This window comes from Anomaloglossus baeobatrachus, chromosome 6 (genome assembly GCF_048569485.1).
Source record: "Anomaloglossus baeobatrachus isolate aAnoBae1 chromosome 6, aAnoBae1.hap1, whole genome shotgun sequence".
NCBI lineage: Eukaryota > Metazoa > Chordata > Amphibia > Anura > Aromobatidae > Anomaloglossus > Anomaloglossus baeobatrachus.
In genome coordinates, this window is record NC_134358.1 from 168,624,994 (window position 1) to 168,697,082 (window position 72,089).

Below are 72,089 nucleotides of genomic sequence, written 5' to 3' on the forward strand. Positions count from 1 at the left end.
TCTGTCACTACTGCACTACAGCTCCTCATTCAGCTCATATTGACAAAATGATTTGATAACTCACTTCTCCAGGTAAAGTTTAGCCATGTTAATGGAGTACTTGAAACAATGCATATGGCACACATATCTCGTAAAGAGGCCCAATCCTTGGTCGTGAGGTGGTGTTGTTTTGCAGAGTAAGGGCACAAACATATGAGCGGTATTCTGCCACACTGCCGGATCCAGCATAAGGGCAATACAGTACAATACAGTTCACAGACAGTGCGGCAAGCCCCGGTCACATGCTGTTACATGCTCCGGTCACATGACCGCATGTGCCCGGAGCTTGCCAGTGAACTTTAATGTACTGTACTGTCCTTATGCCGGATCTGCGAGTGCGGCAGGAAAACGCTGATGTGAAACCAGCGTAACTCACCCACGCATGCTGCAGCTAAAACTCCACTAACACCTGATTCTGCTCAAACAGTCTCTCCAGCATATGCAAGGTGGAGTTCCACCTTTTGGGTACATGCATGTGAAAAGGTGAGCAGGAAGGCAGATGTGACACTGCCATGCAGACACGTGAGCAGTGGCAGGGTATCACGCCTGAAAGTGCACATAGACGGCCCACTCTTTATGCTCCAGCTCTAACATCTCAAGGTAATTTTTCCATAACCCCTGCATCACCAAATTTAGCACATGCGCCAGGCAAGGGATGTGCATAAAATTGGCTAGGCCCAGAGCTGCTATAACATTTCACCTGTTATCGCACACCACCAGGCTGGCCTTGAAGTTCAGTGGCACCAACCAGTCATCAGTCTGTTGCTTGATAACCGCCCCACAGCTTTACCATGATGTGGGATTTTTTCCCAACAACAGAACAGCCTGCTGACATTTCACCCTGATTGTGCTGAAGCTGGTATTGCAGGTGTTATGCAGGCGTCACACGGGACGATAAATCGTACGATAAGCGATCGCACCCGCCCCCGTTGTTTGTGCTTCACTAGCAATTAGTTGCCCGTGGCGCACAAAGTCGTTCACCCCCCATCACACGTACTTACCTCCAGGGTGATGTCGCTGTGGGCGGCGAACATCCTCTTCCTGAATGGGGAGGAACGTTTGGCGTCACAGCGACGTCACACGGCGCAGCCGGCCAATAGAACCGGAGGGGCGGAGATGAGTGGGACGTAAACATCCCGCCACCTCCTTCCTTCCGCATTGCCAGCGGGACGCAGGTAAGCTGTGTTTGTTGTTCCCGGGGTGTCACACGGAGCGATGTGTGCTGCCACGGGACCGACGAACAACCGGAGCACAGAAGGAGGAACGAGAATATGAAAATGAACGATGTGTCAATGATGAACGAGAAGGTGAGTATTTCTGCTCGTTCATAGGTGTCACATGGTATGATATCTCTGACGATGCCGGATGTGCGTCACTAACGACGTGACCCCGACGACATATCGCCAGATATATCGTACCGTGTGATGCCCGCATTACTCTGATAGCATGAGGAGGTAGAGGAAGCAAATTAGGCGGAGAAGGCAACACAGACAGAGAAATGTCTAGTAATTCTTTGTGATGGTAGGACATTATCCAAAACACTTTCCACCTAAGGCCCAGCCTCCATTACATTTAACCAGTGGGTAGTTAGGGAGATATAACATCTCTGTAGATGCTTACTAGTCCACTGTCATGATATAACTATAGGAAAGTGAGGGACAGGGACTCCTATACTGTCACTCATACTAAGGGTCCCTAGGCTATCCCTAACCTCAGGGTTACCCCAAATGGTGGAGATGCCTGAGTCCCATGCCTGGCTAAGCTCCAGATAAAAATTTACAGATTCCTCCTTCTGTGACGCCCTAGGCAAGCCAGGGGTCACAGGTCATCACACCACCACACTCTACACCCCAGTTAGGAACACCAAGGCTACCAAAATCCTTGTTGCCTTCCTCCAGGGGCTGATGTTCACACCAGGGGGTGGGCCATGTGGTTGGCTCCGCCCACCGAGGAGTACACAGCCCTGGAGGCGGGAAGAACCAGGCAGAAGAGAGTTGGAGTTTGGAGGAGGAAGTGAGAGGAGTTGAAGTCTAGCTGAGGGCTAGAGAGGAGTTCAGTTAGGGAAGTGAAGTAGTAGAGGAGCAGAAGAAAAAAGTAAAAGTGTCAGTAAGAAAGCCTGAAGTTGGTCCGGCTGTGTGCCCGGACAGTGTCAGCAAGGTCAGCAAACGGCGGTGACAACCTGGAGGGGGACTGCTCGGAGGTTGCTGGAAGGACCGCGGATGGGTAGTGACCCAGCAGTCTGGAGCAGTATACGAAGAACAGTCAGCACCAGGGCAGGGGCCTCTCGGACCCCGGCAAGGCTTGGAGTCGCCGTAAATTTGCCAAATCCGTCAGTGAAGGGGACGTATGTCTCCAAACAACCAAGTCCCGATTGAAGGCAACAGTCCAACCATTGAGGAGAGACACCGCCACCGCCAGGGCACCAGTTTCTCAGGGCCAGCGCCTGCGGGCAAAGTAGGGCTCCTCCGGCCAATATCCAAGCCGGGGAGTGGGTTACCGGTGGGAACCCATCGCAACCATTATCAACATAGGTGCAGGACAGAGGGACCGTCACCGTCACCTACTGGGGAAAGCAAGTGCAGCCGTCCGTGGGAACCGTCTTTCCAGCCGTGTGTTTTACCGAGAACTGTGTCATCGTCTCTGGCTGAGTGAGTACCACAGTGCCGCAAGGCACAGCGCTGCCCCCGCGTCCCTGCACCCACCAAGCCCTGCATCTCCCAACTCATCACTGGGCCCCGGGATCACCAACCCCTACCCACGGATGGGGCAACACAACAACTGGCTGCTCCATACCATCCTTCCCGGGATCCCCATACAGAGCAGCGGTGGTGCCAACAAATCACCACAACCGTGGGTGGCGTCACGGACAATAAACAATCCCCACACCCAAAAACCCCCTTTCACTCACGGGCGAGGAGCGCCGCTCGAGTCCCCGGGATCCGGCCCATCGCTCGAGCCACCGAGCAGCGGCAGCAGCAAGCCGCGGCAGCCGGACCCGAGCAGTAGGGAGAGCGCGGCGTCCCCTCCTCTGCCCGTGACAACTTGGCGTCATGAACAGGATCTTACCGCTCTGCCATTGGGTAGAGGTGCGCCTTGTGACCGCCGGAGGTATCCGGCTGAAAAATTTCGGAAGTCGCCATCTTTGGCGCGAAAAGTTCCCGCTCGAGTGCCTTCTCGAGTAGCAGAGGCGCGAAGGCCAAAACTCCGCCTTAATAGAAGAGGGGCCGGAAAGAAGCTAAGGGGGACGCGATGGCGGCTGGACGCATGTGAGGTGGCTATAAAAGCAGGGACGCCAGGACCCTGTGGCCATCTTGTTGCTAGTTCCTGGAAAGTACAACTGCCGAGATGTCCGCTCCAATCAATAACAGCGAGACCCCCGCGCCCGGCACGGCGACGTGGTTGAGGGACCGGACCGTCCCGCTGAGTAATCGTCTGCAGGCCCATATGCAACTCCTCCTGGAGGAGTGGGAGACCGACATGGCGGATGTGGTGGCTGCTATGTGGAGACGCGAGGTAGAAGAGGATTTGGAGGAGCGGGTAAGCGACCCACGCCAGTGTATTCCTGAAGGATCGGCCATTGGAGCTGAGGGGCCCGGCCGGCTTCCGCTCACCCTGCCTCTCTCCCCGCTACCCGTGATAGCTGCTACCGCTCCGCCATTAGGCCCGCTACCTGCCCAACCAGTAGTGATACCCTGCCCAGCCGCTCCGGCGGACCAGCCAGGTGCAGACGTCCGGGACGTCCCTGAAGTACACCAGGGGGAATCGCTAGAACCGCGGCCCCTTAACAGCATGGTGCCAGAAGTCCCAGTAGAGACTGTGCCAGACCCTGAGCCCGGGACCGCGGCCTGGATGAGGGCCCGGGTGATTCAGTTCCACCAGCGTCAGCAGGAACAAATCCTCCAGATGATGGAGCAGTGGACCAGCGAGGTGGAGATGCTGACTACGACTACTCAGATGTACGGAGGGGAAATGGATGTAGCAGAGTCGACTGGTGACCCACGTCCCTATGTCCTACCAGGACCGGCCGCTGCGGATGAGGGGCCCGGCCTAGTCTCGACCTATGCATCACCCTTGCCGTTACTTATGGGGCGCCTCAGTGTAAGCTCGCCTAATCTGCTGCTCCGTGCTATCGCAGAAGGGTCTGAAATGCTGGATGCTGGAGGCCAGGAGGCTGCAACAGCTGGCGGCAACCCGCCTGATGCAGGAACAAGAGATGATGACTCCGGCCCTAGTCCCGGGTCCGCTGCTGAGTTTGAGGGGGCAAGTGAGCGTTCCCGCTATGTAGGAGACCCCGTGGTTTTCCATACCCCGCGTACCGGTGGAAATGGGTACCGGGTGCCCCTGTCACAGCCGGCATGTCAGTGCATGTTTGATATGCTGGTGGCAGAGGATGGGTTCGCCTCAGCAGAAGAAGCTGAGTAGGGCAGCGGAGCACCGTTGTCCAGTCCCCGTTGGGACCCCCTGTTTAAAAGTTTGAAAAAGTTTGCAATAACAGTGATCAACTGATGGAGTCACCTGATTCACCGTAATTGTGAGAAAACCGGCCATAGCCGGCACCGTTGTCCCCGTGGGGACCGTTTAAAAAAGTTTTGCATGGAGGACTTTCCATGGACAAGCCCGTGAACTTGCAGGGCAACCACAAACGTTAGTGGCTTGTAAATAAGTTGTTTTACCGTTACCGTTTCCGCAGTTGCCGCCTCCGGAGAGGCAGGTTGGAGGGAGGGCCCTCAGCAGAGCAGGCTGGGGCACAGCCACCACAGGAACCGGTGGCTACCCTCTGGAGGGGAAGGACAGATCCCGCTCGGGTAACTTGTGCTGGACTTGGGTCAAGGGGTGCTGCCTGGGTTTTAGGGGCAGCATCAGGGCCAGGTTGCTTGGGTGGGAGAGAGCGGAGACCGTAACCGTAAACCATTAGTAACGTTTAAGAAATGTGCCTCCCGTTGTGGGATGTTGTCATAAGTTGTCATGTTACCGTTTATCTTTTTACCTTTTTCAGAAAATAAAACCGGTGTTGGACGGGCAGCCCGCGGACGGTCTGCATTTTGCTAAGGGGGAATGTGACGCCCTGGGCAAGCCAGGGGTCACAGGTCATCACACCACCACACCCTACACCCCAGTTAGGAACACCAAGGCTACCAAAATCCTTGTTGCCTTCCTCCAGGGGCTGATGTTCACACCAGGGGGTGGGCCAGGCGGTTGGCTCCGCCCACCGAGGAGTACACAGCCCTGGAGGCGGGAAGAACCAGGCAGAAGAGAGTTGGAGTTTGGAGGAGGAAGTGAGAGGAGTTGAAGTCTAGCTGAGGGCTAGAGAGGAGTTCAGTTAGGGAAGTGAAGTAGTAGAGGAGCAGAAGAAAAAAGTAAAAGTGTCAGTAAGAAAGCCTGAAGTTGGTCCGGCTGTGTGCCCGGACAGTGTCAGCAAGGTCAGCAAACGGCGGTGACAGTCTGGAGGGGGACTGCTCGGAGGTTGCTGGAAGGACCGCGGATGGGTAGTGACCCGGCGGTCTGGAGCAGTATACGAAGAACAGTCAGCACCAGGGCAGGGGCCTCTCGGACCCCGGCAAGGCTTGGAGTCGCCGTAAATTTGCCAAATCCGTCAGTGAAGGGGACGTCTGTCTCCAAACAACCAAGTCCCGATTGAAGGCAACAGTCCAACCATTGAGGAGAGACACCGCCACCGCCAGGGCACCTGTTTCTCAGGGCCAGCGCCTGCGGGCAAAGTAGGGCTCCTCCGGCCCATATCCAAGCCGGGGAGTGGGTTACCGGTGGGAACCCATCGCAACCATTATCAACATAGGTGCAGGACAGAGGGACCGTCACCGTCACCTACTGGGGAGAGCAAGTGCAGCCGTCCGTGGGAACCGTCTTTCCAGCCGTGTGTTTTACCGAGAACTGTGTCATCGTCTCAGGCTGAGTGAGTACAACAGTGCCGCAAGGCATAGCGCTGCCCCCGCGTCCCTGCGCCCACCAAGCCCTGCATCTCCCAACTCATCACTGGGCCCCGGGATCACCAACCCCTACCCACGGATGGGGCAACACAACAACTGGCTGCTCCATACCATCCTTCCCGGGATCCCCATACAGAGTAGCGGTGGTGCCAACAAATCACCACAACCGTGGGTGGCGTCACGGACAATAAACAATCCCCACACCCAAAAACCCCCTTTCACTCACGGGCGAGGAGCGCCGCTCGAGTCCCCGGGATCCGGCCCATCGCTCGAGCCACCGAGCAGCGGCAGCAGCAAGCCGCGGCAGCCGGACCCGAGCAGTAGGGAGAGCGCGGCGTCCCATTCTCCGCCCGCGTCACTTCCACCAGGGAAGGAAGGGGCAAGAGATTAAGAAAGACAGGGGAAAATCAAAACTTTGACACACTGTAAACACACAGGAACCAACAATGAGAGACTTAGGAGAAAAGCAAAAGCAGGAAGCTAGCAACTAAAAGACAAAAAGGGTTAACTCTACAACTGCACAGATAAACAAGTACTATAACCACCAGTTAGTCTGGATCACAACATTTCACCAAACCAGCTAAGATAAACTATAGCACTAATTGAAATGTCTAACCAGAGTAGAGCAGATGTGATTTGCTCCCCCACAACATGTGATCAAAGATGACTCACAAGCAGACCAGTGAACTACCAATCTTTTGGTCGACGTCTGAGTCAGCCTGCGCTGATTACAGACCTTGGAGAATTTATCAAGCGGATTGTCAGAATCAGTAGTCTGAACAGATCCCGACGGCACTATGATAGCCAGCGTTGTTTGTAAAAACCTCCGTGTGACATCCATGTATTGGTTGTTATGTGAACCTTGCTACTGATGACATTACACAGAGCACACCTGATTTTGTCTTCAACTTGTTCATGTAGGGCAGGGATGGGTCTCCTGGAAAAGAAGTGGTGACTTGTAACCACGTACTTGAGATTCTATACCAGTACCAATTACTAAAGTAGATATTGTATTCAACCAAATATTTTTCACTACTTTTTATAAAAACCATGTAACCATTGCTGCATAGTGATAAGGGTCCTACCTTCTGTGGTCTGTGTGGGGAGTCCCAGGTCTGATGTTCAGTGATCGCTGGTGATACAGACAAATTAGCCATTATTAACTGAGCACCTCTTCATCACTGTGGTGTTACTACCGTTGGGGTACTTCATTCTTAAGAGGGATTGCACTCTAAAATCATTAGGGAGGGCATACTCAGGGTCAGTCATCGTGGAACGGGGGCGTCTTTTCAATTAGGACGCCGACCCCCGTTTTTGAGGTAGGAAAAGGATAGGGCTAATTATCCCTTTTTTTCCCCCCTGTTTTTAATCCAATTTATGTATGTATGTGCATTTGTTATAATAAAGTACATGGTTTTTATAAAAAGTAGTGAAAAATATTTGGTTGAAACCACGTACTTGAGAACAACTACCACCATAGACTTTTTAAATGTGTTCGTCTCCACCAGCTACAATGGCAGCATTTCAAAGGCCATGAATTTTGAAATGCTGCCATTCAGAATTAGGGCTTTTAGGTGGGTTGGGGGCTAATTCCCTTTTTTCTCCAGTGTTTGGGGGATGGACAGCTGAATGCTTCTATGGGACAGTGTGAAGATGCTCGGTGACACAGCTAGTGGTGGTGCTGTCACATCCTCTCTTTGCAGGGAGGCAGGTGGCCCTGTTGATCAGGAGAGGGAGGAAGAGGCCGAGACCACAGCAGAGGGAGCAGGAAGAGCCTCAGATCTTTTTTTCAGGTGTGTACTGCCCTGCAGTTTATACTTGGAGTTCAGATGCTTTGTCATGCAGGTAGTAATCAGTAGAGATGAGCGAACCGGTCGCGGTTCGGCTCGAGGTCGGTTCGCCGAACGGAGCTCCCGTTCGAGTTCGGTTCATCGAACGTTCGACGAACCGAACTCGAACTGCATAGGAAACAATGGCAGGCAATCACAAACACATAAAAACACCTAGAAAACACCCTCAAAGGTGTCCAAAAGGTGACAAACAACTCACAACACAAACACATGGGAAAGTGACAAGGACAAATTCTCATGTGAAAACAAAACAGCGTTACGAGGAAAAAGAGGACGAGACACAGATATAGGCATGGCATGCCCTTCTAAAATCATGTAAAACACCGCAAAGTGACTCCAAGCGGAGTCTCCCTTTTTTCCAAAAATTGGGCCACACAGACACCTTATCAGTGACAGCACTTGTGCCCTAGTTGCAAACAGGATGTTTTGATTTGCATCAAGCACATTCAAAAATACGCCATACTTAACCGTCCCCAGGATGACACCGGGTCAGGTAGCAAAGTCTTTCCTGATCCCAGCTCTGTTCATCTTGGATCATTTTTAAAAAACACAGCAAGCAAGGGTTACTCCAAGCGGAGTCTCCCTTTTTTTCCAAAAATTGGGCCACACAGACACCTTATCAGTGGCAGCACTTGTGCCCTAGTTGCAAACAGGATGTTTTGATTTGCATCAAGCACATTCAAAAATACGCCACACTTAACCGTCCCCAGGATGACACCGGGGTAGGTAGCAAAGTCTTTCCTGATCCCAGCTCTGTTCATCTTGGATCATTTTTAAAAAACACAGCAAGCAAGGGTTACTCCAAGCGGAGTCTCCCTTTTTTTCCAAAAATTAAGCCACACACACACCCACCCATTCAGTGGCAGCACTTGTGCCCTAGTTGTACACTTCACAGCTAGATTTGCATCAAGCACATTCAAAAATATGCCATACTTAACCGTCCCCAGGATGACTCCAGGGTAGGTAGCAAAGTCTTTCCTGATCCCAGCTCTGTTCATCTTGGATCATTTTTAAAAACAATGTAAGTAAGGGTTACTCCAAGCGGAGTCTCCCTTTTTTCCAAAAATTGGGCCACACTGACACCCCATCAGTGGCAGCACTTGTGCCCTAGTTGTACACTTCACAGCTAGATTTGCATCAAGCACATTCAAAAATACGCCATACTTAACCGTCCCCAGGATGACACCGGGGTAGGTAGCTAAGTCTTTCCTGATCCCAGCTCTGTTCATCTTGGATCATTTTTAAAAACAATGTAAGTAAGGGTTACTCCAAGCGGAGTCTCCTTTTTTTCCAAAAATTTGGCCACACTGACACCCCATCAGTGGCAGCACTTGTGCCCTAGTTGTACACTTCACAGCTAGATTTGCATCAAGCACATTCAAAAATACGCCATACTTAACCGTCCCCAGGATGACACCGGGGTAGGTAGCAAAGTCTTTCCTTATCCCAGCTCTGTTCATCTTGGATCATTTTTAAAAAACACAGCAAGCAAGGGTTACTCCAAGCGGAGTCTCCCTTTTTTCAAAAAATTCGGCCACACAGACACCTTATCAGTGGCAGCACTTGTGCCCTAGTTGCAAACAGGATGTTTTGATTTGCATCAAGCACATTCAAAAATACGCTATTCTTAACCGTTCCCAGCATGACACCGGGGTAGGTAGCAAAGTCTTTCCTGATCCCAGCTCTGTTCATCTTGGATCATTTTTAAAAAACACAGCAAGCAAGGGTTACTCCAAGCGGAGTCTCCCTTTTTTTCCAAAAATTGTGCCCCACACACACCCACCCATTCAGTGGCAGCACTTGTGCCCTAGTTGTACACTTCACAGCTAGATTTGCATCAAGCACATTCAAAAATACGCCATACTTAACCGTCCCCAGGATGACACCGGGGTAGGTAGCAAAGTCTTTCCTTATCCCAGCTCTGTTCATCTTGGATCATTTTTAAAAAACACAGCAAGCAAGGGTTACTCCAAGCGGAGTCTCCCTTTTTTCAAAAAATTGGGCCACACAGACACCTTATCAGTGGCAGCACTTGTGCCCTAGTTGCAAACAGGATGTTTTGATTTGCATCAAGCACATTCCAAATCCACAAGCATTTACTCTCCCCAGGATGACACAGGGGTAGTAAATTCCTGGTGGATCCATGACTTGTTCATTTTGATGAACGTTAGTCTGTCCACATTGTCACTGGACAGACGCGTGCACTTATCTGTCAGCACACACCCAGCAGCACTGAAGACACATTCAGAGACAACGCTGGCAGCTGGACATGACAAAATCTCCAAGGCGTAACTGGAGAGCTCTGGCCATTTTTCTAGATTTGAAGCCCAAAAGGAGCAAGGCTCCATTTGCAAAGTCATGGCATTGATGTTCATTTGGAGAAACGTCTGTATCATCCTCTCCAGCCGTTGACTATGTGTCAGACTTGTTGTCTCTGGTGGCCTTGCAAAGGAGGGTCTAAAAAAATTATGAAAAGATTCCAAAAAATTGCTGTTACCAGCACCAGATACAGTCCTACTGGTACGGGTAGACTGTTGAAGATGACGAGACCGTCCCATGTTTGTCAAGTTACAACTGGGAGAATCACTCCCTGCACCAGCACGGTTGTTTGGTGGAAAAACCGAGCTAAGATCGAGTAACAGCTTCTGCTGATACTCCTGCATACGTGCGTCCCTTTCTATGGCTGGAATTATGTCACAAAATTTGGACTTGTACCGGGGATCTAATAGTGTGGCAATCCAGTAGTCATCATCACTTCTAATTTTGACAATACGAGGGTCATGTTGGAGGTAGTGCAACAAGAAGACACTCATGTGTCTTGCGCAGCCATGCGGACCAAGTCCACGCTGTGTTTGTGGCATAGAGGTGCTACCCATTCTTTCTTCCTCTGACATCTCCCCCCAACCTCTTTCAACTGAAATTTTACCAAGGTCTCCCTCATCTGCTGATTTTCCATGTCCATGGACAGTTCGTCCTCCATTTCTTCATGTTCTCCTGCACCTTCCTCAACATTTCGCCTGCTACTATGCGCCCTTGTTGATCCCTGGCCCCCATGGTCCCATGCCTGCTGCGTTGGTGATGATGAACGTCTGGACCTTGGTGATGTTGTTGTCCCTTGCGCATATGAATCCTCCTGTAGTTCCTCCCCTTCCTGTTGTCCCACCCCCTGACTCCGAATAGTGTTTAGCGTGTGCCCCAGCATGTAAATGACTGGAATTGTCATGCTGATAATGGCATTGTCAGCGCTAAACATATTCGTCGCCATGTCGAAACTGTGCAGAAGGGTGCATAGGTCCTTGATCTGAGACCACTCCATCAGGGTGATCTGCCCCACCTCTGCATCTCGTTGGCCCAGGCTATACGTCATGACGTAGTGCACCAGGGCTCGGCGGTGCTGCCACAGTCGCTGTAACATGTGGAGAGTCGAATTCCAGTGTGTCGCCACATCGCATTTCAGGCGATGAATCGGCAGGCCGAAAGACTTCTGGAGAGATGCAAGTCGCTCAGCTGTGGTGGTTGAACGGTGGAAGTGAGCAGACAGTTTTCGTGCCCTGGTCAGAAGGCCATCTAGGCCGGGATAGTGTGTTAAGAATTGCTGGACGACAAGGTTCAACACGTGAGCCATACAAGGCACGTGTTTCACCTTGCCCAGGCGAAGGGCCGCACCCAGGTTTGCAGCATTGTCGCACACGGCCTTACCAGGCTGCAGGTTGAGTGGAGACAACCATTTATTAATCTCTGACCGCAGAGTTGACCACAACTCCTCAGCTGTGTGACTCCTATTCCCAAGACATGTCAAGCTAAAGACCGCCTGATGCCGTTGCGCTCTGCTGCCAGCATAGTAATGAGGGGTGCGTGATTCCTTCTGCGCAGTGAGAACGCTGGTGGAATGACCAGGCAGGCTTGGGGCGGAGGTGGAGGACCCAGATGAGGTGGAGGAGGCAGAAGCAGTGGCGGAACTTGGACAAACAGAGGATTGACACACAAGTCGTGGGGACGGCAAAACTTGTGCAGCAGACCCTTCACCATCTATCACCATAGTTACCCAGTGCCCAGTCAGCGACATGTAACGTCCCTGTCCATGCTTACTGGTCCAAGTATCGGTGGTGAAATGCACCCGTTCACACACAGAGTTTCTCAAGGGAGTGTTGATGTTGTGTGCGACATGCTGGTGTAGCGCGGGCACACCTTTCTTAGAGAAGTAGTGGCGACTAGGCATCTGGTACTGGGGCACAGCAACAGACATAAGATCTCTAAAATCCTGTGTGTCCACTAGGCGGAAAGGCAGCATTTCGGTAGCCAAGAGCTAACAGAGGGATAGAGTCAATCTCTTAGCTTTGTCATGGGTCGCAGGAAATGGCCTTTTTTTGACCACATCTGAGGGACAGAGATCTGGCTGCTGTGTGTAGACGGTGTTGAGTAGGGTGTCCCTGGAAAAATGCAGGTTTGTGAGGAAAGTGCAGGCGGAGACATGATGTTGCCTTCATCCAACGTTGGTGCTATCGATGTCTGAGAGAGCTGTACACACGCACTTGTTTCCCCTTCCAAACCAACTGACGACCTACCAAGCAAAGTGCCTGTTGCGGTTACAGTGGTGGAAGTTGTGCGTGGAAAACCAGGTGTGACAGCTGTCCCCACAGTCCTAGAAGATGAAGAGCGCGCGGATGCACTGGAAGGGGCAGGCCGTGGATGGTTCACTCCGCTAGGCCGCATTGCAGCACAGTGAGCTTCCCACCGGGACCTATGATATTTATTCATGTGACGATTCATGGAAGAAGTTGTCAAACTGCTGAGTTTTTGACCTCTACTAACAGAATCACGACAAATTTTACACATCACATAATTTGGGCGATCTTTTTCTATGTCAAAAAAGGACCAGGCTAGGCAAGGCTTAGAGGGCATGCGACCTGCTGAGCCCCCCCCGACTAGTGCTCAGAGGCAGAGTGGTGGCTGAGGATGCAGTTGTAGACGTGCTACCAGTGCTCCGACTCTGTCCAGGAAGGCGCAAGGTAACTTCGTCGTCGGTTGCATCCTCCTCCACCGCCTCTGTTGACCTCCTCGAGTGCCTGACTGGGGGTTGACAATAGGTGGGATCTAGAACTTCATCATCAATTGTTGTGTTTGCACTCCCCTCCCCCTCAGACCGAGCCTCTTCTTGCCCTGACCGAATATTTAAGTTGTCATCCCAATCGGGTATCTGCGTCTCATCTTCATCAGTATGTTCCTCATTGTCTATAACCACAGGTGTTACAGTTTGTGACAAAGGGTCAACATTATGCTCAGAAACTTGGTCCTCATGGCCTGAATCAGAGTCACAAAGGTTCTGGGCATCACTGCAGACCATTTCCTGGTCTGTACTCACTGTAGCTTGGGAGCAGACCTCTGATTCCCAGGCTATAGTGTGACTGAACAGCTCTGCAGACTCAGCCATCTCAGTTCCACCATACTGTGCAGGGCTGATGGAGACTTCAGAGCTGGGAGAAAGCAAGTTTGATTGGGATGACAACTCAGAGGACTGGTGTTTTTTGGATGCGGTACTTGAAGTGGCTGAGAGGGCACTTGTTGAACCACTTGAGATCCATTCAGGTAGATAGTCTATCTTCAGCAGATGATAATGGAGCTTTGCCACCTTTCCTACGGACAAACCCTTATTTTCCTTTTCCAGCACGCCTCTTCCCCTTTCCACCAGCATCTGTCATTTTGCCACTCAAGTTGATTGCAACAAGATTGTGCACTGAAAATGTGGTAGTAAAAATTGAGAGGTGGTGTAGATTGCAGCGGTGGTCTAGCTTTATTATCAGCAGAATAATAAAGAATAAATATCCCTGACAATGCAACTACGGCCCTTAAACTGACAGCATAAATTGCTAGTATAATGGCTTAGTAACTATCAGTTTGAGTGTGCAATGCAGGCAGACGTGCTGCAAATATCTGTGCACTACTGGGACTATACAGAAGTCCAATAGCCACGTTTAGGATGCCACTAGTTTCACCCAGTGTTTGCTAGTATAATGGCTTAGTAATAATGAGTTTGAGTGTGCAATGCAGGCAGACGTGCTGCAAATATCTGTGCACTACTGGGACTATACAGAAGTACAATAGCCACGTTTAGGATGCCACTAGGTTCACTCAGTGTTTGCTAGTATAATGGCTTAGTTATAATGAGTTGGAGTGTGCAATGCAGGCAGACGTGCTGCAAATATCTGTGTACTACTGGGACTATACAGAAGTCCAACAGCCACGTTTAGGATGCCACTAGGTTCACTCAGTGTTTGCTAGTATAATGGCTTAGTAACAATGAGTTTGAGTGTGCAATGCAGGCAGACGTGCTGAAAATATCTTTGCACTAGTGGGACAATACAGAAGTCCAATAGCCACGTTTAGGATGACACTATGTTCACTCAGTGTTTGCTAGTATAATGGCTTAGTAACAATGAGTTTGAGTGTGCAATTCAGGCAGACGTGCTGCAAATATCTTTGCACTACTGGGACAATACAGAAGTCCAATAGCCACGTTTAGGATGCCACTAGGTACACTCAGTGTTTGCTAGTATAATGGCTTAGTTATAATGAGTTGAGTGTGCAATGCAGGCAGACGTGCTGCAAATATCTTTGCACTAGTGGGACAATACAGAAGTCCAACAGCCACGTTTAGGCTGCCACTAAGTTCACTCAGTGTTTGCTAGTTTAATGGCTTACTAACTATCAGTTTGAGTGTGCAATGCAGGCAGACGTGCTGCAAATATCTGTGCACTACTGGGACTATACAGAAGTCCAATAGCCACGTTTAGGATGCCACTAAGTTCACTCAGTGTGTGCTAGTTTAATGGCTTAGTAACTATCAGTTTGAGTGTGCAATGCAGGCAGACGTGCTGCAAATATCTGTGCACTACTGGGACTATACAGAAGTCCAACAGCCACGTTTAGGATGACACTAGGTACACTCAGTGTTTGCTAGTATAATGGCTTAGTTATAATGAGTTGGAGTGTGCAATGCAGGCAGACGTGCTGCAAATATCTTTGCACTAGTGGGACAATACAGAAGTCCAACAGCCACGTTTAGGATGCCACTAAGTTCACTCAGTGTTTGCTAGTATAATGGCTTAGTAACTATCAGTTTGAGTGTGCAATGCAGGCAGACGTGCTGCAAATATCTGTGCACTACTGGGACTATACAGAAGTCCAATAGCCACGTTTAGGATGCCAATAGGTTCACTCAGTGTTTGGTAGTATAATGGCTTAGTTATAATGAGTTGGAGTGTGCAATGCAGGCAGACGTGCTGCAAATATCTGTGCACTACTGGGACTATACAGAAGTCCAACAGCCACGTTTAGGATGCCACTAGGTTCACTCAGTGTTTGCTAGTATAATGGCTTAGTAACAATGTGTTTGAGTGTGCAATGCAGGCAGACGTGCTGCAAATATCTTTGCACTACTGGGACTATACAGAAGTCCAATAGCCACGTTTAGGATGCCACTAGGTTCACTCAGTGTTTGCTAGTATAATGGCTTAGTAACAATGAGTTTGAGTGTGCAGTGAAGGCAGAGGTGCTGCAAATATCTGTGCACTACTGGGACTATACAGAAGTCCAATAGCCACGTTTAGGATGCCACTAGGTACACTCAGTGTTTGCTAGTATAATGGCTTAGTTATAATGAGTTTGAGTGTGCAATGCAGGCAGAGGTGCTGCAAATATCTGTGCACTACTGGGACTATACAGAAGTCCAATAGCCACGTTTAGGATGACACTAGGTACACTCAGTGTTTGCTAGTATAATGGCTTAGTTATAATGAGTTGGAGTGTGCAATGCAGGCAGAGGTGCTGCAAATATCTGTGCACTACTGGGACTATACAGAAGTCCAATAGCCACGTTTAGGATGACACTAGGTACACTCAGTGTTTGCTAGTATAATGGCTTAGTTATAATGAGTTGGAGTGTGCAGAGGACAGGAGGGTACAGTGCCAGGGTTGTGGGGCTCTGGGTAGAGAAATGGAAGCCTGCCTTTCTATTCCCTCCTAATGGGGAAATGCAGTGAGGAAATCCCTGACCTTAGCTACACAGATGCTATCATCTTGTGTAGCTGTTAAACTCTTTTTTCAGGACCTGTCACCTATGGCTCTGACCCTGCCAGTACGAGCCCTTAAAAGGACTGATAGAAAGTGCTCTCCCTAAGCTGTCCAGCGCTGTGTATGGAGTGTATACAGCTGTATCGGCGATAGGACTCAGGACGGAGCTGCGCCAGTGATGTCTGACACCAAGGACGCAGAAGGCAGATAATGGCGTGCTGGAGGAAAATGTCCGGTTTTATAATGCAGGGACATGTGACATGGACATCCTATCACACATGTCGTTGCTTCTCTGGCTAAAAGTCCACTTAGCTGTGTGTGTGTCTGGGATTGGCTGACATGCTGGCCCTCCCCACTACACGCGCGCGCTTAGGGAAGGAAGACAAGGAAAAAAAAAAATGGCGATCGCCATTATCCATACAGCAGTGATCTGAATGCGCTGTTCCCGCACACTATACACTGAAATTTCATAATAGTGTGAGTCACAGAGTGACTTACACTATTACAGCGGAAAGCCAGCTAGGAATTAGCTGTTTTTTTTGCTGCTAGAACCGTTCTCGAACGTATCTAGAACTATCGAGCTTTTGCAAAAAGCTCGAGTTCTAGTTTGATCTAGAACAGGCCCCAAAATCACTCGAGCCGCAAACTGGAGAACCACGAACCTAGAACCGCGCTCAACTCTAGTAATCAGGTTAACAACATTTATGCCTCACTTCAGACTCTGATGACACAGCGTTTAGACCTCCTGTGTATTATGATCAGCACATTTTCTGAAGAAATGACACCTGGGGAGCTCCTTTGAGCTGCTTTTGGTGTACTCAGCCCGCCGGCGCGGTGAGAAGTAGCAGTAGAGATAGCAAAGATTGGAAAATGTTAAAATCGTATCTTTGGCTGGATAGGATCGGGATCAGACATCTGAACATTTTCTGCAAAAGTTGGCGATCTTGCCAAGGATAGGTAAATGTTTGCATTGCAAAAACCATCCTGTCCCTCTCCATCACAGCCATGTCAAGTATTGGCATGGTTGTGATTGTACACTGAAAAAAAAAAAGCAAATGGGTTAAAGCAGTACATATTTACTGAGTCTCCCGCTGGCTGTGGCGCTGTTTCCAGGGCCAATAATTATTCCTCATACATATTCACTGTTCTGCTGGCCCACCAGTGTCTCTGATTGGCTGCAGTCAGACCGTGCCCCCTACCCTTTCTGACAATGTCATACTGTTGGTTTAAAAAAAAAAAAAATTAAACGATGCTGCGCGGTTCCCCCATATATTGATACCCAACACAGACAAAGCTACATACGCACGCTGCATCTTTTTGTCTTCACAAACTGCAGCCAAAACTGCAGCCAAAATGCAGCCAAAACTGCACCTTGTCAGAGAGAGCCTGGAAATGTCACAAAAATTGCTTGTAATTGTAGGTGCGTTTTCGGTGCGTTTTTCACAACATGCGTTTTTGGTGCATTTTTGTGACAAATGTTGACAAAAACGCAGGAAGAATGAACATGCTGCATTTGTTTTGTCACAAACGTTTGACAAATAAAACGCTGACAAATAAACTGCAATGTGCGCATGACAAATCTGACTTATAGACTTTGCTGGGAAGTCAAATGTCAGAAAGCTCTGACAACAAAACTGCAGCCAAAAACGCAGCAAAAACGCAGCAAAAAATGCAGCATGCGCATGTAGTCTTAAAGCCCCAACTGTGCTACCTAGCAAGTAATAATAACCAATATGCTCCTTTGAAAGTATAATATAACAAGTGACCCCTTCAAAACAAGAAGAAAAAGAGTATACCTATCAAGGGATCACCAAAAAATTGAATCGTGTGAAAGTATAAATCTTTATTACAAAAACAGAGAATACATGAATCTCCTCACTGGGAGTAAAGGCACATGAAAACAATTAAAAACATTTAAAAACAGACTTGTATCCCCAAGCCAAAAACCATTTGTAATAAATGTGAAAGTAAATCACACAAAAATATCAGATAACCCTCATACAAATATTACATAAATAAGTAATGTAACCTGCTACACAGTATGCACTTTAAACTGTACAATATAGGTTATGTAATTATAATATATGGGCTTGGGCAGAGCCTTAGATGGTATAAAGAGGGAATAGCAGTACCTCAAGGGCTATGAGCTGTCTTTTTTAGGATGACAAAGATAAAACAAGTCTGTTCCGATTAATCCACATCAATATAGTAAATAGTATAGATGAAAAAACCTCTAAGAGACTAAAGTATCACAGACAGAGCCAGGAGATGCAACCCTGATCAAGGCTTGCGTGTTTCAGTATATATAAAAAGTGCAACAATAAGCAGAGGCAGAGATGATCAGACCCCTGAGTACAAGAAACATATAGACTGGTGCAATAGATTTAAGACCGCACACACTATCCTATATGAAGATTGTATGTGTAACAGCCCCTGTAAGACCGAAATGTCACCAGCAAAATCAAAGGTTAGTTATCCTGATCAGAGTCTGCAAGTATATTGCAGCTATAAAGTGAAAAAGTACAGAAGAAAATGCATACACCCTATATAATGTAGTAGTATAGGCTAGTAGAATAAAACTGAGGCATACCCTATACCATGGTTCAGGGCAATGCCAAATAGTCTCATACTCACTATCCTAAAGTTGTAAAGCAGATGTATAGCAGGGTACCAGGAGGGGTAGGTTATTGGCAAGATAACCCCACGCGTATCGCCCCCATAAAGGAGGCTTCCTCAGGGGAAAAAGACAGACCAAGTGACCCCTTCAAGCAACAACTGCCCTAGAGTATCCTCTTTAAGTTAAAATGCCCCCGAAGTAATAATTCCCCTTGAAAACCACAATCAAAACAAATAATTAACACAATTAAAACTAATAAGGACTCGGGTGTCCCCACAGGCCCCCAATACACTGTATGATGGTCCCCACAACTGCACATACACTGTATGATGGTCCCTACAGCTCCCTATACACTGTGTGATGGTACCTACAGCTCTCTGTACAACATATGATGGTCCCCCACAGCTCCCTATACACTGTATGATGGTTCACAACGCTATATATCACTATATGATGGTATTTACAACTTACTATATACAGTATGATGTTCCCCACATCTATCTATACACTGAATGATGGGTTCTCCAGCTCCTTGTACACTGTATGATGGTCCCTTCAGCTCCTTATACACTGTATGATGGTCCCCACAGCTCTTTATAGACTGTATGATGGTCCTGATAGCTAACTATGCAATGTAGGATGGTTCCCACAGCTCCCTATGTACTGTATGATGTCTTCACAGGTCCCTATATAAAGTATGATGGTCCCACAGTTCTCTATACAGTACACTGTATGATGGTCAGTACAGCTCCCTATATACAGTATGCTTGTTTCTACCGATCCCTATACACTGTATGATGACACTAGAGCGTCTTTATTTGCACTACTAAAATTGAAAGAAAATTATATATCTTTGTATCTATGTACTCATACTGACCTGCAGAATCATATTTCCAGGTCTGTTTTGCCATATAGGGAACTAGGTAAGTAAAAAAAACAAAAAACAATAGTTAAATTGCCCTTTTCTTGCAATGTCACCGCTCTTGGATTTTTTTCCCATTTTCAATACACTATATGGTAATATGAATGGCTTCATTCAAAAGTACAACTCATCCCACAAAATAGCATGCATCTTTTCTAAAGAGTAAAGTAATTTTAGGCTAAACCTAAGTATAAAATAACTTGATTGGCCATTTTAACATAAGCAACAACCAGGGGATGACACATCATTAGTGCAGCTTGTGTAGTCGCCCAGGAGTTGAAGAGTTAAGGGGTCCAGTTTCCAGCTCCAAAGCAATTGGAATTGTGTATTAAGAATAAGATTAGCTATTGGGCTACAAATTGTCCATATATTTTTCTTGCACAGAGACCCTTTTCTATCTTTGTTCGCCAGTGATTTTACTCATTGCTTTTGCGCAAATGAGGTATTATATTTTAGTGAACCTGCATTGGTCTGGCTTTAAAACTCGCGAGCAAGCAAATATTTCCATTCCATGGTCTTAGTGTTCATGTTCACATCTTAATTAGCAGAATTTTGTACGTTTTTGCATTTTTAATTGCTGCATATTAAAGACTCACCAGCTGGGACAATCCAAGTTTGTATGGATTTATCGCCAGTAATAGGCTTAGGTAGCAACTTTGAGCCTGCCAGACAATGCCTATGGCTTGAATATAAACTCTGTTTTTTATTATTTAATCTGCCCACAGGCTATGGAGCTCTTACGTTTTATCATGTTTAATAAAGTTTGTGGCCGTTATTTTATTTTTTTCCTTAAGCTCTGATATTACTTTGTATTGATTGTAAAGGGATTTTTTTCAAGTGTACTGTATTATGTATTGATACCATTAGAAACTGCTAAATTATATTAATTATAAACATTATTTTACTTTTTATAGTTTGTCAGAATATTTCATTTTAATAATCACTGAGCATCTCAAATCCAGCGCACCATTTTACATTCGTTCACAATGTTATTTCCATATTTTAGACTGACGAGCCAATTTCATACCAAGCCATTTGACCTATCAATTTATATTTCTTTTATTGTTATTTTATCTCTTCTTGTGTGGAAAGAAACCTGAGAATTCAGAGGCATCGCTGTAGTACACACAGTTTTGCTCTAGGCTATGAGTCCGAATATTCTGCAGTTTGACAGAAGTGCTGTGACTTTTGTTCCTTAGTTGTTTTATTGTTCTAGTCTTGTTGTATTGTCACATTACTTTTTTTAGTAGCGAAAACCCAGCAGAGACAGAAGAAAAGTGAAAATTAAAAAAAAAAAACCAGTTTGTTTTTTATGTTTTTATTTTGTAAGTTTTAGGTACGTTTTAAGTTTGATTTTTTAAAATAGATACAGATGTGCATATTTTTTTACATATTGACTCTCTGATTAATAAAATACTACAGAAAAGCGGATTTTTTAAATTCAAATTTGCAGAATTTTTATTAAAAATTTAGATTTGTTGCAAATAAAATTGCAAAAATTTCACTGTAAAGCTTATGTCAAGCACAGAGGAGTCGACCCACTCTGCCTCAGGGCCAGGTTTATCCTGGAGGGTCATAAATAAGTGGCTACCAGGTTCTCCACTAGACCCTCTGATGGTGAGATTAGGCTTGCTACTGCTTATAGCCACCAGGTGCCACTCCAGGGCAGTTTCCTGTACAATAGCAGCTGACCCCAAAGGGTCAGGGAGGCAGGTATGAGTGCAGGAGGTGGGCTGAACAGGACCACAAGCTTGAGTGGATTCAGGTAATGGATCAGAAAGGATGGATGGTGCAGATACAGTGGGGGAAATAAGTATTTGATCCCTTGATGATTTTGTAAATTTGCCCAGTGCCGAAGACAATAAACTGTCTATAATTTTAAGAGTAGGTTAATTGTAACAGGGAGATAGAATATCCAAAATAAAATCCAGACAATCACATTGTATAAATTATATTAATTTATTTGCATTTTGCAGAGAGAAATGAGTATTTAATCACCTACCAACCATGAAAAAGTCTCCTACAGACCACTTAGATGCTCCTAATCAACTCATTACCTTCATTAAAGACAGCTGTCTTAAATTGTCACCTGTATAAAAGACTCCTGTCCACAGACTCAATTAATCAGTCAGACTCTAACCTCTACAACATGTGCAATAGTAAGAAAATGGAAGAAATACAAAATGAGGGTCAATCAACATCAATCTTGGGCTCCATGCAAAATCTCACCTCCTGGGGTATTCAGGATCATGGGGAAGGTGAGAGATCAGCCTAAAACTACACGGGAAAACTTGGTAATGATCTCAATAAAGCTAGGACCACTGTCACCAAGAAAACCATTGGTAATACATTACACCGTAATGGCTTAAAATCCTGCAATGCCCGCAAAGTCCCTCTGCTAAAGAAAGCACATGTGCAGGCTCATCTGAAGTTTGCCAATAAACACCTGGATGATTCTGAGAGTGATTGGGAGAAGGTACTTTGGTTAAATGAGACAAAAATTGAGCTCTTTGGCCTTATCTCAACTCACCATGTTTGGAGGAAGAAAAATGCTGCTTCTGACCCAAAGAACACCATCCCCACTGTCAACCATTGAGGTGGAAACATCATGTTTTGAGGGTGTTTCACTGCTAAGGGCACAAGACTACTTCACCGCATCAATGGGACAATGGATGGAACCATGTACAGTAAAATCCTGAGAGACAATCTTCTTTCCTCCCCCAGGACATTAAAAATGGGTTGTGGCTGTGTCTTCCAGCATCACAATGACCCAAAACATACTGCCAAGGCAACAAAGAGTGGCTCAATAAGAAATACATTAAGGTCATGGAGTGGCCTAGCCAATCTCCAGACCTTATTTCCATAGAAAACTTATGGAGGGAGCTGAAGCTCCGAGTTGCCAAGCCTCAAATTCTTAATGATTTAAAAATGATCTGCAAAGAGGAGTGGACACAATTTACACCTGACATGTGCAGAAACCACATCATCAACGACTGCTATGCTTGCCAACAAGGGTTTTGCCACCAAGTATTAATTGTTGTTTGCCAGAGGGATCAAATGCTTATATCTCTTTGCAAAATGCACATAAATGCAAATAAATTTATATAATTAACACAATGTGATTTTCTGGATTTTATTTTGGATATTCTCTCACTGTTAAAATTAACCTACCCTTAAAATTGTAGACTTCTCATGTGTTTCTCAGTGGGAAAACATACAAAATCAGCAAGGGATCAAATACTTATTTCCGCCACTGTAGTCAGGTTCTGGTACAGGCAGGATGATTAGGCATGGATTTGGCCAGAGACTAAGGCGGGCTTTGCACACTACGACATCGCAGGTGCGATGTCGGTGGGGTCAAATTGAAAATGACGTACTTCCGGCATCGCATGCAACATCCTAGTGTGTAAAGGCTCGATGATACGATTAACGAGCGCAAAAGCGTCATAATCATAAAATCGGTGCAGCGTCAGCGTAATCCATAATTACGCTGACGCGACGGTCTGATGTTGTTCCTCGCTCCTGCGGCAGCACACATCGCTGTGTGTGAAGTCGCAGGAGCGAGGAACATCTCCTACCGGCGTCACCGCGGCTTCCGTAGGATATGCGGAAGGAAGGAGGTGGGCGGGATGTTTACATCCCGCTCATCTCCGCCCCTCCGCTCCTATTGGCCGCCTGCCGTGTGACGTCGCAGTGACGCCGCACGAACCACCCCCTTAATCAGGAGGCGGGTCACCGGCCAGAGCGACGGTCGCAGGACAGGTGAGTCCATGTGAAGCTACCGTAGCTATAATGTTCGCTACGGCAGCTATCACAAGGATATCGCTGCTGCGACGGGGGCGGGGACTATCACGCTCAGCATCGCAGCATCGGCTGCGATGTCGCAGCGTGCAAAGTACCCCTAAGAATGGGCATAGGACAACGGGACCGGACACAGGTACTGGATACAAGGCACAGGCACTGGATACTAATGACCTCCAAGGGACTGATGAAGCGAGGAGCCAACTTAAAAGAAGGCAGCATGAGATGGATGTATCTTAAGGAGAGCCACACCTTAACTTTGGGACAAAACATGCTGGATCTTACTGTCTCTTGTCCGCATGTCTCTTTGTCAGGTCAGAAGACTTTTCTAAGGTGGCGTTGGTGTCCTCCCAGATCCGGGAAAACTCCTTTGTAAAGACATACACAAAGGAATGACTGAAGAGACTGAAATTGGAAAGGGAATGTTGGGCTGTTGTCCATAAACAATAAAGAACACCATATTCACTGAAGTCTCCCTTACATGGTTATTCTACGAACACTCCACCCATGGCAAAAATATAACCCATTCAGCATGGTGCACAATAGTAAAGTGTCACAGAAAATTGGACAAGATCTGATTCACCCACTCTACCTGGCCATTTTACCGTTGATAGCAAGCAGATGAGAAATTGCAGGATGTTCTCGAGAACCTGGACGTGAATTGAATGCCTCTATTGGATTAAATCTAAAGTGGCAGTCCATAAAGATGCAAGATGTTCTGAGGTTCCTCCTCTTGGTCGGTGGGAAGAAAGGACTTTGAGAGTGTGTCCATCTTGACATTCTTATCTGCTGGCCAGAAATGGAGGGCAAAGTCAAAACGGTCAAATAACAGTGACCATCTTGCTTGGTGAGGATTTTGCCTGCAGAGAGGCCAAATTCTTGTGGTCACTATATATGACAACTGGATATGCTGTATCCTTGAGTAGGTATTGCCGCTCCTCAAATGCCTCAAATGCCATATTCATCACCAACAACTCATGATCTCCAATTGAACAGATCCATTCAGGAGCTGAGAAGGCTTTAGAGACGAAGCTACAGGTCACCATTCGTCCTTTTGTGTGAGGAGTGCTCCAGACCCTGAGGACAATTCACCCACATCCAGGAAGAATTGCTTCTTCTACCTGTAGAGCACAGGAGCAGAAGAGATCCCCTGTTTCAGAGAATGTGATGCCCCCTTTGACAATGGAGGTCCGACCTTCAGATAGGTGTCCTTACGGATCATAACAGAGATTGGAGTGGTTTCAGAAGAGAAATGATAAGTAAAGTGCCGGTAATAGGGGGCAAATCCTAGGAAATGCTGGATAGCTTTAATGCCTACAGGACATGAAAATTTGAGAATTGAAGAGACCTTCTCTGCAATCATTTTCAAATCCATGTCAGAGATTATATAAGCTAAGAAGGGAAGAGAGGACTGTTAGGAGAGACACTTCTTAAATTTGGTGTACAGGAAATTCTCTCTCAATCTCTGCAGCACCTGGCAAACATTCCTCCTATGGGAAGACAGGTCTCGGAAAAACAACAGTAGTGATGGGCGACCACTAAAATTTTTGGGTGCTTGTTACTCGAGCCAAGCAATTTCTAATGCTGGAGTGCTCATCTCAAGTAACAAGCATAATGGAAGTCAATGGGAAACTCGAGAATTTTTCCGACAGAACCCAGCAGGTCTCAGGGGGGCCTAGAATTCACTAAACTAGATTGAATTATTGCTGAAACGGAAAAGGGTAACCATGAGAAAGACACCTGGAGACATCTCTGACGCCCAGGTCGCAGCTGAAAACAATGTTGTTTGCCAGCACCTCTTAACCCCTTCATGACTGGCCGATTTTTCGCTTTCCGTTTTTTTTCGCCATTCTTCTGAGAGACGTAACTTTTTTATTTTTCAGTCAATATAGTCATGTGAGGGCTCATTTTTTGTGGAACGAGCAGTACTTTTAAATGAAACCATAAGTTTTACCATATAGTGTTCTAGAAAGTGGCAACAAAATTCCAAATGCAGAAAAATTGCAAAAAAAGGGCGATAGCACTATTGTTTTTAAGATATTTTATTCACTATGTTCCCTATATGGTAAAACTGATGTGTGGGTGTGATGCCTCAGGTCAGTTTGAGCTCATAGACGCCAAACATATATAGGTTTACTTTTATATAAGGTGTTAAAAAAAATCGGAAGTTTGTCCGAAAAAAGTGGCGCACGTTTTACGCCAAATTCCGTGACCCATAGCGTTCTCATTTTTCGGGATCTATGGCTCAGTGATGGCTTATTGTTTGCGTCTCAAGCTGACGTTTTTAACTTTAGCATTTTTGCGCAGATGCTACGTTTTTATTGCCTGTTATTGCATTTTGCGCAAAAGTTGTGGCGACGAAAAAACGTCATTTTGGCATTTGGAATTTTTTTGCCGCTACGCCATTTACTGATCAGATTAATTGATTTTATATTTTGATAGAACGGGCAATTCTGAATGCGGCGATACCAAATGTGTGTATATTTTTTATTTTTTTAACCCTTTAATTTTCAATGGGGCGAAAGGGGGGTGATTTGAACTTTTAGGTTTTTTTTGTTTTTTTTTAATTTTTTAAAACTTTTTTTACTTGTTTTTTTTATTTTACTAGTCCCCCTAGGGGGCTATAGTGAACAGCAATCCGATCGCTCTGCCCTATCTGCTGATCACAGCTACACAGCTGTAAACAGCAGAATACGCTCACTTTCTGCTTCACTGGGCTGCGGGCTGAGTGAAACTGAAAGTAATTCATGGCATGTACAGGAGTCATCATATGACCCTGTGCTACCATGACAAATACCGGAAGTCACGTGATCATGTCACGTGACTTCCGGTATCAGGCGGTAAGTAAACGTTTACCGCAATTGTGATTATAATGGTGCTGTCACATATTGACAGCGCCATTTAAGGGGTTAAACGGCACCATCGAATAACTATTCTGCTCGTGCCTAGCAGGCACACATCTCAGCTGTGAAAATCAGCTGAGATATGTGCCGATCGCTGCAAGCTGCCGGCAACAGACCGCGGGCAGTAACATTATGACTGCTAGGATGTAATATTACTGCCCGCGGTCGTTAAGGGATTAAACGATCACATAGTTCTGGAATGAGATGCTACTGATTTTGTTCTTGATCATGATCTGATTGAGGCCTCTATAGTCAATACGTCACCAGAGAATACCAGAGAGTACCATTATTTTTGTTGACAAAGAAGCATCCAACTCCTGCTGGTGATGAGATTTTCTTGATAAACCCTCAAGCCAGGTTTTCCGTGACGTAGTCTGATATGACCTAAGTCTCCGCCAGAGATAGAGGATGGCTGCAACCTCATGGAGGGGAGGATCCTGGAGGCAGATCTATAGGACAGTCATTCTTGTCAAACATGTTTGTTTCTGACCAATAAGCAGGCAGCAGATCCAGCAAACTGGACAGTGACACAGGCTGACTAGCAGGACTTACAGACAAAACAACTCTTGTGGCAGGAAGGTCCTTAAGGATACAGTTCACCTGACCATAAGTCCAAGATGGGTTTATGAATTTGATGCCAAGGCAGACCTATGAGAAATGGGTAAGACAGGTTGGGTTAGACAGCACATAGAAGGTGATCTTCTCCCTATGCAGGGCTTCTACCTGAGTCCACCTGCTTTGTCATAAAATGAACAGCATAGGATAAAGCTCTTCCATGCACTGATGCTATTAACAAAGAACTCTGTAAACGTAAGACAGGAATTCAATACCAATCCAATACAGCCCCCACCCCATTCCAGAACTATAAAGTCCAAGATCGGTGATCGGACGCAAGATCGTGTTATCTCGATCCCGATCTCGATCTTTACAAAATGATCGGGCGAGTCTCCCCGATCCCGACCATCGGGTGATTGCCCATCACTTCCAGTGAGTTATGAACCAAACCCTGTGTGACTGGCTATTTCCTGCCTTTGTAAATACTCTAAGCTAATTTAGCAATTCACAAAGCATCGTCAGACAGTCACACAGGCCCTGTTGGGGACAAATAAAAACAATATTTATAGAAGTGACCTAATTTTAAGTATTAGACCCCTAAAGGCATTCACTATAGGGTGTAGTTTCACACTAAAAGTGTCTTCAAAAAGTTAATGTAATGTAAAAGCAAAAAAGTGTACATTTCAATTCTCCACAATTAAAGGGGTTGGCCACCTTTCAAAAATAATAATATTCTTGCATTTCTGAATGCTTTTTTTATCATGTGGCATTAATTCATTAACTATTAAATCTCTCAGAAACTAGAGCCAATCTGGAAAATCAAAGTCATGTTCTTAATCAACACCACAAACTGAAACTGCTCAGTCATTCATTGTTGGCACCAAAATCACTGTGTACCAGTGTTTTCAGTGCACTGGCAAATCAAGACAGATCTCTGCAAATGCCCCCCAATTTTTTTCAGCAAAATGAGCTCTTCTTAACTGGCATTCCTTAACTTTTGAATTTCGCCATGCCCTTAAACAGTAATATACAACCCGATATAGAATATTGCCATAATCATAAAATAAAAAAAAAATGTAATAAATGACAAGATACTTTTTTATTTCACCTCCTGTAAAATAAAAAATAGCTAACTAATAACTGTAATTTATATTCACAGCCAGTAATCAATACATTTGTGAAACACTGGTGGGATGAAAATGGAAAAGAGGTTTTCCCTCCAACAAAATTCATTCAATAGATCTTGGAATAATAATTTCCACATTGAATGTGTTTAAAAAAAAAATCTTCTTCTGCTGAGATAATCTTATAATTGTGCCCCCTACTATGTACTGTTTAATGGCTCCTATGCCTTGGAGGAAGTAAAAAAGTATTCAAATATTTTAGCATGGGATAGCAAATAATCCTTTCTTTGTGGTAAAACATTTTTTAAAAAACAGCGAGGGAAAGGTTTTACATCACAATAAGAATCCACTATGATCCCGTGCTGTAATGTCTGAATACTCTCTTTTGTGTCCTCTCCGGCCCAGGAGCTGTGATATGATCAGACCATGCCCCTGTACAGTCAGACACAGCCATTACCCAGCACATACTGTAACAGGGACACATATATAGGATTATCTCAGCACAAGCATATTTTTTTTAAAACACATCCAATTGTGAAACTTTTTATTATTGAAAGAAATGGCCAAACCCAAGGTTTGGGTTTCGATGTTTGTACCAAACACAGACTTTAAAGAAAAAATCAGAGTTTGAGTGCCTTACATATGCAAACTACTCGGTCGAGCATCGCTATGCTCTGATATGCTCGGTGGTCAGCCCACTGTGAGTGTTTGAACCACGCACACTGAGTGTAACAACAGCATGATCAGATGTAGTGTGCACAAAACGAAAAAAAAAAAAATGGAAAAACCCAGCCTATCCACCCCCAGTTTAAGGCTGGCTGCATGTGGGGACAGAGACCCAAACTGCTTAATTAGAGCCTTCCATTTGGTTCAGGTCAAGTCTGGGTCCAAAAATGAACTTTATCTAAAGTCCAGCTGAACCTTCCAAATTAAAACTTCCACGGATCCAATCATCTCTATCTATTGATTAAAATGAACTTTAAAATGAACTTTGTTGTGGGGAAATCCCTTTAACTACAGCCATAGGTCAATACATGGAGGGTCATGTCTATAGGGGTTTCATTGAACTTGTACTTCAAGAGCTCTGCAGATATGATATGGTGAAAGAAATCTATTCCAGGAAAATTTTTGCTCTATAAGTCTAATGGCACGCCTTCGTATTTGAGCTATGCTATGTGCCTAAACGGATGTTTATGACTTCGTATTGGGTTTTGCCACAATTGGAAGAAATTGATCAATATATTTCAGTATTCTTTTGATTTTATTAGATCTTAAATAAAATAAAAATTGCTAAAACAGAATATTTTTAAAGTATAATTTTTTTTCCAATCCACAATGTTATAAGAATACCGTATTTTACGTTTTATAAAACACACCCCAAATTTAGAGGAGAAAGATAGGAAAAAATATTTTTTAATATTAAAATGAGGGTCCATATGAGCGGCGGTGGTGGAGAGGCTTAGGAAGGTCACAGAAGAAAGGGCGATGCGGCGGGCTCAGAGGAGGGAAGTGTTGTGGCTCAGGAGAGTCGGTGATACTGCGGACTCTGGGTTGTAGCGGCGGTCGCCATTAAATTCCCCAGATATGGCTTACTGGGGTGACAGTAGTAGAGCTGGGTCATAGGAGGCAGGGTCACATGACACACTCGGGCGTCATTGATCTGCGGGTGGCATTGATCTGCAGGCACGGAGGTGTCACAGGATGGGGTGTCTTAAGGCTGGTGGATTGAGCTGAATGCTAGCTCCATTGAATTGCCTGTGGTTAGCGAGATGGATTTCAAGAAAATGGCTGCAGACGCAGCGCGTGTGCAGATAGGACTCCACGGCCATTTTCTTGAAGTCCATTGAGTCAATCTGCACACTCGCTGCTTCTGCAGCCATTTTCTTGAAGTTTAATCCGTCAACTGCGGGCGATTTAATAATGAAACCAGCAGTCAGCAAAATGCACCTGCCACCGAGACATCCCATCCTGTGACAGGCTCGCAGCTCGCTTCCCGCTGATCAATGCTGCCCGCCTGCATATCAATGCCACCTGCCATGACACCTCCAAATGTGTCCTGTGACCCTGTCTCTTCTGACCTTGCTCCACCACCGCTGCTCTGGTAAGCCATATCCGTTTTGTAAGATGCACCCCCATTTTACCCCCCAGTTTTGGGAGGAAAAAAGTGTGTCTTACAAAGTGAAAAATATGGTATATGAAACAATTTTGTGGTCAAAGTCCTCACTCTACGCTCAGATGAATTCCTTGAATGGTTTGGTTTCCAATAAGGAGTATATTTTTATAGGTTACTGCAGATCTGGTACCTCTGGGGCTCTGAAAATGTGCCACCTGTGAATACACCCTGATTGTCAACATGCTCTCCCCTACAAAATTAATCTTTTGGGGGGGACTTGTATCTATATCATGGCTCATTGATTAGACTAATATTTTACCTGCCACTGACCTATCATATCCCTGATTTTATTTTTTCTTGTGTGTGACTTTCCTCATGAATTAGTTCAACTTTTAACTATTGTCAATGTCAATTCTAAATTATTTATTATAAATTGGTGTAATAAATATAAAATATATTTTTAAATCATGATATTCCTTAAGAATTGTAAAAAATGTTATCAACAACAACGCAAGAATTTGCTTTGTGACATAACTAGGTAACTGTCTTCATTTAGTCAAAATCCACATAAAACTGGTCTCTTAGGCTATGTGCACACGTTATGTTTTTTCTTGCGTTTCCGCAGCGTTTTGAACTGCAGCGTTTTAATGCAAAAATGCATGCGTTTTGATTTCCAAGCAAAGTCTATGGGAAATAGGGCTTTGTGCGCACAATGCTGTTAAAAACGTGTTTCAGTTGCAGAAAATTTGTCAAAATCTCTGCATTTGAAGAAGCAGCATGTCAATTGTTTCTGCCATTTTGGCAGTGTTTTGCTAACATTAAAGTCAATGAGAACTTTCAAAACGCATCCTAAATCAAAATTCTAGCGTTTTACATGCTTTTTTGATGCAAAACACATGCTTTTTTGACAAAATAAAAGCATGCGTTTTTTACATTATAGTGAGGTCATGATATGTCCCTTTTCACACACATATAGTCCGACTATAAAAAAATATAAAAACACTAATTTAACGTTATTTTATACATAAATATTATATCACATTCATCTTATTAAAATTAAGTATTTTGTGTATGATTTAAAGCATAGTATTTATCATTTTTTCCATTTTTTTCATAGTGTTTGAATGATTAAACTTTATTTAGTAGTGTATTTGTATTGAAAATGCATCTGTCTTTAAGCCCTGAAAAAGCATGTAAAAACGCATGCGTATTTTCAACGTTTTTGTGGTCAAAACCAAATTTGTCAATGACAAATTCTGCCAGAGGATGCGTTCATTTCTGCAAGGTACTGGACGCAACTTGCGCACATGCCCTAAGTTATATAGTAAGCTCACCTTAGAGTCTCAAAATCAGAATTGCATCATAAATTTTAAACAAAATGAAAATGTTTCTTATTCCTTTTTTATTCTTTTGGCTTCTCTAATTGTATTAGTAAACAGGAAAATTCCTTTAAAATGTTTAAATCAATAGTATAATATCCCAGTCTATTGAGTGAGAACCAGCCTTTCTCCAACTGATGATTGCTAGGCATACAAGTTAGCCCCCAGGAAAATTGACAGCTTACTAATCCGTCTTTGAGTAACTCCATCCTGCTTTAAATCCTTTAAACACAATCTCCTGACTTAATTAAATATGGCTCCATAACTTTTGGTCACTCTATTGGTCGTCTATTGATTCCCTTCCTATTTCCTTTTTGGTACCATAACACTAAAAATTGAGACTGGGAGTATCTTGATAAATTCAAGAGACAATTTTGTCTAATAATAATAATAATAATAATTATTATTATTGTTATTATTATTATTATTATTATTATTGTTATTGTTATTAATAATAATAAGTATTTTAATCTAGAACAAGAAAAAAAAAAAGAAATCAAACAAGCAAAACTAGCTACTGAAACAAAAATCGCCAATGACATTAAAATAAATCCCAAAATCTTTTATAAATACATTAATGCCAAAAGGAAAACAAAGGATAGTATTGGGCCCTTAAAATATAATAACAAGTTAGTTATAGAGGACAAACAAAAGACTGAGATATTAAATAGGCATTTCTCATCTGTGTTCACCAAGGAACTGATTGTACCAGGGATCATTCAACAAGAGAAAAATCAAAGGTCACCACCCGATATAATTAATTTAACACAAGATTTAGTACGCCTAAGTCTAAGTAAACTAAACATTGACAAATCCCCAGGGCCAGATGGCATTCATCCACGAATATTGAGGGAATTGAGCTCCATTATCGACAGACCGCTGTATCTCATCTTTTTAGACTCGCTTGTAACAGGGTTGGTGCCTCAGGATTGGAGGATTGCTGATGTGGTACCGATATTTAAGAAAGGTAAGAGGGTAGATCCAGGCAACTACCATCCAGTAAGTCTGACATCAGTAGTATGCAAAGTTTTTGAGGGCATTTTAAGGGATGACATGCAAAAATATATTGCAGAAAATAATATAATAACTGACAAACAGCATGGATTCATGAAAGATAAGTCGTGTCTAACCAACCTGTTGGGGTTCTATGAGGGGGTAAGTGCAAACCTGGATATTGGTAATGCAGCTGATGTGATTTATTTGGACTTTGCAAAGGCATTTGATACTGTACCACACAAAAGCCTTATATTAAAGCTCCAGAAGCAAAGACTAGGGGAAACTATATGCAACTGGGTAAGGAATTGGCTAAAAGATAGGAAACAAAGAGTAGTCATAAATGGTACATTCTCTAAATAGGCTGCAATCAGCAGTGGGGTGCCGCAGGGATCTGTGCTAGGACCGATTCTTTTTAATCTCTTTATTAATGACCTTGTGGACGAGATTGATAGTAAAGTGTCAGTCTTTGCTGATGACACCAAACTATGTAGAATATTAAAAATTGACCTTTATAGTACAATATTACAAAAAGATCTGGATAAAATGACAGAATGGGCAGATACTTGGCAAATGAGATTTAATGTTGATAAAAGTAAAGTAATGCACCTAGGACGGAGTAATCCTAAAGCTGCATATACATTAAATGGAAGTAAACTCGGGACTACAGAACAGGAGAAGGACTTGGGTATTCTTATTACAAATAAGCTGAGCAGCAGCACTCAATGTGAAGCAGCAGCTGCTAAAGCAAACAAGATTTTAGGGTGTATAAAAAGAGAGATTAGATCCCGTGATCCCAACGTATTGTTACCCCTCTATAAATCACTTGTAAGACCACATCTGGAATATGGGATCCAGTTTTGGGCTCCACATTTTAAAAAGGACATTCAGAAGTTAGAGGCAGTTCAAAGGCGGGCAACTAGACTATTACAAGGAATGGAAGGCCTCCCATATGATGACAGGTTGAAAAAGTTAGATATGTTTAGCTTAGAAAAAAGACGTCTCAGATGAGATCTCATTTATATGTATAAATACATGTGTGGTCAATATAAAGGACTGGCACATGACTTATTCCTTCCAAAGACAATACTAAGGACCAGGGGGCACTCACTGCGAGTGGAAGAAAAGTGATTCCGACAGCTAAATAGGAAAGGGTTCTTTACAGTTAGAGCAGTCAGACTGTGGAATGCCCTACCACAAGAGGTAGTAATGGCGGATACTATAACAGCTTTTTAAAAAGGGCTGGATGATTTCCTCACTACACACAACATTGTTGGATATAAATGACTTAGTGACCAAATGTAGAACTGGTGGAGGAAGGTTGAACTAGATGGACCTAGGTCTTTTTTCAACCTAAGTAACTATGTAACTATGTAACTATGTAACATAAATCTTTTAGAAATGCATGTTTTCTCATTAAATTTTCCTGGAGTTTAGAAGAAAAGCAGAAAAAAGAGGGATGCTTCTTCACACAATGTTATCTGAGTAGGTAGAGTGTACGAAAAATCAGGTTACTAACCTGAGATGATTGGGCAGGATTAGACACAACACTAGGGAAAAGGTGCAGAATCTGCACCAAAACAATTTGTTAATTGTCTATATTAATAAAAAAAATTATCCTGAAGATGTTATCACGTCAATTTCCCTTGTCAGCAATTGACATTTGGCTTATTACTCTCGGCTTCCATTATTTCCCTGGAGTAATACTTAGATGTTAAAGGTTTGTCTCAGACATATTGATGGCCCATTCATAAGCTGGGTCCTATGTATCCAACTGGTGGGATCAATTGGTGGGATTTCAGCTCATGTCATTTCCAGATCAGCTGATATCTGCTCCGTTGCAGATCAAATGTAAGCAATGTATGTAGTCAAAACAGTATGTCTCTGTAGCTTGTTTAGTGTCCACCCCACATACTGCACATTATCTTCTATTCAATTGAATAGAAAATAGACTGCAATATCCAGGAGCTACTACTAAACAAAGTACAAAGCCATGCTTCAATGGCTCATAAAATTGTTTGCATCCAACTACTGCAGGAGCAGATACCAGTTGATTGGTGGTGGGTGATGAGCCCGAGCAATCTGACATTAATATGTCAATACTGGACAATCCTTATAATTTTACTCTGTGTCAGGCACAACTCATATGTTTTTCTTTCCCCCTCCTCTCCAAGGCGGCAGGAGATCCCATTTCTCCTCGTACCTTGCAATCTTTTCTAGAAAACCTTCCACTCAGCTTAACCGCCGTCCTTGCTGACCACAGGTGTCACCACCATGGCCTCTCAGGCTCATTGCTCCTGAACTCATCTTACTTTTGAGGGTTCATCATTTCTGGAGTTTTGTCATCACAATTATTTATTTGGCTCATTTTCTGAATGAATAATGCAAAGTTTGGGGATGTTTTGTAGAGATAAGTAGGGTTTTAGAAATAAAAGGGTGACCTTTAAGGCATGTAAACCTATGGGTGCTAAAATTGTCACTACGCGATCAGTTGTCCCATGCAAATGTGATCTGGTAATATTTCTTTTCTCTCTGCCAATGTGTTTCTTCTTCTGAGCTTTTAAAGTCTGAATCTGAGTGAGCTTAACTCCAGTAGCATCTATGTGCCTTATAACTATTTTTTTTCATCTAATTTTAATGTTTAGTAATAGTTATGTCCTGAAAACTGGAGGAAATTTGGCGGTATTTGCCAAATTTTATCTACATAATGTGTGAAGCCCACCTGCAGTAGTCGCCCCAGGGACATCACTCCACCTTCAGGGACACCACAGGGTCTTCTTTTGGGTTATATATGACAACAGGTATGTCGGTTTTTTATATATATGAGTTGTGACGCCACTCACGTTTTGCGGTCAGGGATACAGTGCCTACAAGTATTATTCAACCACCTGCAGATTTAGCAGGTTTGATAAGATGCAAATAAGTTAGAGCCTGCAAACTTCAAACAAGAGCAGGATTTATTAACAGATGCATAAATCTTACAAACCAACAAGTTATGTTGCTCAGTTAAATTTTAATAAATTTTTAACATAAAAGTGTTGGTCAATTATTATTCAACCCCTAGGTTTATATATTTTGTGGAATAACCCTTGTTTGCAATTACAGCTAATAATCATCTTTTATAAGACCTGATCAGGCCGGCACAGGTCTCTGGAGTTATCTTGGCCCACTCCTCCATGCAGATCTTCTCCAAGTTATCTAGGTTCTTTGGGTGTCTCATGTGGACTTTAATCTTGAGCTCCTTCCACAAGTTTTCAATTGGGTTAAGGTCAGGAGACTGACTAGGCCACTGCAACACCTTGATTTTTTCCCTCTTGAACCAGGCCTTGGTTTTCTTGGCTGTGTGCTTTGGGTCGTTGTCTTGTTGGAAGATGAAATGCCGACCCATCTTAAGATCCTTGATGGAGGAGCGGAGGTTCTTGGCCAAAATCTCCAGGTAGGCCGTGCTATCCATCTTCCCATGGATGCGGACCAGATGGCCAGGCCAGGCTGAGAAACAGCCCCACAGCATGATGCTGCCACCACCATGCTTGACTGTAGGGATGGTATTCTTGGGGTCGTATGGAGTGCCATCCAGTCTCCAAACGTCACGTGTGTGGTTGGCACCAAAGATCTCGATCTTGGTCTCATCAGACCAGAGAACCTTGAACCAGTCTGTCTCAGAGTCCTCCAAGTGATCATGAGCAAACTGTAGACGAGCCTTGACATGACGCTTTGAAAGTAAAGGTACCTTACGGGCTCGTCTGGAACGGAGACCATTGCGGTGGAGTACGTTACTTATGGTATTGACTGCAACCAATGTCCCCACTGCCATGAGATATTTCTTCCCGGAGCTCCTTCCTTGTTGTCCTTGGGTTAGCCTTGACTCTTCGGACAAGCCTGGCCTTGGCACGGGAGGAAACTTTCAAAGGCTGTCCAGGCCGTGGAAGGCTAACAGTAGTTCCATAAGCCTTCCACTTCCGGATGATGCTCCCAACAGTGGAGACAGGTAGGCCCAACTCCTTGGAAAGGGTTTTGTACCCCTTGCCAGCCTTGTGACCCTCCACGATCTTGTCTCTGATGGCCTTTGAATGCTCCTTTGTCTTTCCCATGTTGACCATGTATGAGTGCTGTTCACAAGTTTGGGGAGGGTCTTAATTAGTCAGAAAAGGCTGGAAAAAGAGATAATTAATCCAAACATGTGAAGCTCATTGTTCTTTGTGCCTGAAATACTTCTTAATACTTTAGGGGAACCAAACAGAATTCTGGTGGTTTGAGGGGTTGAATAATAAATGACCCTCTGAATAAACTTTTCTCAATTTAAAAAAAAAAATAAAAAAGAAAGAACATTCTTTTTTGCTGCAGTGCATTTCACACTTTCAGGCTGATCTACAGTCCAAATGTCACAATGCCAAGTTAATTCCGAATGTGTAAACCTGCTAAATCTGCAGGGGGTTGAATACTACTTGTAGGCACTGTATAAGTGACCGCCACTGCAGGTTTAATGAGCATCTGGGGCTGATGGAGTCTGCAGTCGGATGGTGTGGCCTCCCATGAGTGGGGCTGGCCCCAGGGGCTCGGTTGTGTAGAACAACAGGTCCCAGAATAACTCAGTCTCAGTCCAGAAAGTCTTTCAACTGCTCTTTACTCACTTTTGATGTTGTTATGGTGAGCTGAGCCAGGCGATGCTGAGATAAACCAGGTTGAACCAGGAGCTCCTTCAGGCTAATCTGAGGGTAACCATTAACTCGTCTTCCTAGCACTCTTTTTTTGGATAACCCTAGACTTGAAATACCGTGGGGTCTATCCAGGGAAGTCACAACTGCCTTTTCTCCCCTTTTGGACCGTTTGCCGACAGCGTGGACCAGGTGAGATGGCTTCTGGCTCTGTCTCCTTATGGGTCCCTGTGTTGCTGCTTAGGCTCAGACTCTGTATGGTTGCTGAGGTACCTCCAGTCCCCTCACTGGCAGATTTAGCAGGTTAATAAATAGATGTCTACTCTAGGGACCTGTTCCCCATGTGTGCCTAGTAACCAGCAGTCCCCGTGTCTTTCTGACTGACTCACTGGTAACTGTTCTCCCCTGCTAACGGCTACTTCACATGCAGGGTCTGACTAGCGTGTGCGCGCATCTGCGTCTCCTAGCAACCGCTGCTCACTGCTACCAGACTGTCTCGCTCCACTTCTTTCCTGACAGCCTCTGCAGCTTAGCTTCCAGTCCCTCCACTACACCCCTTGATAAGAATTGAAGGCTAGTCTCCTCTAGAGGCTACCCAAGGGTCCCATCTAATGATGTGGGAGACCTGGTTGCTATGTGTCTGTGCGTACACACCTCATTCTGGCCTTTAGCATTACCTGGGAGTACTGTCGCAGCATGGGTGAAGTACCCAGTGGTGCCTGAGTAGGTCAGGGGCGCCACATATGTTTTGTTTATTTTATGGTTATTAAATTATTTTTTTGCATCTGATTTCAAATACTCTTTTTTAATACATCCCCATGAACGTCACTGATTACGTTTATAGCTATTAAATTGAGATAGCTGGATATTATAGGTGATCTGTCCCTGTCAAGCGTCCAAACTCTGGTGCGGACATAGGGTTAAATATAATTATTTTTTATCACAAAGTATTTAATTTTTCAAATTAACAATATCATTTCAGATTTTGCTCTAAGAGTATAACTCAGCATTCATCAAATCAGAAAAAAATGTTACATATAAATAAAAAAAAATAAAAAATAACACTGGTAACAAAATACAGAGACGATAGGTGAAACGAAATGTAATTTAGATTTTCACTCAAGGATGGTGAAAGAGCTGAATGTGTTTGAAGAGATTAAGTATTGACCTTAACATGACTCTATTTTGATCATTATTTACAACTGACATACAGTACTACAATTAAACAACCATTCTGCCACCGCTGCTCTCAGAACACTAAAGGCCAACTGAATAGCAATGTGTGGTGGTGAATCACCGGATCAAAGATCTCTGTTTAATCAATAAAGTCAGCTCCTCTATATTGATCATCCTCCAAGGCTATACATGCTGATTACTCTGAGAATTTGATGGAAATGGAAGAAACAAGACACACACCTGTCAGTGATAGGGTCATTAACTTATGTCCAAAAACAATTTACTCTGCACCAACTTCTTGAACTAAATGGAAAATTGTTAGAAAGGCACAAAATGTAATGTTGCTGCTCAGTAACTGCACTAAAAAGTCGCACTGTATTTTATTTAATCTTCACAAAAAAAATTATTAACTCGTTGTAGCAGATTTTCTTAAAGAACAATTCCTAGATGTTTTTATTTGATGATCAAATTAATATGATGATTTTTGATATTGTTATTGAACAATCAATAGAGAGGACAATAATTAAATTCATCCTTTTACAGAGGCTGTGGAGTCCCTACAGTTCTGTACTAAAGCCATAGAGTCTGTGGGGTGTCACACTGGGGATGGAGGAAGACCGCTGACCCCAGCACTAGAGATGAGCGAACCGGTCGCGGTTCGGCTAGAGGTCGGTTCGCCGAATGGACGTCCCGTTCGAGTTCGGTTCGTCGAACGTTCGACGAACCGAACTCGAACTGCATAGGAAACGATGGCAGGCATTCACAAACACATAAAAACACCTAGAAAACACCCTCAAAGGTGTTCAAAAGGTGACAAACAACTCACAACACAACACAAACACATGGGAAAGTGACAAGGACAAATTCTCATGTGAAAACAAAACAGCGTTACGAGGAAAAAGAGGACGAGACACAGATATAGGCATGGCATGCCCTTCTAAAATCATGTAAAACACCGCAAAGTGACTCCAAGCGGAGTCTCCCTTTTTTCCAAAAATTGGGCCACACAGACACCTTATCAGTGACAGCACTTGTGCCCTAGTTGCAAACAGGATGTTTTGATTTGCATCAAGCACATTCAAAAATACGCCATACTTAACCGTCCCCAGGATGACACCGGGGTAGGTAGCAAAGTCTTTCCTGATCCCAGCTCTGTTCATCTTGGATCATTTTTAAAAAACACAGCAAGCAAGGGTTACTCCAAGCGGAGTCTCCCTTTTTTTCCAAAAATTGGGCCACACAGACACCTTATCAGTGGCAGCACTTGTGCCCTAGTTGCAAACAGGATGTTTTGATTTGCATCAAGCACATTCAAAAATACGCCATACTTAACCGTCCCCAGGATGACACCGGGGTAGGTAGCAAAGTCTTTCCTGATCCCAGCTCTGTTCATCTTGGATCATTTTTCTAAAAACACAGCAAGCAAGGGTTACTCCAAGCGGAGTCTCCCTTTTTTTCCAAAAATTAAGCCACACACACCCACCCATTCAGTGGCAGCACTTGTGCCCTAGTTGTACACTTCACAGCTAGATTTGCATCAAGCACATTCAAAAATACGCCATACTTAACCGTCCCCAGGATGACACCGGGGTAGGTAGCAAAGTCTTTCCTGATCCCAGCTCTGTTCATCTTGGATCATTTTTAAAAAACACAGCAAGCAAGGGTTACTCCAAGCGGAGTCTCCCTTTTTTTCCAAAAATTAAGCCACACACACACCCACCCATTCAGTGGCAGCACTTGTGCCCTAGTTGTACACTTCACAGCTAGATTTGCATCAAGCACATTAAAAAATAAGCCATACTTAACCGTCCCCAGGATGACACCGGGGTAGGTAGCAAAGTCTTTCCTGATCCCAGCTCTGTTCATCTTGGATCATTTTTAAAAAACACAGCAAGCAAGGGTTACTCCAAGCGGAGTCTCCCTTTTTTTCCAAAAATTGGGCCACACAGACACCTTATCAGTGGCAGCACTTGTGCCCTAGTTGCAAACAGGATGTTTTGATTAGAGTTGAGCGCGGTTCGTGGTTCGTGGTTCTCCAGTTCTAGGCTCGAGTGATTTTGGGGCATGTTCTAGATCGAACTAGAACTCGAGCTTTTTGCAAAAGCTCGATAGTTCTAGAAACGTTCGAGAACGGTTCTAGCAGCCAAAAAACAGCTAAATCTTAGCTTGGTTTCTGCTGTAATAGTGTAAGTCACTCTGTGAATCAAACTATTATCACATTTCAGTGTATAGTGTGCGTGAACAGCGCCTTCAGATCACTGCTGTTTCTATAATGGCGATCGCCATTTTTTTTTTCTTGTCTTCCTTCCCTAAGCGCGCGCGTCTTGTGGGGCTGGCCAGCATGTCAGCCAATCACAGACACACACACACACACCTAAGTGGACTTTGAGGCAGAGAAGCAACGGCATGTGTGATAGGATCTGCATGTCACATGTCCCTGCATTATAAAACCGGACATTTTCTTCATTATCTGCCTTCTGCGTCTTTGGTGTCAGACATCACTGTCGCAGTTCCGTCCTTTGTCCTATCGCCGATACAGCTGTATGCGCTGCATACACAGCGTTAGACAGCTTAGGGAGAGCACATTCTAGCAGTCCTTTTAAGGGCTCGTACCGGCAGGGTCAGAGAGCCATAGGTGACAGGTCCTGCAAACAGCAACAGCGTCTGTGTAGCCCAGGTCAGGGATTTCCTCCCTGCATTTCACCATTAGGAGGGAATAGAAAGGCAGGCTTCCATTCCTCTACCCAGAGCACCACAATCCTGCCACTGTACCCTCTTGTCCTCTGCACACTCCAACAAATTATAACGAAGCCATTATACTAGCAAACACTCAGTGTACCTAGTGGCATCCTATACGTGGCTATTGGACTTTGCTATAGTCCCACTAGTGCCAAGACATTTGCAGAGCGCATCTGCCTGCGTTGCACACTCCAACTAATTATAACGAAGCCATTATACTAGCAAACACTCAGTGTACCTAGTGGCATCCTATACGTGGCTATTGGACTTTGCTATAGTCCCACTAGTGCAAAGACATTAGCAGAGCACATCTGCCTGCATTGCACACTCCAAGTTTTTTAAACTCAGCCATTATACTAGCAAACACACAGTGTACCTAGTGGCATCCTATACGTGGCTATTGGACTTTGCTATAGTCCCACTAGTGCCAAGACATTTGCAGAGCGCATCTGCCTGCGTTGCACACTCCAACTAATTATAACGAAGCCATTATACTAGCAAACACTCAGTGTACCTAGTGGCATCCTATACGTGGCTATTGGACTTTGCTATAGTCCCACTAGTGCAAAGACATTAGCAGAGCACATCTGCCTGCATTGCACACTCCAACTAATTATAACGAAGCCATTATACTAGCAAACACTCAGTGTACCTAGTGGCATCCTATACGTGGCTATTGGACTTTGCTATAGTCCCACTAGTGCCAAGACATTTGCAGCACGTCTGCCTGCGTTGCACACTCCAACGAATTATAAATAAGTTACATTGTCAGGGATATTTATTCTTTATTGTTCTGCTGTTAATAAAGCTAGACCACCACTGCAATCTTCACCACCTCTCAATTTTTACTACCACATTTTCAGTCCACAATCTTGTCGCAATCAACATGAGTGGCAAAATGACAGATGCTGGTGGAAAGGGGAAGAGGCGTGGTGGAAAAGGCAAAAAATATTTTGTCAGTGGGGAAGGTGGCAAAGCTCCATTATCATCTGCTGAAGATAGACCATCTACTAGCAAAAGTAAGATGTCTACTACTTATTGTGGACAATCCGATGTGCTCCCTTTTTTACGGACACGAACAAGAGGAACAAAGGTAGATGATGGGCAAAAAAGGAAAATGCTTGAATGGATCTCAAGTGGTCCAACAAGTGCCCTCTCAGCCACTTCAAGTACCGCATCCAAAAAACACCATTCCTCTGAGTTGTCATCCCAATCACACTTGATTTCTCCCAGCTCTGAAGTCTCCATCAGCCCTGCACAGTATGGTGGAACTGAGATGGCTGAGTCTGCAGAGCTGTTCAGTCACACTATAGCCTGGGAATCAGAGGTCTGCTCCCAAGCTACAGTGAGTACAGAACAGGAAATGGTCTGCAGTGATGCCCAGAACCTTTGTGACTCAGATTCAGGCCGTGAGGACCAAGTTTCTGAGCATAATGTTGACCCTTTGTCACAAACTGTAACACCTGTGGTTATAGACAATGAGGAACATACTGATGAAGATGAGACGCAGATACCCGATTGGGATGACAACTTAAATATTCGGTCAGGGCAAGAAGAGGCTCGGTCTGAGGGGGAGGGGAGTGCAAACACAACAATTGATGATGACGTTCTAGATCCCACCTACTGTCAACCCCCAGTCAGGCACTCGAGGAGGTCAACAGAGGCGGTGGAGGAGGATGCAACCGACGACGAAGTTACCTTGCGCCTTCCTGGACAGAGTCGGAGCACTGGTAGCACGTCTACAACTGCATCCTCAGCCACCACTCTGCCTATGAGCATTATTCGGGGTGGATCAACAGGTCGCATGGCCTCTAAGCCTTGCCTAGCCTGGGCCTTTTTTCACATCGAAAAAGATCGCCCAACTCATGTGATATGTAACATTTGTCATGATTCTGTTAGTAGAGGTCAAAACCTCAGCAGTTTGACAACTTCTTCCATGAATCGTCACATGAATAAATATCATAAGTCCCGGTGGGAAGCTCACCGTGCTGCAATGCCGGCTAGCGGAGCGAACCATCCACCGCCCGCCCCTTCCAGTGCATCCGCGCGCTCTTCATCTTCTAGGACTGTGGGGACAGCTGTCACACCTGTTTTTCCACGCAAAACTTCCACCACTGTAACCGCAACAGGCAGTTTGCTTGTAAGGTCGTCAGTTGGTTTGGAAGGGGAAACAAGTGAGTGTGTACAGCTCTCTCAGACATCGATAGCACCAACGTTGGATGAAGGCAACATCATGTCTCCGCCTGCACTTTCCTCACAAACCTGCATTTTTCCAGGGACACCCTACTCAACACCGTCTACACACAGCAGCCAGATGTCTGTCCCTCAGATGTGGTCAAATAAAAGGCCACTTCCTCCGACCCATGACAAAGCTAAGAGGTTGACTCTATCCCTCTGTAAGCTGTTGGCTACCGAAATGCTGCCTTTCCGCCTAGTGGACACACAGGATTTTAGAGACCTTATGTCTGTCGCTGTGCCCCAGTACCAGATGCCTAGTCGCCACTACTTCTCTAAGAAAGGTGTGCCCGCGCTACACCAGCATGTCGCACACAACATCACCGCTTCCTTGAGAAACTCTGTGTGTGAACGGGTGCATTTCACCACCGATACTTGGACCAGTAAGCATGGACAGGGACGTTACATGTCGCTGACTGGGCACTGGGTAACTATGGTGATAGATGGTGAAGGGTCTGCTGCACAAGTCTTGCCGTCCCCACGACTTGTGTGTCAATCCTCTGTCTGTCCAAGTTCCGCCACAGCTTCTGCATCCTCCACCTCATCTGGGTCCTCCACCTCCACCCCAAGCCTGCCTGGTCATGCCACCAGCGTTCTCACTGCGCAGAAGGAATCACGCACGCCTCATTACTATGCTGGCAGCCGAGCGCAACGGCATCAGGCGGTCTTTAGCTTGACATGTCTTGGTAATAAGAGTCACACAGCTGAGGAGTTGTGGTCAGCTCTGCGGTCCGAGTTTAATAAATGGTTGTCTCCACTCAACCTGCAGCCTGGTAAGGCCGTGTGCGACAATGCTGCAAACCTGGGTGCGGCCCTTCGCCTGGGCAAGGTGACACACGTACCTTGTATGGCTCACGTGTTGAACCTTGTCGTGCAGCAATTTTTAACACACTATCCCGGCCTAGATGGCCTTCTGAACAGGGCACGAAAACTGTCTGCTCACTTCCGGCGTTCAAGCGCCGCAGCTGAGCGACTTGCATCGCTCCAGAAGTCTTTCGGCCTGCCGGTTCATCGCCTGAAATGCGATGTGGCGACACGCTGGAATTCAACTCTACACATGTTACAGCGACTGTGGCAGCACCGCAGAGCCCTGGTGCAATACGTCATGACGTATAGCCTGGGCCAACGAGATGCAGAGGTGGGGCAGATCACCCTGATGGAGTGGTCTCAGATCAAGGACCTATGCACCCTTCTGCACAGTTTCGACATGGCGACGAATATGTTTAGCTCTGACAATGCCATTATCAGCATGACGATTCCAGTCATTTACATGCTGGAGCACACGCTAAACACTATTCGGAGTCAGGGGGTGGGACAACATGAAGGGGAGGAACTACAGGAGGATTCATATGTGCAAGGGACAACAACATCACCAAGATCCAGACGTTCATCATCACCAACGCAGCAGGCATGGGACCATGGGGAACAGGGATCGACAAGGGCGCATAGTAGCAGGCGAAATGTTGAGCAAGGTGCAGGAGAACATGAAGAAATGGAGGACGAACTGTCCATGGACATGGAAGACTCAGCGGATGAGGGAGACCTTGGTCAAATTTCAGTTGAAAGAGGTTGGGGGGAGATGTCAGAGGAAGAAAGAACGGTTAGCACCTCTATGCCACAAACACAGCGTGGACTTGGTCCGCATGGCTGCGCAAGACACATGAGTGCCTTCTTGTTGCACTACCTCCAACATGACAGTCGTATTGTCAAAATTAGAAGTGATGATGACTACTGGACTGCCACACTATTAGATCCCCGGTACAAGTCCAAATTTTGTGACATAATTCCAGCCATAGAAAGGGACGCACGTATGCAGGAGTATCAGCAGAAGCTGTTACTCGATCTTAGCTCGGCTTTTCCACCAAACAACCGTGCAGGTGCAGGGAGGGAATCTCCCAGTTGTAACTTGACAAACATGGGACGGTCTCGTCATCTTCACCAGTCTACCCGTACCAGTAGGACCGTATCTGGTGCCGGTAACAGCAATTTTATGGAATTTTTCATAATTTTTTTAGACCCTCTTTTGCAAGGCCACCAGAGACAACAAGTCTGACACATACTCAACGGCTGGAGAGGATGATACAGGAGTATCTCCAAATGAACATCGATGCCATGACTGTGCAACTGGAGCCTTGCTCCTTTTGGGCTTCAAACATAGAAAAATGGCCAGAGCTCTCCAGTTACGCCTTGGAGATTTTGTCGTGTCCAGCTGCCAGCGTTGTCTCTGAACGTGTATTCAGTGCTGCTGGGTGTGTGCTGACAGATAAGCGCATGCGTCTGTCCAGTGACAATGTGGACAGACTGACGTTCATCAAAATGAACAAGTCATGGATCCAGAAGGAATTTACTACCCCTGTGTCATCCTGGGGAGAGTAAATGCTTGTGGATTTGGAATGTGCTTGATGCAAATCAAAACATCCTGTTTGCAACTAGGGCCCAAGTGCTGCCACTAATGGGGTGGGTGTCTGTGTGGCCCAATTTTTGGAAAAAAGGGAGACTCCGCTTGGAGTAACCCTTGCTTGCTGTGTTTTTAAAAGAAGCCAAGATGAACAGAGCTGGGATCAGGAAAGACTTTGCTACCTACCCCGGTGTCATCCTGGGGACGGATAAGAATGGCGTATTTTTGAATGTGCTTGATGCAAATCTAGCTGTGAAGTGTACAACTGGGGCACAACTGCTGCCACTGAAGGGGTGGGTGTGTGTGGGCCCAATTTTTGGAAAAAAGGGAGACTCCGCTTGGAGTAACCCTTGCTTGCTGTGTTTTTAAAAGAAGCCAAGATGAACAGAGCTGGGATCAGGAAAGACTTTGCTACCTACCCCGGTGTCATCCTGGGGACGGATAAGAATGGCGTATTTTTGAATGTGCTTGATGCAAATCAAAACATCCTGTTTGCAACTAGGGCCCAAGTGCTGCCACTGATGGGGTGGGTGTCTGTGTGGCCCAATTTTTGGAAAAAAAGGGAGACTCCGCTTGGAGTAACCCTTGCTTACATTGTTTTTAAAAGATGCCAAGATGAACAAGTCATGGATCAGCAAAGACTTTATCTACGTACCCCGGTGTCATCCTGGGGACGGATAAGAATGGCGTATTTTTGAATGTGCTTGATGCAAATCAAAACATCCTGTTTGCAACTAGGGCCCAAGTGCTGCCACTGATGGGGTGGGTGTCTGTGTGGCCCAATTTTTGGAAAAAAGGGAGACTCCGCTTGGAGTAACCCTTGCTTGCTGTGTTTTTAAAAGAAGCCAAGATGAACAGAGCTGGGATCAGGAAAGACTTTGCTACCTACCCCGGTGTCATCCTGGGGACGGATAAGAATGGCGTATTTTTGAATGTGCTTGATGCAAATCTAGCTGTGAAGTGTACAACTGGGGCACAACTGCTGCCACTGAAGGGGTGGGTGTGTGTGGGCCCAATTTTTGGAAAAAAGGGAGACTCCGCTTGGAGTAACCCTTGCTTGCTGTGTTTTTAAAAGAAGCCAAGATGAACAGAGCTGGGATCAGGAAAGACTTTGCTACCTACCCCGGTGTCATCCTGGGGACGGATAAGAATGGCGTATTTTTGAATGTGCTTGATGCAAATCTAGCTGTGAAGTGTACAACTGGGGCACAACTGCTGCCACTGAAGGGGTGGGTGTGTGTGGGCCCAATTTTTGGAAAAAAGGGAGACTCCGCTTGGAGTAACCCTTGCTTGCTGTGTTTTTAAAAGAAGCCAAGATGAACAGAGCTGGGATCAGGAAAGACTTTGCTACCTACCCCGGTGTCATCCTGGGGACGGATAAGAATGGCGTATTTTTGAATGTGCTTGATGCAAATCTAGCTGTGAAGTGTACAACTGGGGCACAACTGCTGCCACTGAAGGGGTGGGTGTGTGTGGGCCCAATTTTTGGAAAAAAGGGAGACTCCGCTTGGAGTAACCCTTGCTTGCTGTGTTTTTAAAAGAAGCCAAGATGAACAGAGCTGGGATCAGGAAAGACTTTGCTACCTACCCCGGTGTCATCCTGGGGACGGATAAGAATGGCGTATTTTTGAATGTGCTTGATGCAAATCAAAACATCCTGTTTGCAACTAGGGCCCAAGTGCTGCCACTGATGGGGTGGGTGTCTGTGTGGCCCAATTTTTGGAAAAAAAGGGAGACTCCGCTTGGAGTAACCCTTGCTTACATTGTTTTTAAAAGAAGCCAAGATGAACAAGTCATGGATCAGCAAAGACTTTATCTACGTACCCCGGTGTCATCCTGGGGACGGATAAGAATGGCGTATTTTTGAATGTGCTTGATGCAAATCAAAACATCCTGTTTGCAACTAGGGCCCAAGTGCTGCCACTGATGGGGTGGGTGTCTGTGTGGCCCAATTTTTGGAAAAAAGGGAGACTCCGCTTGGAGTAACCCTTGCTTGCTGTGTTTTTAAAAGAAGCCAAGATGAACAGAGCTGGGATCAGGAAAGACTTTGCTACCTACCCCGGTGTCATCCTGGGGACGGATAAGAATGGCGTATTTTTGAATGTGCTTGATGCAAATCTAGCTGTGAAGTGTACAACTGGGGCACAACTGCTGCCACTGAAGGGGTGGGTGTGTGTGGGCCCAATTTTTGGAAAAAAGGGAGACTCCGCTTGGAGTAACCCTTGCTTGCTGTGTTTTTAAAAGAAGCCAAGATGAACAGAGCTGGGATCAGGAAAGACTTTGCTACCTACCCCGGTGTCATCCTGGGGACGGATAAGAATGGCGTATTTTTGAATGTGCTTGATGCAAATCAAAACATCCTGTTTGCAACTAGGGCCCAAGTGCTGCCACTGATGGGGTGGGTGTCTGTGTGGCCCAATTTTTGGAAAAAAAGGGAGACTCCGCTTGGAGTAACCCTTGCTTACATTGTTTTTAAAAGAAGCCAAGATGAACAAGTCATGGATCAGCAAAGACTTTATCTACGTACCCCGGTGTCATCCTGGGGACGGATAAGAATGGCGTATTTTTGAATGTGCTTGATGCAAATCAAAACATCCTGTTTGCAACTAGGGCCCAAGTGCTGCCACTGATGGGGTGGGTGTCTGTGTGGCCCAATTTTTGGAAAAAAGGGAGACTCCGCTTGGAGTAAACCTTGCTTGCTGTGTTTTTAAAAGAAGCCAAGATGAACAGAGCTGGGATCAGGAAAGACTTTGCTACCTACCCCGGTGTCATCCTGGGGACGGATAAGAATGGCGTATTTTTGAATGTGCTTGATGCAAATCTAGCTGTGAAGTGTACAACTGGGGCACAACTGCTGCCACTGAAGGGGTGGGTGTGTGTGGGCCCAATTTTTGGAAAAAAGGGAGACTCCGCTTGGAGTAACCCTTGCTTGCTGTGTTTTTAAAAGAAGCCAAGATGAACAGAGCTGGGATCAGGAAAGACTTTGCTACCTACCCCGGTGTCATCCTGGGGACGGATAAGAATGGCGTATTTTTGAATGTGCTTGATGCAAATCTAGCTGTGAAGTGTACAACTGGGGCACAACTGCTGCCACTGAAGGGGTGGGTGTGTGTGGGCCCAATTTTTGGAAAAAAGGGAGACTCCGCTTGGAGTAACCCTTGCTTGCTGTGTTTTTAAAAGAAGCCAAGATGAACAGAGCTGGGATCAGGAAAGACTTTGCTACCTACCCCGGTGTCATCCTGGGGACGGATAAGAATGGCGTATTTTTGAATGTGCTTGATGCAAATCAAAACATCCTGTTTGCAACTAGGGCCCAAGTGCTGCCACTGATGGGGTGGGTGTCTGTGTGGCCCAATTTTTGGAAAAAAAGGGAGACTCCGCTTGGAGTAACCCTTGCTTACATTGTTTTTAAAAGAAGCCAAGATGAACAAGTCATGGATCAGCAAAGACTTTATCTACGTACCCCGGTGTCATCCTGGGGACGGATAAGAATGGCGTATTTTTGAATGTGCTTGATGCAAATCAAAACATCCTGTTTGCAACTAGGGCCCAAGTGCTGCCACTGATGGGGTGGGTGTCTGTGTGGCCCAATTTTTGGAAAAAAGGGAGACTCCGCTTGGAGTAACCCTTGCTTGCTGTGTTTTTAAAAGAAGCCAAGATGAACAGAGCTGGGATCAGGAAAGACTTTGCTACCTACCCCGGTGTCATCCTGGGGACGGATAAGAATGGCGTATTTTTGAATGTGCTTGATGCAAATCTAGCTGTGAAGTGTACAACTGGGGCACAACTGCTGCCACTGAAGGGGTGGGTGTGTGTGGGCCCAATTTTTGGAAAAAAGGGAGACTCCGCTTGGAGTAACCCTTGCTTGCTGTGTTTTTAAAAGAAGCCAAGATGAACAGAGCTGGGATCAGGAAAGACTTTGCTACCTACCCCGGTGTCATCCTGGGGACGGATAAGAATGGCGTATTTTTGAATGTGCTTGATGCAAATCAAAACATCCTGTTTGCAACTAGGGCCCAAGTGCTGCCACTGATGGGGTGGGTGTCTGTGTGGCCCAATTTTTGGAAAAAAAGGGAGACTCCGCTTGGAGTAACCCTTGCTTACATTGTTTTTAAAAGAAGCCAAGATGAACAAGTCATGGATCAGCAAAGACTTTATCTACGTACCCCGGTGTCATCCTGGGGACGGATAAGAATGGCGTATTTTTGAATATGCTTGATGCAAATCAAAACATCCTGTTTGCAACTAGGGCCCAAGTGCTGCCACTGATGGGGTGGGTGTCTGTGTGGCCCAATTTTTGGAAAAAAGGGAGACTCCGCTTGGAGTAACCCTTGCTTGCTGTGTTTTTAAAAGAAGCCAAGATGAACAGAGCTGGGATCAGGAAAGACTTTGCTACCTACCCCGGTGTCATCCTGGGGACGGATAAGAATGGCGTATTTTTGAATGTGCTTGATGCAAATCTAGCTGTGAAGTGTACAACTGGGGCACAACTGCTGCCACTGAAGGGGTGGGTGTGTGTGGGCCCAATTTTTGGAAAAAAGGGAGACTCTGCTTGGAGTAACCCTTGCTTGCTGTGTTTTTAAAAGAAGCCAAGATGAACAGAGCTGGGATCAGGAAAGACTTTGCTACCTACCCCGGTGTCATCCTGGGGACGGATAAGAATGGCGTATTTTTGAATGTGCTTGATGCAAATCTAGCTGTGAAGTGTACAACTGGGGCACAACTGCTGCCACTGAAGGGGTGGGTGTGTGTGGGCCCAATTTTTGGAAAAAAGGGAGACTCCGCTTGGAGTAACCCTTGCTTGCTGTGTTTTTAAAAGAAGCCAAGATGAACAGAGCTGGGATCAGGAAAGACTTTGCTACCTACCCCGGTGTCATCCTGGGGACGGATAAGAATGGCGTATTTTTGAATGTGCTTGATGCAAATGTAGCTGTGAAGTGTACAACTGGGGCACAAGTGCTGCCACTGAAGGGGTGGGTGTGTGTGTGGCCCAATTTTTGGAAAAAAGGGAGACTCCGCTTGGAGTCACCTTGCGGTGTTTTACATGATTTTAGAAGGGCGTGCCATGCCTATATCTGTGTGTCCTCCTCTTTTTCCTTGTCCAGCTGTTTTGTTTTCGCATGAGTATATGTCCTTGTCACTTTCCAATGTGTTTGAGTTGTTTGTCACCTTTAGGACACCTTTGAGGGTGTTTTCTAGGTGTTTTTCTGTGTTTGTGATTGCCTGCCATTGTTTCCTATGCAGTTCGAGTTCGGTTCGTCGAACGTTTGACGAACCGAACTCGAACGGGAGGTCCGTTCGGCGAACCAACCTCGAGCCGAACCGCGACCGGTTCGCTCATCTCTAGTTTTGATTTGCATCAAGCACATTCAAAAATACACCATACTTAACCGTCCCCAGGATGACACCGGGGTAGGTAGCAAAGTCTTTCCTGATCCCAGCTCTGTTCATCTTGGATCATTTTTAAAAAACACAGCAAGCAAGGGTTACTCCAAGCGGAGTCTCACTTTTTTTTCCAAAAATTGGGCCACACACACACCCACCCATTCAGTAGCAGCACTTGTGCCGTAGTTGCAAACAGGATGTTTTGATTTGCATCAAGCACATTCCAAATCCACAAGCATTTACTCTCCCCAGGATGACACAGGGGTAGTAAATTCCTTGTGGATCCATGACTTGTTCATTTTGATGAACGTCAGTCTGTCCACATTGTCACTGGACAGACGCGTGCGCTTATCTGTCAGCACACACCCAGCAGCACTGAAGACACGTTCAGAGACAACGTTGGCAGCTGGACATGACAAAATCTCCAAGGCGTAACTGGAGAGCTCTGGCCATTTTTCTAGATTTGAAGCCCAAAAGGAGCAAGGCTCCATTTGCAAAGTCATGGCATCGATGTTCATTTGGAGATACTCCTGTATCATCCTTTCCAGCCGTGGACTATGTGTCAGACTTGTTGTCTCTGGTGGCCTTGCAAAGGAGGGTTTAAAAAAATTATGAAAAGATTCCATAAAATTGCTGTTACCAGCACCAGATACAGTCCTACTGGTACGGGTAGACTGTTGAAGATGACGAGACCGTCCCATGTTTATCAAGTTACAACTGGGAGAATCACTCCCTGCACCTGCATGGTTGTTTGGTGGAAAAGCCGAGCTAAGATCGAGTAACAGCTTCTGCTGATACTCCTGCATACGTGCGTCTCTTTCTATGGCTGGAATTATGTCACAAAATTTGGACTTGTACCGGGGATCTAATAGTGTGGCAATCCAGTAGTCATCATCACTTCTAATTTTGACAATACGAGGGTCATGTTGGAGGTAGTGCAACAAGAAGGCACTCATGTGTCTTGCGCAGCCATGCGGACCAAGTCCACGCTGTGTTTGTGGCATAGAGGTGCTACCCGTTCTTTCTTCCTCTGACATCTCCCCCCAACCTCTTTCAACAGAAATTTGACCAAGGTCTCTCTCATCTGCTGAGTCTTCCATGTCCATGGACAGTTCGTCCTCCATTTCTTCATGTTCTCCTGCACCTTCCTCAACATTTCGCCTGCTACTATGCGCCCTTGTTGATCCCTGTCCCCCATGGTCCCATGCCTGCTGCGTTGGTGATGATGAACGTCTGGACCTTGGTGATGTTGTTGTCCCTTGCGCATATGAATCCTCCTGTAGTTCCTCCCCTTCCTGTTGTCCCACCCCCTGACTCCGAATAGTGTTTTGCGTGTGCTCCAGCATGTAAATGACTGGAATTGTCATGCTAATAATGGCATTGTCAGCGCTAAACATATTCGTCGCCATGTCGAAACTGTGCAGAAGGGTGCATAGGTCCTTGATCTGAGACCACTCCATCAGGGTGATCTGCCCCACCTCTGCATCTCGTTGGCCCAGGCTATACGTCATGACGTATTGCACCAGGGCTCGGCGGTGCTGCCACAGTCGCTGTAACATGTGGAGAGTCGAATTCCAGCGTGTCGGCACATCGCATTTCAGGCGATGAACCGGCAGGCCGAAAGACTTCTGGAGCGATGCAAGTCGCTCAGCTGCGGCGCTTGAACGGCGGAAGTGAGCGGACAGTTTTCGTGCCCTGGTCAGAAGGCCATCTAGGCCGGATAGTGTGTTAAAAATTGCTGGACGACAAGGTTCAACACGTGAGCCATACAAGGTACGTGTGTCACCTTGCCCAGGCGAAGGGCCGCACCCAGGTTTGCAGCATTGTCGCACACGGCCTTACCAGGCTGCAGATTGAGTGGAGACAGCCATTTATTAAACTCTGACCGCAGAGCTGACCACAACTCCTCAGCTGTGTGACTCTTATTCCCAAGACATGTCAAGCTAAAGACCGCCTGATGCCGTTGCGCTCTGCTGCCAGCATAGTAATGAGGGGTGCGTGATTCCTTCTGCGCAGTGAGAACGCTGGTGGCCTGACCAGGCAGGCTTGGGGCGGAGGTGGAGGACCCAGATGAGGTAGAGGAGGCAGAAGCAGTGGCGGAACTTGGACAGACAGAGGATTGACACACAAGTCGTGGGGACGGCAAGACTTGTGCAGCAGACCCTTCACCATCTATCACCATAGTTACCCAGTGCCCAGTCAGCGACATGTAACGTCCCTGTCCATGCTTACTGGTCCAAGTATCGGTGGTGAAATGCACCCGTTCACACACAGAGTTTCTGAAGGAAGCGGTGATGTTGTGTGCGACATGCTGGTGTAGCGCGGGCACACCTTTCTTAGAGAAGTAGTGGCGACTAGGCATCTGGTACTGGGGCACAGCGACAGACATAAGGTCTCTAAAATCATGTGTGTCCACTAGGCGGAAAGGCAGCATTTCGGTAGCCAAGAGCTTACAGAGGGATAGAGTCAACCTCTTAGCTTTGTCATGGGTCGCAGGAAATGGCCTTTTATTTGACCACATCTGAGGGACAGAGATCTGGCTGCTGTGTGTAGACGGTGTTGAGTAGTGTGTCCCTGGAAAAATGCAGGTTTGTGAGGAAAGTGCAGGCGGAGACATGATGTTGCCTTCATCCAACGTTGATGCTGTCGATGTCTGAGAGAGCTGTACACCTGCACTTGTTTCCCCTTCCAAACCAACTGACGACCTACCAAGCAAACAGACTGTTGCGGTTACAGTGGGGGAAGTTGTGCGTGGAAAACCAGGTGTGACAGCTGTCCCCACAGTCCTAGAAGATGAAGAGCGCGCGGATGCACTGGAAGGGGCAGGCCGTGGATGGTTCGCTCCGCTAGGCCGCATTGCAGCACAGTGAGCTTCCCACTGGGACCTATGATGTTTATTCATGTGACGATTCATGGAAGAAGTTGTCAAACTGCTGAGGTTTTGACCTCTACTAACAGAATCACGACAAATTTTACACATCACATAATTTGGGCGAGCTTTTTCTATGTCAAAAAAGGACCAGGCTAGGCAAGGCTTAGAGGGCATGCGACCTGCTGAGCCCCCCCGACTAGTGCTCAGAGGCAGAGTGGTGGCTGAGGATGCAGTTGTAGACGTGCTACCAGTGCTCCGACTCTGTCCAGGAAGGCGCAAGGTAACTTCGTCGTCGGTTGCATCCTCCTCCACCGCCTCTGTTGACCTCCTCGAGTGCCTGACTGGGGGTTGACAGTAGGTGGGATCTAGAACTTCATCATCAATTGTTGTGTTTGCACTCCCCTCACCCTCAGACCGAGCCTCTTCTTGCCCTGACCGAATATTTAAGTTGTCATCCCAATCAGGTATCTGCGTCTCATTTTCATCAGTATGTTCCTCATTGTCTATAACCACAGGTGTTAAAGTTTGTGACAAAGGGTCAACATTATGCTCAGAAACTTGGTCCTCACGGCCTGAATCAGAGTCACAAAGGTTCTGGGCATCACTGCAGACCATTTCCTGGTCTGTACTCACTGTAGCTTGGGAGCAGACCTCTGATTCCCAGGCTATAGTGTGACTGAACAGCTCTGCAGACTCAGCCATCTCAGTTCCACCATACTGTGCAGGGCTGATGGAGACTTCAGAGCTGGGAGAAAGCAAGTTTGATTGGGATGACAACTCAGAGGACTGGTGTTTTTTGGATGCGGTACTTGAAGTGGCTGAGAGGGCACTTGTTGGACCACTTGAGATCCATTCAAGCATTTTCCTTTTTTGGCCATCATCTACCTTTGTTCCTGTTGTTCGTGTCCGTAAAAAAGGGAGCACATCGGATTGTCCACGGTAAGTAGTAGACATCTTACTTTTGCTGGTAGATGGTCTATCTTCAGCAGATGATAATGGAGCTTTGCCACCTTCCCCACGGACAAACCCTTTTTTTCCTTTTCCAGCACGCCTCTTCCCCTTTCCACCAGCATCTGTCATTTTGCCACTCATGTTGATTGCAACAAGATTGTGCACTGAAAATGTGCTAGTAAAAATTGAGAGGTGGTGTAGATTGCAGCGGTGGTCTAGCTTTATTAACAGCAGAATAATAAAGAATAAATATCCCTGACAATGCAACTACGGCCATTAAACTGGCAGCATAAATTGCTAGTATAATGGCTTAATAGTAACTATCAGTTTGAGTGTGCAATGCAGGCAGACGTGCTGCAAATATCTGTGCACTACTGGGACTATACAGAAGTCCAACAGCCACGTTTAGGATGCCACTAGGTACACTCAGTGTTTGCTAGTATAATGGCTTAGTAACTATCAGTTTGAGTGTGCAATGCAGGCAGACGTGCTGCAAATATCTGTGCACTACTGGGACTATACAGAAGTCCAACAGCCACGTTTAGGATGCCACTAGGTACACTCAGTGTTTGCTAGTATAATGGCTTAGTAACTATCAGTTTGAGTGTGCAATGCAGGCAGACGTGCTTCAAATATCTGTGCACTACTGGGACTATACAGAAGTCCAATAGCCACGTTTAGGATGACACTAGGTACACTCAGTGTTTGCTAGTATAATGCCTTAGTAAAAATCAGTTTGAGTGTGCAATGCAGGCAGACGTGCTGCAAATATCTGTGCACTACTGGGACTATACAGAAGTCCAACAGCCACGTTTAGGATGACACTAGGTACACTCAGTGTTTGCTAGTATAATGGCTTAGTAACTATCAGTTTGAGTGTGCAATGCAGGCAGACATGCTGCAAATATCTGTGCACTACTGGGACTATACAGAAGTCCAACAGCCACGTTTAGGATGCCACTAGGTACACTCTGTGTTTGCTAGTATAATGGCTTAGTAACTATCAGTTTGAGTGTGCAATGCAGGCAGAGGTGCTGCAAATATCTGTGCACTACTGGGACTATACAGAAGTCCAACAGCCACGTTTAGGATGCCACTAGGTACACTCAGTGTTTGCTAGTATAATGGCTTAGTAACTATCAGTTTGAGTGTGCAATGCAGGCAGAGGTGCTGCAAATATCTGTGCACTACTGGGACTATACAGAAGTCCAATAGCCACGTTTAGGATGACACTAGGTACACTCAGTGTTTGCTAGTATAAAGGCTTAGTAACTATCAGTTTGAGTGTGCAATGCAGGCAGACGTGCTGCAAATATCTGTGCACTACTGGGACTATACAGAAGTCCAACAGCCACGTTTAGGATGCCACTAGGTACACTCAGTGTTTGCTAGTAAAATGGCTTAGTAACTATCAGTTTGAGTGTGCAATGCAGGCAGACATGCTGCAAATATCTGTGCACTACTGGGACTAATCAGAAGTCCAACAGCCACGTTTAGGATGACACTAGGTTCACTCAGTGTTTGCTAGTATAATGGCTTAGTTATAATGAGTTGGAGTGTGCAATGCAGGCAGACGTGCTGCAAATATCTGTGCACTACTGGGACTATACAGGAGGCGGCTTCCTGAGGAAGCCCAGTTGGTGAAACGCGTTGAGGCGTGGAGGGTGGGAACCGCAGCTATCACTATTCAGGTCTGTACTATTGCTGTATACCATTGTTATGACTGTGTTCTATGGTCCACACTGTTGTATGTATGATAGATATTGAGCTCTATCTGTGTAATCTACAGACTAACAAGTGAGCAGTGCTCAGTTTCCTGCTTCATATGTCTGTGGGGATGTATAATATTTTGGATGCAGTGTGATTTGATTGAATTATATGGGGAGGAGACATATGTAGGGTATGTTGGCATTCATGAAGATACTTTACTGCCATCAATGCGATTTTGGATGTGTCTCCTAATTATACCCCCATATACCAACAAATTGTATCCCCATATCCTAGCAGACATTGGAGGCAGTTTGTAGACAGAGAAGCTCTATATTTAACCTGCTATAATTGAAATTTAGTCTTTTTTGAGCTTTAATATTTCAGCATTTGACAGTGGCTATATTATATAGTATTATGTAGAATTATACCATTTGTAGGCAGACCAATGGTCCCTGTGTACTCATTATTTGTAAAAGGGATCCGCTGTAGGTTCCAAAACCCTTCCTTCCCCAATGTATGGGAGTTGCAGGTACTTGTCCTCTCACCTTGTTGTGCTGTCATGTCTAGATGTGTAATTTTATGTATTAAACTTTATCAATAAAATGCACTTTTGTAAGGAAAATTAGCATTGTATGTATTCTTGTTAAGGATACATAAGGTATCCAGGTGGTTTTTAGCTGTGTGTGTGTCTGGGATTGGCTGACATGCTGGCCCTCCCCACTACACGCACGCGCTTAGGGAAGGAAGACAAGGAAAAAAAAAAAAATGGCGATCGCCATTATCCATACAGCAGTGATCTGAAGGCGCTGTTCCCGCACACTATACACTGAAATTTCATAATAGTGTGAGTCACAGAGTGACTTACACTATTACAGCGGAAAGCCAGCTAGGAATTAGCTGTTTTTTTTGCTGCTAGAACCGTTCTCGAACGTATCTAGAACTATCGAGCTTTTGCAAAAAAGCTCGAGTTCTAGTTCGATCTAGAACAGCCTCCAAAATCACTCGAGCCGCGAACTGGAGAACCACGAACCTAGAACCGCGCTCAACTCTACCCAGCACCTAATTCAGCTGGATATGTGTGCAAGGATGCACTTCCAGCTGAGATGTATTGAAGACAGAGATCTATTGGTTCGGAAGCTGACATCAGAGTGTCAGTGTCAGCTACTGACCACTGCATTGGCTACAGAGAAGAACGCCGAGCGACATGAGAGCCAGGGAGGGTGAGTAGAATGGGTTGTTTTGATTTTTTTTTATCCTTTAGCGAGAAGACGGGGACTATATATACAAGGAAGGGGCCCAGAATAAGTACATACAGTTGAAACCAAAAGTTCACATACACTCTCTAAAAAGACACATGTATGTTTTTCTCACTAATTGTCATGAAATCAGAATAAACCATTCCCATTTTAGGTCAATTAGGATTACCAAAATTATTAATATTTGCAAAATGCCACAATAGTGAGAGAGATAGAATGTTTTAAAGAATTTTTATTACTTTCAGCAAAGTCAAACATCTACATACACTAAAGGGTGCTTTACACGCTGCGACATCGCTAGCGGTAGCTAGCGATGTCTTGCGCGATAGCACCCGCCCCCGTCGTTCGTGCGACATTTGGTGATCGCTGCCGTAGCGTACATTATCGCTACGGCAGCGTCACATGCACATACCTTTACAGCGACGTCGCTGTGACCGCCGAACATTCCCTCCTTCAAGAGGGAGGTGCGTTCGGCATCATAGCGACATCACTGTGGCGTCACTAAGTGGCCGCCCAATAGCAGAGGAGGGGCGGAGATGAGCGGCCGGAACATGCCGCCCATCTCCTTCCTCATTGCTGGTGGACGCAGGTAAGGAGATGTTCGTCGTTCCTGCGGTGTCACACATAGCGAGAAGTGATGCCGCAGGAACGACGAACAACCTCGCTACTGACCAGACAATGATTTTTGGTAAATGAGCGACGTGTCACAAAGGCAAAGATTTTTGCCTCTTTTGCGATCGTTTAAGGTCGCTCATAGGTGTCACATGCTGCGATGTCACTAACGATGCCGGATGTGCGTCACAAACACCGTGACCCGACGATATATCGTTAGCGATGTCGCAGCGTGTAAAGGACCCTTAAGACTATTATATCCTTAAACAATATGGGACAGCCCATATGATGATGTCATGTCTTTGGAAGCTTCTGATAGGTTTTTTGACAACATCTGAGTTAATTAGAGACACAGCTGTGGATGTATTTTAATGCACACCTGAAACACACTGCTTCTGTGACGCCCTGGCCTATCAGGTCGTCACAGGGTATTGTGCAATCGGCACTTCTGTGCAATATCCACCTACTCCTTGGTTGTGGGTCCTTAACCAAATGGTCTTGCCAAAGACCAGCTAATCAAAAACTTAGGAATACTCTGCACCACACCCACCAGACACACCAGTGGACGGCCTGAGTGGAATAGGGTCGCCCACTTGGGAACTTGGTTAAGGGGAGGTCAGGAGTGTCAGGAGTCAGTCAGTGAGAGTCAGTGAAAGAGAGAGGAGGTCAAGAGCTGGGCTCCGTGAAGTACTAGGTGGCAGACATTGGTCTGGGCCTGGTAGGAGCTGGACCCCCGGACGCAGGGGATCGTGACAAGGGGCACGGCATTGTTGTGAAGGATAGCCAGCGGCCTTGTGCCATCACCGGGCTGGGACCAGGGCACGATAGAGTACGTGAACCCTAGGTCAGAGAGTAGCTTCAGGCAACCTGAGAATTTACCCGACGAGAATGGAGCCTTCAAGATCCGCTCTCCAACCGCTCCAAAATTGGGGTAATAGCGCAACGAGAGGGATAGGACTTTCCACACATATGGTCCAAGAAATCCCAAGCGTGAACCCTGAGAGCAAGCTTCCCCAGTTAGCCATACTAGGAAATGGGACCCGACTAGTTTCAGGCTACAGAGACCAACCAGAGAGAAACAAGGTGCCAAGGGAAAGGTCAAAAATCAACAGGCAACACTAACGGCAACGGGACCCAGGCATGCTTCCCCTCAGCGGCAGTGGTGTCCAGAACTTTGGTTTACTACAGTTGTCAGTGTCAGCGTTATTGGACTGAGTGAGTACGCAAGTGACCCTTACCTCCCCAACGGCATGTCCTTGTCATCATCACCGAGCCCTGCAGCATTCCCCTACCCATGGAGGGGTTAAACACCTGGCTGCCCACTCCATCGCCCCCGCGTACTCCCAGCCACAGCGGTGGTACTCCGCTTACCACACACCACGGGTGGCTTCACGAACTATTCCATACAAGACTCCCCTGTAAATACCCCCTTTTTCTATTCCAGTGGCCGTGAGACCCTCGGGTCCGGACGCCCCTCGAGCCACCGCGGATCCGGATCCGAGCAGCCCAGCTGCTGACACGGGGGCAGTACACTTCTTTCTGTAGCATCATGGGAAAGTCAAAAGAAATTAGCCATGATTGCAAGAAGAGAATTGTGGACTTACAGAAGTCTGGTTAATTATTGGATGCAATTACCGGAATGCTGATGATGCCTCTGATGTTCATCTGTACAAACAATTATATGCAAGTACAAAAAAGCAAAAAAGATGAAAATGTCCAACCATCATACTGCTCAGGAAGGAGATGGGATCTGTGTTTCAGAGACGAACGTGCTTTGGTCCGACATGTGCATATCAACTCAAGAACAAAAGCAAAAGACCTTGTGAAGATGCTTGTGGAAGCTGGAAAGATTGTGTCATTTTCCACAGTGAAACGACTACTAAATATATCAACATGGCTGAAAAGCACTCTGCTAGGAAGAAGCCATTACTCCAAAAGAAACATAAAATAGCCAGATTAATGGTTGCAAATGCATACAGGAACAAAGTCCTTAAGTTTTGGAGACATGTTTTGTAGTCAGATAAAACTAAAATTCAACTGTTTGGCCATAATGACCATCATTTTATTTGGAGGAAAAAGGGAGCAGCTTTAAAGTCTAAGAATAACATCCCAACTGTGAAATACAGCATCGTGTTGTGGAGTTGTTTTGCTGCAGGAGGGACTGGTACACTTCATAAAATATATAGCATCATGAGGAAAGAAGATTATGTGGCAATACTTAAGCAACATCTCAAGACATCAGCCAGGAACTTGAAGCCTGGGCAGAAATGTTTTTTTTTTCAAATGGACAATAACCTGATGAATACAAACTGGTTGTAAAGTGGCTTAAGGATAACAAAGTCAATGTTTTGGAGTGGCCATCACAAAACCCTGATCGCAATCCTATTGAAAATTTAAAGCTGAAACAGCAGGTGCGAGCAAGGCGACCTACAAACATGGCTCAGTTACACCAGTTCTGTCAGGAGGAATAGGCCCAATTTCCTACCAACTATTGTAAGATTGTGGAAGGATGTCCAAAACATTTGACCCAAATCATACAGTGTAAGGGCAATGGTACCAAATCCTCATGAAACGTATGCAAAAGTTTTTAATAAAAATGCCTTAAACATTCTCTCTCATTATTCTGACATTTGGCAAATAAAAATAATTTTGGTTCTTAATTGACCTAAAATGGGAAAGGTTTATTTTGATTTCATGTAAGATAGTGAGAAATAGAGATGAGCGAGCCTCTAGAGGCTCGAGTTCGGGTCGGTTCGTCGAACGGAGGCCGCGTTCGAGTTCAGTTCGGCGAACTGCTCGACGAACCTCTCGAGCCCCATTGAAACCATTGGCAGGCAAACACAAACACATAAAAACACATAAATGTACACATACAGTTAATAAACATTGCCATAACATTTACCTGTCCCCGCGACGCGTCCTGCACTCTGTCTCCCGCCGCTTTTCCTTCCGATAATCGCTGCGTCCTCCCGATAACCAGCACTGATGATAGGACCTTCCATGATGTCAAAAAAGCATGTGACCAGTCACGTGTCGATTATCTCATGGGCTACAGACTGGTCACATGGCTAGATGTCATTGCTAGGTCCTGTTAGTCCATCTCTCCAATATGCCGTGATCGTTTGTGCATCCCCGTGTACCGGCGAGATGCTCTGGCACATGGTCGGCTCCCCGTTCTGCTTCCCTGTTCCGTTATTCACCGGCTGCCACAGCCGGTTAATAGCGGAGATCACCGTTGCTATAGCAACGTGCCTGTCAGCGGTGACGTCACCGCTTACAGCACGCAGCTGCTGCTCACTCACTGAGTGATATAGACTGCACGGGAAGCAGCAGCGTCTTCCCCCATGCAGTGCTGTCTGATGTAGCAGAGCTGCATGGGTTGAAGGAGAAAAAAGGCAGAAGACCATGGATCGTGGAGGGATGAGAGGGAGTAATAAACATGGAGTCTCAATAAACAAGTATTTTTTCTCTGTGTGATGTACTTTTTTTAACCCTTTATTGGAGATTCTTAATGGCCGGGTCAAACTTGCCTGACATTAAGAATCTCTGACTTAATACTAGCTAGTAAAACAAAGCTAGTATTAACTCATAATTACCCAGCAAGCCACCCAGCATCAGGGCAGCTGGAAGAGTTGGATCCAGCACCAGATGATGGCGCTTCTATGAAAGCGCCATTTTTTGGGGCGGCTGCGGACTGCAATTCGCAGCAGAGGTGCCCAGAAAGCTCGTGCTAACCTGTGCTGTGGATCCAATCCCCAGCTGCCTAGTTGAACCTGGCTGGACCCAAAAATGGGGCGAAGCCCACGTCGTTTTTTTTTTTTAATTATTTCATGAAAGGTTTGGCCCATGATGGGGACATGTATACTAGGATGGGGAGAAATATACCAGGATGGGGACATATATACTTGTTTAGACCAAGGGCGGGGACATGTATACCAGGATGGGGACATATATATTATTACAATGTTGCAGCAACAAAAAAAAAACCGTAATTCTGTCGTTTTGTTTATTTCTCTCATTACGCCTTTTACCGATCAGATTAATTTATTTTATATTCTGATAGATTAGACATTTCTAAGCATGGCGATAACAAATATGTGTATTTGTTTTTTTTATAGTTTTATGTTTAATGGAACAAAAGGGGGCTGATTTGGACATGTTCCCTGATGAAGAAAACAAAATGTGCATCGAAGTCCAGGGACTTGGGACAGAAAAATCAGAACATTTTATCCACATTCACCAGGTAATTATTTATTTACTGCAATTATGTATACTAATGATATGGAGAAAGAGCACTGATCTCTAATTTATGTATAGCTATGTAGTTATGTACACTGGTATTACTTCTCCTGTATACCAACACTAGTAATGGAATGATAACTGTGTGATAAAGGTGTGCCCTTTACACTTTGTCTCTTTTAGTGGTTTTATGTTTGTAATATTTATTTAATAAAGTTGTATTTTATATTACTCTTATGGTGACATTTTTCTTTTTTCGCTGATGGTATTTTGTGCCTAACACTGTATGGGGTAGGAATTTCTGGTTGATATGATTTGAACTTTTGTTTGAGGTTTTATATGTTTTATATGTTTTATGTTATTATGTTTTTGTCTTTTTTACTTTTTACAGTGTAAAATAGTCCACTTAAATATGTGAAGCTGCAATTGTGGCACCCCTGAGGGTCCAGTCGCCACAGAGGTACTGCACCTCAGCTAGAGGTGTGATACCCCATTCCCTGGTAAGAAGAAGCACACAGACCATGTTACACACACACTCTTAGTACAGCTACCCTCCATCAGGCCATGGTCAGGGCGATTTGCTGCTTAGGCCCGTTTCACACGTCAGTGAAAAACACAGACATTCTTCACTGACATGTAAAACATGCACATATCCCTCTGTGTTCCGTGATTCACGGCACATGTGGGTTGTCCATCTGCAATCCGTGATCCGTGATCCGTGATCCATGATTGCATATGGACATTACTCACCTGACTTCACTGCTGCTGTCCATGGTGCTGATCTCCTCGGGTCTACAGCGTCCGCCCACCGCTATCAGCACCTACTTCCTGGTTGGGTTTTCCTGCTCTCATGAATATTCATGAGCCAGGCAGAAACTGCCGAGAGCGGAGGCTCCAGAGCGAATCACAGGCAAGGTAAGTTGAAAATATTTAATATTTAATATGTCCGTGATTTTCTGGTACGTGTTTCACTGATCACACACAGATCACACCATAGTGTGGTCCATGGGACATCAGTGATGCCAGAAAAAAACTGACTTATGATGGGTCTGCATATGTCAGTGATTCTGGTACGTTTTAAAAAAAGCACAAACGTACCAGAATCACTGACATATGAAAGGGGCCTTAAGGAGAGCACAGTCCCAGAGCCAGTCTGGAGGTGGGGTTTGTTAGTTGGTAGACCCTTTAGAACAAACTGTAGAGAAGGAAAGTGAAACTAAAAAGAACCAGTTAGATGGAGAGCAAAGTAGGAAGCGGAGGGGAGAAGTCCTGGGGACTGGAGCCAGAGGAGCTCGTCCTAGGGCCAGGTAGAAAGAAAAGGAAGAAGGGGTCCTAGAGCCACGAGAAGTGAGAGATCCACCCGAGGGCTTGCATCCACAGCCGACTAACCGTTGTGGGCGGACTTGGCCACAAAGGGCACCAACCCCTAGACTAGTGGAGAACTACAAGGCTCAGCTAGCAAAACCGGAGGTTGAGGTAACTTCATGTGCCGAAGCCACAACCACATGCAAATCCACAGAGGGCCAGGGGATGAGATAGAAGAGCCTCCCAAACAGGTCCGCGGACATCCGATCAGGGCATTGTGTGTGAGACGCAGGGCAGGAGGGCAAAGCCAGCATAGGAAGACGACCAAGAAAAGGATAAAGAAAGGTACACTGGTATTGTGCCTCCGAATTACCTGGGAATTGGCTGGATCCCATCATCGCAGGACTCAGCACTCCAAGGGCAGCATTTGACCGGCCGGCCGTGTTAATCTAGAACTGACAACTGTGAGTAAAAGAGCTTGTGACTTCATCCCGTTGTGTTATGTCCTGGACTCATTACCTGCGCTGCCTGACCCGCATTATTTAAATATCTCACTGGCTAAAATCAGTACCTACGGTTGCCCTGGGGTCCCAGCTCCACCTGTGAGGAGTTGTACTATCTCAACTGCGTCACCATCTGCCCCAGCAGTCCCGTCCAAGCAGTGTCAGCCATACCTGGTTAAAGACCACAGGTGACATCACGAATCATTAATCACTGTAAATCTCCCCCCACTCAATTAAAAGTGACACCGCTAGGGTCACAGAGTCAGGTCCTGCCACCGTGACATCCTCCCAAAACTGAACCGGCCCAGTTCCGAGTGCCCCCAGGCCCTGGTGGGGTGTGTCACAATCATGCAATCACCTGTGCTATATGAAGCAAAATAGCAAAAATCAGAATCTCCTATGAATGACAGGAATCAGCTGGCTTTCACAGGATGATCATTTGACCCCCGGCTTTCATGAGAACCTATCTGCACCCCATTATAAGACGGGGTGCCGATGGGCGGAATTAGTAACACACTTCCTGTCAGTACATTTAACTGATTAACAGCAGTGGGTGGATTTCCCATCCATATGTAGCTGTTAGAGGCTACAAGGCTGAATAAATCAACTGTTAAGTGCTGTGAGGTAGCGTGGTCGGCTGCGTAGCAGAAGACACGGGATCCAGGCATTAAGGTTCACAGCACACGGTTTAATGTCCAAACAAAAGTCCACAACAATATACATGTGCCTCTCCAGCAGAGAGCTCAGGGAGTTCTGTTCACTCCCTCACACCCGGCACACCTGCCCTTGTTCCTGTTTCCATTTAACCCTTCCTTCAGCCTGTAGGGAAACAGCATTAACCCTGGAGTGGATCTACTTTCTATCATGGAGTGAGCACAATCGGGGCGAGACATACCGGCCGTCATAGATAACCCCGGTCACAGTCTCACATACCCCCCCCTCAGTTCAAGCGAGCGGGGTTGAACTCCCGCCATCAAACACGGGCCGCGGGACAAGGCATCGGCGTTGCCCTGCAACCCACCGGCCCTATGTTCAACCGTAAACCGGAAGTTCTGCAGAGAAAGGAACCACCGGGTAACCCGGGCATTCCGTTCCTTGGCGGACCTCATCCAGACCACTGGAGAGTGATCCGTCACCAAGCGAAACTGCCGTCCCAGCAGGTAATAGCGTAGGCACTCCAAGGCCCACTTGATCGCCAGGCACTCCTTCTCCACTACGCTATAATTCCGCTCGGGAGGGGTAAGCTTCCTACTTAAGAAGGTGACTGGGTGTTCCTCCCCCTGAACCACCTGAGACAGCACTGCCCCCAGGCCGACCTCTGAGGCGTCAGTCTGTACTATGAACTCCTTCCGGAAATCAGGGTGTACAAGAACGGGCTGTCCGCACAGGACCCCTTTCAGGGCCCGGAAGGAGTCCTCGGCCTGCGGAGTCCAGCGCACCATGACGGACTTCTTGCCTTTGAGAAGGTCCATCAAGGGGGCTGATAGTCCCGCAAAATCCTTTACAAACCTCCTGTAGTACCCCACGATACCCAGGAAGGCCCTAACCTGCTTCGTGGTCAGGGGTCTAGGCCACTTCTGGATCGCCTCAACCTTGTCAATTTGGGGCTTAATCACTCGGGCTTCCGTGAGTCCCAACGCACATTTCTTGGGATTGGCTGTCAATCCGGCTGTTCGAAGCGCGTCCACCACCGCTTGTACCTGTTCCAAGTGGGTCTGCCAATCGGAGCTGTAAATAATGATGTCATCAAGGTACGCTGATGCATACGCCTGGTGGGGTTCCAGCACTAAGTCCATCAACCTCTGGAACGTGGCCGGAGCGCCATGTAACCCAAAAGGCAAGACAACATAGTGGAAGAGACCCTCCGGCGTAACAAAAGCGGTTTTCTCCTTGGCGGACTCCGTCAGTGGCACCTGCCAGTACCCCTTGGTCAGGTCGAGCGTGGAAAAATATCGCGCCTGTCCCAGCCTATCAATCAGCTCATCCACCCGGGGCATGGGGTAGAGATCGAACTTGGATATTTCGTTCAATCTCCTAAAGTCATTGCAGAACCTTAAGGAGCCATCGGGTTTTGGTATTAGGACAATTGGACTAGCCCATTCACTCCGGGATTTTTCGATGACCCCCAGGCGTAACATTGTCTTTACTTCCTCCGATATGGCTTGTCGTCGAGCCTCCGGTACCCGGTATGACTTCAGGCGTACCTTCAGGTGGGGCTCGGTGACAATATCGTGTCGTATCAGACTGGTCCTACCGGGCAGCTCGGAGAAGACATCGGGGTTCTGCTGAACCAACCGTCTGGCCTCTCGCCTCTGAGTCTTGGTGAGGGCTTTTCCAATCCTTACTTTCGGTTCGTCCTCTCGAGAGGTCGCTGGAGCCGGATGTGAACGACCCGAAGAGGAGGGAGATGGGGAAAAACCAGCCATCAGGCTTTCCCGTTCCTGCCAAGGTTTTAATAGGTTGACATGGTATATTTGTTCAGGTTTCCGCCTACCGGGCTGCAATACTTTATAGTTGACCACCCCGACTCTTTCCTTTATCTCGTAGGGGCCTTGCCACTGAGCCAGGAATTTACTCTCCGCCGTGGGGATTAATACCAACACCCGATCCCCGGGTTTAAAGGTCCGCACGGTGGCTTGTCTATTGTAGCGGCCGCTTTGCGCGGCCTGAGCCTCCTGTAAATGCTCCTTCACAATTGGCATGACCGCGCTTATGCGGTTCTGCATACCCAAAATGTGTTCAATCACACTTTTATGGGGGGTGGGCTCCTGCTCCCATGTTTCCTTTGCCAGGTCCAACAATCCCCGGGGATGTCGCCCGTATAACAACTCAAAGGCGAAAACCCCGTGGATGCCTGTGGCACCTCTCATATGGCAAACATCAAATAGGGAAGCATCATATCCCAGTCTTTCCCGTCTTTTGAAATCACCCTTTTTAGCATGGTTTTCAGGGTTTTATTGAAACGCTCGACTAAACCGTCCGTTTGAGGATGATACACAGACGTACGCAACTGCTTGATCTGGAGTAGCCGGCATAGCTCTTTGGTCACTTTAGACATGAATGGGGTCCCCTGATCCGTAAGCATCTCCTTGGGCAACCCCACCCGGCAGAACACAGCAAACAACTCCCGAGCTATAAGCTTTGCTGCAGTATGTCTGAGAGGTATCGCCTCGGGATACCGGGTGGCATAGTCAACGATCACTAGGATGTGTTGGTGCCCTCGAGCGGACTTTACGAGGGGCCCCACCAGATCCATCCCTATCCGTTCAAAAGGGACTTCTATAATGGGTAACGGTACCAACGGACTGCGAAAGTGGGTCAGGGGTGCGGTAAGCTGACACTCCGGGCAGGTTTCGCAGAACCGTTTTACCTCCCCAAAGACCCCGGGCCAATAGAACCTTTGCAATATTCGCTCCTGCGTTTTCTTGACCCCTAGGTGGCCACTCATCAGGTGTTTATGAGCCAAGTCGAGGACCCGCCGGCGATACGGCTGGGGCACCACCAACTGCTCGACCCCCACGCCCCGTATTTCATCTACCCGGTAGAGTAAATCCTGCTTAAGAGCGAAATGGGGGTACCTTACCTGGGCACCGGGCAGCTGTGCCACCCCGTCAACTACTGTCACCCGACTCCGGGCATGTATTAACGTAGGGTCCTGGAGTTGGGCTGTCCCAAACGTATCCGGGGACGCCTCCAACTCCGGGATGGGCTCGACCATCTCAGCCTCTCCTGCCAATACCTCTAGGGGTGACCTATCGGGTTCACACTCTGTCCCTATCATGGTGACCCCTACGGCAGGCGTCCCGGATTCAGGATTGTAGGGCTCAGGTCCCGGACTGACCAATATCTGAGGGGACTTAGGGGGTCCCTTCCATAAAGTCCAAAAATAGGGCAGATCCCTTCCTAGGATCACGTCATAAGGAAGAGTGTTAAAAAGTCCCACCTCATGTTGCACCTGACCGCAAGGTGCTGTGATGGTGACAATCCCCGTGGGATAGTCTCGGCGGTCCCCATGTATGCAAACCACCCCCACGGTACGTCCTGTGGCCTTTACTTTAGCCCTCAAGGTGGATCGCACAAGGGTCACTAAGCTTCCGGAATCCAACAATCCTGTAACCGGACATCCATTCACCTGTATTTGGCACAAGTGGGGCTCCGTCTCTGGGGAGACCAGGTCAGCGGTACACAGCACCTGAGCATACATTGAATCCCGCCGGGTAACCCCACAATCCATGGGCTCCGTGGTGAGTGGACACTGGGCTTCCATATGTCCCACCCGCTGGCACCGCCAACATCTAACAGGGAAGGAAACCCCCTTGACGGGTTGTCGTTTAGGGTACAGAACCTTCCGGACCTCAGGAACGGCGGGCGCGGGCTCAGACGGGACGGTAGGAGACTCCTGCACCGTTGTCAGCGGTGGGTCCTTGGCCCTAGGCTTGGAGGGGCCGGACCGACGGGCGGTACGCAAAGTCTCAGTGTCCCGTATCAAGTCCTGCGTAGCCACATGCCGCTCTACCAGGGACACTAATTGATCGAGGGTACTCGGGTCACCCTGTCCTACCCACCGTTGAACGATGACGGGTAAAGTGCGCACAAAACGATCAACTACTACCCTTTCCACCATTTGCGCCGGGCTCAGAGTGTCAGGCTGCAACCACTTTTTTACAAGATGCAACAAGACATAGGCCTGGGAGCGTACGGGTTTGGCTTCCTCATAGAACCACTGATTTATCCGCTGAGCCCGTACATAGGTATTCACCCCCAACCGAGCCAGTATTTCGGCTTTCAGGGTCGCATAGTCAATGGCGTCCTCGGTACAGAGGTCCAGGTACGCTTTTTGGGGTTCCCCCGTCAGATAGGGCGACAATACCTCAGCCCACTGGGGGGTCGGCAGCTTTTCCCGCTCGGCCACCCGCTCAAACACCGCCAGGAACGCTTCTACATCATCCCCCGGGGTCATCTTTTGTAACGCTTGTCTCACCGCTTTCCGGACGCTGCCGTCGTCACCCGGTCCCGGGGTTGTTGCTGCCGGTCCGGCACGGATCGACTTGGCCAGGAGAACCATCTGTTCTTGGTGCCTTTTTTCCTGCACTTGCAAGGATTGCTGCTGATGTTCCAACGCCCGGAGCAGGTGTGCATTGGTCTGTTGCTGCTGTTCATTAGCCTGTTGTTGCTGTGCATTAGCCTGTTGTTGCTGTGCATTAGCCTGAGCCAGCTGCTTTAGTATATCCTCCATGGCGTCACTGGGTTTGGGCTGTAGTATAGCCGCTCGAATCCAGGACATGTGCTACCGGGTCACCAGGGATGGATGCTACACCTCACCGGGCTGGCATGCCCGCCGATTCTCCACCATATGTGAGGTAGCGTGGTCGGCTGCGTAGCAGAAGACACGGGATCCAGGCATTAAGGTTCACAGCACACGGTTTAATGTCCAAACAAAAGTCCACAACAATATACATGTGCCTCTCCAGCAGAGAGCTCAGGGAGTCCTGTTCACTCCCTCACACCCGGCACACCTGCCCTTGTTCCTGTTTCCATTTAACCCTTCCTTCAGCCTGTAGGGAAATAGCATTAACCCTGGAGTGGATCTACTTTCTATCATGGAGTGAGCACAACCGGGGCGAGACATACCGGCCGTCATAGATAACCCCGGTCACAGTCTCACAGTGCCAAAAGCTAAGGTCAGGATACCCACCAGTCAGTTGGAGTGTTCAGAACTTAGAAAAGCCAATGTATTTAGATACTGTACATCGCTAGTTCAGAAAATGGAATTTTTACCTCAAATTAAACAAAACCTGGCTATAGCTCTTCTTTTTATAAGGTACGTTTTTTATCAAGAAATTTACTTGTAGTGAAAATTACCTTTATGACAAAGACTCTGATTACATATTCCATTAAATCTTAAATTTAAACAGAATTTTAAAGATAAAACCTTTTTATGCCTCATAAATTTAGTGGCAAACAAAGGCATAGTAACATAGTAACAAAGGCATAAAACGTCTATGGGCAAGTTCACACTGCTGTATTTTCAGTTTGAGTAATATCCGTGACAAAACTGTACAGGACTTGGACTAATGTTATTCAGTGAGGCAGTGCAGATGACAGACATTTTATACTGATGGAATATGTGTGTGAAAAATATCGCAGCACGCAACATTTTACTCCTGAAATCGAATGAGACTCACCTATTCAAATCTATGTGTGCGATAAAAAAATCAGATGCCACAGTGCAGCATGCAATATTTATGGATACATTAAAATTCTGTAACATAGAAAATGGTAAATAGTCTTGTAAATTATTGATAACTGCTGTTGCTGCAAAAAAGGTTTGCACATAGACTGCACACGGAAGACAAGTGAGAAAAAAATCATTCTACGTTTCTGGGTGAAACTCTGAACAATTTTTCATGTAAATTAATTCTAAGGGCGAATCTCATTTAGAAGAGTCAATGCAAAAGATAATTTTTAAAGGCAGTATGTAAGCTATTTTTTTGCTACCTCATCTGAGAGCAGCAGGATACAGGGGTAGAGCCCCTTAATTAAATGATGTATCACTTAAGGCTGCTTTACACGGTACGACCGATTGTGCAATTTCACAATCGATCGTACCCGCCCCCGTCCTTTTTGCGTCACGGGCAAATCGCTGCCCGTGTCGCACAAAGTCGGTAACCCCCGTCACACGTACTTACCTCTCGTGCGACCACGCTGGAGTGGGAGGGACGTTCGGCGTCACAGCGACGTGACACGGCCGCCGGCCAATGGAAGCGGAGGGGCGGAGATGAGTGGGACGTAAACATCCCGCCCACCTCCTTCCTTCACATAGCCAGCGGCGGCCGCGTGACACAGGTGAGCTGCTGTTCATCGTTCCCGGGGTGTCACACGGAGCGGCGTGTGCTACCACGGTAACGATGAAGAACTAAATTAAACAATATTATGGAACCTAGCGACCAGTACACGACTCACGATTTGTGAGCAATACTGCGTTGCTAGGAGGTGTCACACAGGCCGGCATCGCCAGCGATGCCGGATGTGCGTCACAAAAACCGTGACCCCGACGATCTATTGCACGATAGATTGTCTGGTGTAAAGCAGCCTTTAGTGTACTGACACATTCAAAGTTTTTGGACTTATCAATTCAGCAGAGCTCAAAGTGCTGCCCCAGCCCACGCCAGGCTCTGTATGTACAATATCTATAGACAGTGCTAATGACAAAAGTGGTGGAGTCAAATGAGTGCCCACACACCATCTAGTAACAGCAATGATAAGCCCTTGGTGCTAAAACAAACATTACAAGCAGTGGCATATGCAGAGTGTGACAGGCCCAGTGCAAAGTTTAGGCCTAGGACCCCCTGCACATTGGTCAGATGTATGGGCACATGTAGCATCCTAAATCCTATAAAGACATACAAGTTACCTGTACTAATATCCCCCATCCTGGGACACTTCCTACTAAATATGTCCACCATCCTAGTAAATTATATTTGTCCCTATCCTGATATATATGTCCCCCATACTAGGGCTCATCCTGGTATATATCACCATCCTAGTATATATGTCCCCCATTCTGGTATATATGTCCCTCATTCTTTTATATATGTCACCAACCTTGTATATATGACCCCATACTGGGCCCCATACTAGTATATACAGTGCTGGCCAAAAGTATTGGCACCCCTGCATTTCTGTGAGATAATAGTCAGTTTCTTCTTGAAAATGATTACAATCACAAATTCTTTGGTATT